Source organism: Vicia villosa, linkage group LG2 (genome assembly GCF_029867415.1).
Source record: "Vicia villosa cultivar HV-30 ecotype Madison, WI linkage group LG2, Vvil1.0, whole genome shotgun sequence".
NCBI classification, from domain to species: Eukaryota; Viridiplantae; Streptophyta; class Magnoliopsida; order Fabales; family Fabaceae; genus Vicia; species Vicia villosa.
In genome coordinates, this window is record NC_081181.1 from 178,881,375 (window position 1) to 178,934,924 (window position 53,550).

General features: G+C 36.1%; 2 protein-coding genes across 7 annotated transcripts; one reads left to right on the forward strand and one right to left on the reverse strand.

Annotated features, from left to right (window-relative positions):
- Positions 1–7,473: 7,473 nt before the first annotated feature.
- LOC131653120 (cleavage and polyadenylation specificity factor subunit 2-like) lies at positions 7,474–29,641 on the reverse strand. 4 transcript variants are annotated; one of them, XM_058923174.1, is made up of 19 exons: positions 29,376–29,641; positions 29,071–29,243; positions 28,769–28,937; positions 28,548–28,647; positions 27,350–27,476; positions 27,146–27,261; positions 26,839–26,933; positions 26,590–26,741; positions 26,250–26,307; positions 26,066–26,173; positions 14,249–14,501; positions 12,330–12,511; positions 11,690–11,782; positions 10,415–10,513; positions 9,295–9,426; positions 9,168–9,212; positions 8,852–9,019; positions 8,099–8,173; positions 7,474–7,953 (listed from the first exon to the last, which is right to left on the reverse strand). In XM_058923174.1, the coding sequence occupies exons 2-19, from the start codon at positions 29,217–29,219 to the stop codon at positions 7,852–7,854; spliced, it is 2,223 nt and encodes a 740-aa protein (XP_058779157.1). In that variant the 5' UTR covers positions 29,220–29,243; positions 29,376–29,641; the 3' UTR covers positions 7,474–7,851. The 4 variants fall into 4 exon arrangements, with proteins under 4 accessions (XP_058779157.1, XP_058779156.1, XP_058779158.1 ...); XM_058923173.1 differs by having other exon boundaries at positions 29,071–29,248; XM_058923175.1 differs by having other exon boundaries at positions 28,548–28,644; positions 29,071–29,248; positions 29,376–29,640.
- A 6,581-nt stretch (positions 29,642–36,222) lies between these two features.
- Positions 36,223–42,934, forward strand: LOC131653121 (uncharacterized). Of its 3 annotated transcripts, XM_058923179.1 has the most exons (11): positions 36,224–36,574; positions 36,807–36,893; positions 36,989–37,159; positions 37,904–37,992; positions 39,077–39,165; positions 39,279–39,382; positions 39,467–39,566; positions 39,770–39,845; positions 40,296–40,410; positions 40,915–41,446; positions 42,229–42,934. In XM_058923179.1, exons 1-11 carry the CDS (start codon positions 36,313–36,315, stop codon positions 42,737–42,739), a joined length of 2,136 nt encoding a protein of 711 aa, XP_058779162.1. In that variant the 5' UTR covers positions 36,224–36,312; the 3' UTR covers positions 42,740–42,934. The 3 variants fall into 3 exon arrangements, with proteins under 3 accessions (XP_058779160.1, XP_058779162.1, XP_058779161.1); XM_058923177.1 differs by having other exon boundaries at positions 36,223–36,574; positions 36,989–37,992; XM_058923178.1 differs by having other exon boundaries at positions 36,445–36,574; positions 36,796–36,893; positions 36,989–37,992.
- The last annotated feature ends 10,616 nt before the right edge of the window (positions 42,935–53,550 follow it).

Consider the following 53,550-nt stretch of genomic DNA (forward strand, 5'->3'; position numbering starts at 1 on the left):
TTGACCAGCCGTAACTCTCACATGGTTTATCAAAAATTGTCCAACCAAAGCTCATTCTCAAGGAAATTCAATTCTATACAACTTTGATGTTGGGCCCAAGGTCAAGAAATGCTTCCTCCTGAGAGATATAAGCCAAAACATTACAGGTCCTTCTAGAAGCTCACAAAAGGCTGTTTTTTTCTCAGGACCAATATCTCCAAGATAGAATCCTCAAATGCAAAATATGTTCCAAAGTGGCTTGTAGAAGACATCTTGGGCTTTCCAAAAAGTCCTAGATCATCTCCATACGATCAATATTGAATGAGTTATGACTGTCAGAAGTTGGCCAAAAAACTGAAAAATGCATGAAATCCCAAGTGAAGAATTTCGTGTTTTTAAGTAATGGGCCATGGATTATGGATTACCCACGTTATTTTAAGATCAAAATGGGCCCAAATACTATTTGATACTTATTTTATGATTTTATTATATTTATTTTTGGATTTATTTACTTAAATCCAATATAAATCAAATAAAATAAAAATAAATCAAATTAAATCTTGTAAGATATTCCATTCATTAAAACAAGTCCAAATTCATCCAATATGGCCAATATCACGTGAAAATATGTAGAAAATAGATTGGAGATAAACTTGGAAAGATTTCATGCAAGAATCAAAATCAATTTCTTTTTCAATCAAGCATTGATTCTTTCCTTAAGATTTTAACCTAATTCTCTCATCTATATATACAGAAGACCATTCAGCATCAAGGACACGAAAACCTAGCCTCTCAAGCCTCCTTAAAAATTCGAAAAATCACACAAAAAAACAAGTTTTCGTTTTCAGATTGGCAACCATTATCAACTCAAACTAATCATTCCATTCACTTCCTAAGAGGTAAAAGGGTAAGAATGAATCATGTTTGAGGTCCCATGAGGTGTACTACGACTGTACCATATTCATATTTTTCTCATGCACACTTGAATTCATGTATGGTATGTTTCAATGCGTTTAAATCATATATGACACCTTGTGTGAGTTTTTGATGTTGTTTAAGACATGATAGGGCCTTTAGAATGAAGCCTCAACGTGATGCCATGAAATCACCATTGTTAGGGTTCAAGCAAGAGAAGCTTTCGAGCACCTATTTTTAGAACGTTGCAGACAAAACCAGGGCCCCTATCATGTCCGCAAGGTCGTGTTTGACCGATCTGGGCACTATTTGATTGCATCTAACGCGTTATTTTGAGTTTTTGATTTTTGGAGGATAAATCCGCGGCAAATTCCGTAGGATAAAAGGTTGAAGATGATGACATGGAGAGCTGAAAGTGGACCGCACGCGTGTCGCTGCTTCACTTGCTGGTCAACCATTCACTCTCTCTCCGCACGCGTGGCGCGATCCTGCTCTCTGGTCAGACTTTCTGATTCCTCTCTCTTGCTGCGATTGGTCTACAATAACACAGGGGGGCCCATGTTTGACTTATGTTTGAATTCCTTAGATAGTATTTATCCTTCAATATTATATATAATTTCTGTTCCTATTATAGATTCAACACGCAGCGCATTTGGCAAGAGGAGGATGGGTAATACCCCATGGGCATGAGTTCGAAACTGGACTCCGCCAGTTTATTTTCCTCATTTGTTTAACAAAACAATTGCGTGTGGATCCATGTTGCGCTCCCATGCAAGAACACCATGCGTCCTCAAACTCCAGCCATCAGATCTCTCTCTCCTAAGATCTAACGCATATGGATACGCTGGTGCACCAAAGACCTTCACCAAGCGGGCACACTAGATCCAGAGCTAAGTTTTAATTTCCTTTCTTTATAATTATATTATTCTTCTTAAAAAAATTTATTTTCTTTTCTTTAATTCATTAATCATTTTTTTTCCAAAAATTTACATTAACTAAATAATGTTATATTTTGACCATTATTTATTTTTAGTCGAATACTCGACTTTTCCATAATTTTATCAATAATTGTTTCTTTACTAAAAATTAATCTTTTTGCACATATTTTAATCAATTAATTAATTAGGATTTTATCTAATAATTAGTTAGGATCATGATAAATAAATCTTTCTCGCACTAATCCTATTTTTCGTTCTCGTCTTTTTTCAGGTTTATCAAAACTTCGACGTTGGCCTGAGTTGTTATTTTTTTTAAAAAAAATTATGTAATAGTTAAATAGGATTTTACTTTCCGCATACCCCCTACAGGTGTTTATTGTAAATCCCCCATCTCTAAAACTGTAATAGCTTAGGGTTTTACTTTCCGCACTTTAATTCATGCACAATATTTATTGCGTGGTTAGTAAATTAGGGAGTGGCAAGACTAAAAACAATCGTTAGATCCCTAACAATACAAGATTAAATATTCGAACTGAACCACGTGATTGTTGCACACACTCACCTCTAAGGTACGCCCCTCTTGGTTGCCTTACGAATTATAAGGTCGTGTCCCTCGAAACGTAGAGGTACCCATTAGCAAAGGTCCCTCAATATAAAATCGTCATTAAGTCCCTCGATGACCATCGATTGTTGCCTACAAAAAGTGACGAACGTCCCTTCGAATTTGCTAAAGGTACCTCTACCTGTTGCCTTCAACGACTTCCGATGACCCTCCGATTGTCCTGAATACGTCCAATCAATAGGACTACCTACCCTAAATGGTAAGGATAGCCCTATCCTTTTCTTAGGAGGATAAAAAGCATAGAAAAAGACTAATTTAGGGTAGTGCTCTTAATATGCCTAGCTCGATTAAAAAACATCTTTTCAAAATGCTTTCAAAGACTAAGGCTACGCATTTACGCTAAAGTCCTTAAGTCCCTTTTCAACTTAAATCAAACAAAACAAACATTGAGCTAAGTAAATTAAGAGCCCGTAGACAACTACGGATGAAAAGGGTGCTTACATCTTCCCTTTTCATAATCTACCCCCCCGAGCCCGTTTTTTTAAGAAAGGGTCTTTTGCTGTTCTTTTTACCCTTCCAAGATATTGGACAAAATAAAAGTCGGTGGCGACTCTTGCTATTCGCACATTTCAAAAAGTCAATTCTCCCACCGTATTACACCCATGTAGATGTTGAAAAATAATTTACAACTAAATATGAGTTTGATATTGTGACCACATGCTCTAATGGATCTGCATGAAGGCTCTCAAATTGGGGTTTGGCATTATAATTAGGGGTGGATTCTGGTTCTGGTAGAAGACTGAAATTTGTGACAATCACATTGAAACAAGAAGTGGCAAGTACGAAAAACTTATCAGAAAGTTGAAAAAGGATGACATTGAAATAAGAGAATATGGGTATCCTTTTACGTTGTGTGGGTACCTTATGGAAAATGATACATGGAGATTTAATATGGTTGGTGGTATACACAATCATGAATTGTGTTACAAGTTAATTGGTCATCCTATTGCATGTTGTCTTAATTATAAAGAGAATGATATTGTTTCTGACATGACATTGAACATGGTGCAGCCCGAAAACATATTTGCAACTTTGAAACGGAAAAAACCTTAAAATATCTCAAATATTAAAAAAGTATACAATGTTCAAGCCCAGAACAACAAGGTGATAAGATATTCAAGATCTGAAATGCAACAATTGTTGAAACTTTTGGGTGATGATCATTGTGTATCTAAGTACATGATGTGTGAGTATGGAGAAACTGTTCAAGATATATTTTGGACTCATCTTGATTTCATTAAGTTGTTCAACACGTTTCCCAGTGTGTTGATAATTGATTCACTATATAAAACCAAAAAGTACATGCTTCCACTTTTAAAAGTTATTGGTGTTACTTTTACAAAGATGACTTTTTAACTTGGGTTTGCATTTTTGGAAAGTGAAAAAGAGGACAATTTTACTTAGGCTTTGAAAGTGTGTCAGACTATGTTGAAATACCGAGAAAACTAGTCACGACTCATTATCACTAATCGTCTACCATACTGATGAGTTTGGTGGAAATTTTGTTTTCTACATCATATGCATTAGTTTGTAGGTATCACATAACAAAAAATGTGAGAAGTAGATTTAAGCATGCAGTAGGGACCAAAAAAAATCAAAGGGCTGAAGATTGGAAAATGGTTAAATTTGATGTGATATTAGAAAGCATAATGGATGTCTGGAATGTTATAATAAATACTTCTACGAAAGAGTTATGTGATGAATTTGTCATACACTTTAGGAGGATGTGTGAGAAATAACTGAATTTCTTGAAATATGTTTGTGTTGTATTGGAACCACAAATGATGTTGATTGACGGTGTAGGAATCTAGAATCAATGATATTGATCTCTGGTACGGTGATGCGGGGTGGACATGCAAGGTTAGCACTATAACGCTTAAGAAAATTATAGAGTTCGAAATGAGTATAGAAAAAGTGATGATCAAAAAAGTGTACCTTGAATATTACGAGTGCTAACTATATACGTTGGATAATCTTGTTTGGGCCATGTAGGATTAGACCTTTGTATTGGGCCTTCGGCGGATCTAAAATAAAGTTGAAAGTACAATACTATATCAGATGAAGGAGAAGACTGTTTGTGCTTAGAGCGATCAAGCTATCCACTTTGGAAATACAACAACTAATATAGTTGAATTTGCTCATGCTACATTGACGAATTGGTTGAGAAATAGTAGAGGTGATTTATGTAGAGCTTCGGACTTCGTGAACCAAATGATCCAAAATCAACATAACAAGATACAAACATCATTTGGTCGTAACATTATAGTATTAGAATACAAATTCTTAGACAACGATCTTCATTCACAATTCATGAGAAATATATCTCAATCGATATTGAATTTTATTTATCACGAAGTCAAGCGAGCAGAGAAAACATGCTCAAATAGCTTAAAGCGTGGTTGTACACTTAGGAAAATGAATGGTCTTCTGTCTGCTTGCGTAATTTTAAAGAAAATGAAACTTGATAGACTTGTGTGTATGGATGTGGTTTACACGCATTAGAAAAGGATTCAGTTTATTGATGATGATGGTGTTATGAAGATGGTAAATCGAATATATTTATCATGGCCGAATGGGAGGTGATTCAAGAGAGATTTTTGAAAGTTAATGATATCATAAAATTGAACATCAGAGAATGGTTGACAAAGATTGCATCCAGAAACCACATATTTGAAACCACCTGCGGAACCAATAAAAGCAAAGGGTGCTCCTGAGAAGGCTAAACCAACACGAGTGACAATTTAAAAATGCAGTCTCCTTCTTGTTTCGAGCATGTTAACACACATTTATTAGATTCTCCAATTTCAATATCTCAAAAGAGTGTTTTCAAAGTTGCTCGCATTAGCTAACCATCTCTTTCACCACCTTTACCAAAAATTATACACATTGAAAAGATATCAATTTTATGGACAAATATATTAAACAAATTGTGGATGTTAAGGAAGGCGGTAATTGCGATTATCATGTTATTTCAGCTTTGCTTCGTAAAGGATAACAAATGATGTTGAAGGTGCATAAGGAATTATACACTAAGCTATACGGGGAAAAAACATTTTGATGAAATTTATGAATCTCTTATTCCTTGTATCAGCGGTTCATTGCTGGAGGCATAGACGTGTTTCCTTGAAATGGATCATCTTTTTACAAGTGTGTATAATAGAGTGTGTATCGATCTAACAAGATATGTTTTCTTAGAAATATGTTTTCCACTTTGAAGTGGCCCACCTCAAAATTCAACCGGACGCATTATGTGTATTTGGTGGTTTTCAAAATCACAACATTTTGTTCAACTTTATTTGAAATCGGGATGTCATATACCACAAACATCGATGGACTGGACAACTCATTCCCCAAATGAACCTGAAACTTCTCCGAATAACTTTTTGGATCGGGTGGAAGAGTTCACCAAATTGAACGAGAATGAATGAAAATCAAATCAGTCAAAGACAAAGGCGGAACCTTCCATAGATATAAATTTAGGTGGTGACACATCTTTTAATGTGTTTTAGCTTCTATCTTACAATATATTTAGATGGTGACTCAATTTTTTCATGTAATATTGAATTGTTATTTTCAATGATGTAATTCAGATACATTTTAATGTGCTTTGATGTATTTTTACTGTATATCTTACATTACTTATATAAATATTGAACCCTAAATTTTGTATATAAAAAAACAAGTTATGTTTGTATTTTCTATGTTAAAAAACAAGTTTTGTTTATGACAGGTTATGATTTTGAGGAGTGAACCTGAATTTTGTGACGCACCTCATTTTATATGCATTAAAAAGGTAATTATGGATTTCAATATTCAAAATATTCTCAGAGGCGTGAATGAGTTTATAAGGTCCATGTTTATCTAAAATTTATATAAATATGGATGTCTCTCATGTTGTCAACAAAAGCACCACATACTATCTCAATATTTATATCTTGCATTTGTCTACTTCAATGGCGAGAAGCCCATTCTAGAATTTAGGTTTACATCATTCGCCTTGTCACTCTAAAATCCACACTAGAGAAACTCATGTAATATCCAGATGATCGAAAGATTGTGAAGTTCTATTATCGTTCACCCTCTATTAACAACGAAGGAAAGATACAATTTAATAAGTTTGAGTTGAAGACGGATGAAAATTTAACAGCAATATAGAGTACATTTCATGTTTACGCAACAAAGGGCTAATTAATATGGATGCGACAATTGTAAGATCGACCAGCAATATTTTAAAAGATGTTGAAGCATCCTCAACCATCTCTTAAAAATGAAATGTAATATTAGTTTATGATTAATAGACATATATGTAATGTTACGAAATTTATGTAAGTCAAATGAAATATTTATGTTTTTCTTCTCATTTGTGCTATTGCTTCAAATTTGTGGTGACGGCGAAAATTTCAAAATTTTAATATCTTGACAACCCCCTAAACATTATTTCTAATTTTGTCTGTGTTTTAGTTTATCATAACAATGAATATTCCAAATTGTAAAATTTGGACTATATAAAATTGAATTAGAGAATGAATTTGATTTAGGTGAATCCGGATTATAAAAGCTAGAATTTTTTACCTTTGATTTGACAAAAATATAACACTTCAAGAAAATTGTCCATAAAATATACATGAGTATTAAATTTGTTCGAGTAAACATTGTCACACCAACAAAATTGACTTCAAAATAAAGTTGGAGACCAAAGCCCAACAAAATGAATTCAGAAGAACAAAAATGCAGTTTTTAAAATGAAAAGATCAAAACTTTTTTTTTCAAATAAGATGACTAAAATTGCGTTTAAACCTTAAAAAAAATGATGACATGTAAAAGCTATATTGACAATTAAAAGTCATAAATTCTTAACGCCCGAAAAGCACTCATTAATGTTTATGCCAAAACTAAAAAAATATCAAAATTGTTCAGCTCAATGATATCAAGCAAATTATCACAGGATGAAAAGAAATTACCCCTATACAGATTTGTTATATCTCTATCCAATTCAATGTTAGTGTCTAAAACTACATGTAGTGCAGATAAAATGAAATGACACTTATGCCTTTAAAATTATGACAGTGAAGCCTACACAGGACAACGGAAACCAACTAAATTCCTTTTCTAGAAATACAAATAGAGCACACGCACTTGCAAAGTCCGCATCCCCCAGATGTTATGATAGTTGATGTGATATTGAGGTACAAACCGAGAATAATACAGAGTTATTTCTTCATTGAAAGCTTCCAAAGCAGATAATAACCCCTGTGAATCTTTGTTAGAATGGTTACAGAATTGATCATGTTCGCAAGCATCTACATAGCTAGCACTTTGCATTCTCTGCCTTCTTCGCGAAATAGGGCAGGGAAGGTAAGAAATTCATGATTAACCTATGCACTTGTACAACAAAATCTAAAGCAAATAAAACTGAGAATAGAGATAATCGCGAATTTTATAGTAATCTTCACACAGAGGACCTTCAATAATAATTTGCTGAGTACCAGAACCAGCACCCTGTTTTCAAAATAAAAAAAATAAAAATTTGTTATAATGGATCAGAATCTTTTTAGCGAAACTGAATATAATCGCAGCTTAATTTGGAAAAGTCGTTATGCTAAGAAAAATGCAAAATTCACATATGCTCAGAAGATGAACTTACCTTCTGAGTTGCATCCCCAACCTTTCGAACAGTTACGTATTCACCGCAACGCAAAGCCCCGCCAGCAAACTCCACCTACAAAAATTATCATGTCATGATACATACTTCTATAAAGTAGATAATATTCAGCGTAGCACTATTTTATTGAGTCAAGTTCAGTTTCAAAAGACATGGTATCCAACATTTTCACCAATGAGGATTACAACCATGGTTATCAGTATCTAACAATACATGAATTGTAACATGATTTGAAATAAAATGGAACACAATAGATATGAACGCCTAGTGTGTATCTATTTTGCACATGAATCTCATCTTGAATCTTGTTTTATTATGATCAATACGGATTCACAATGATGAAGCATGATTCATTCTAATGAATCATAACCTAAACTGTGTAGCCAACCTCTTGTTTGTATAGCCAGACTCCTCTGTTTTCATTTGATCTATAACTTGAAATTGAATTATTTTGAGGTTCATATATAATATATCAGCCTATAGTTTTGCACTTTTGCTGTGTCCCTTGATTTTATTTTCAAATGTCCTTTTTATTAGTGGTGTGTCTTCCGATTCACAATAAGATTTGATTCATGAAGCAAAAAATAGTTCTTCCCATTCATATATTTTATAACCATGACTACAACTACCAGCATGTCAATGCTAGGGAAATGAAGTAGAAATCACTCCATTTACCAAGAAAAAATTGGGCCAAAAAGGAACCAGTGAGTATTGAGTCTAAAACTGAAGAATTACCGGAACGCCTTTGGTTGAGAGAAACTGCTTGAAATCTGCCAATTTCAAATCACCAACAAGAACAGATTTATGCGGACGAGGTGCGCCAGAAATGGGGAGAAGCGAAAGCGTGTCATTCTCTGCCTTCCCTACTTCGGCATCAACCCAAGCTATTTCATATTCTCCCAGCTGCAGTTAAATTTATATTTACTATTATTCAAGATGATAAATTCCCTATCTAACGAGATAAAGTTTGGTTGTTGTTATTGTTAGTCAACATTGTAAATGGCAGACAGTTATATAAAATGAAACAGTTCATATGTATACTATATAATACCTTTTTGAAGAGTACATTACTCATTAACTTCTCAGATAATTGAACCTATAATCAGAAAAGCAAAGCATGATTAATTTTCACATATTGGACAATTTTTCAGAAAATGAACAAAATGATGTCATTGTACCTTGTAAGCACATAAATCAGAGGTTACATCGATAGTCTCTTCAATTTGAGGAGCATAAACATGAGGACACACATTCTTCAGGCAATGCTGCTTCAGATGGTCTGTAGCTTCAGCAGATCCATGCACCAAAACCTTCGGGAAAATAGTGAAATTCATCATTATGCATGATACTAAAAACAAAGAAATGATACAACGAATATATCATAAATCGTTTTAGCAGGACAAAACACACAGATTGTTCAGACTGGAGCTGCCAATACCAAAAATGCTAAATCCAGATGGATGCTATAATGAAGAACATAAATATTTATACTACACATTTATATGCGAGAAAAATAAAAAATATTCCTCAAAATTAAATACTAGACAATTAATAGGAATGTGACTAGAAATGAATAAAAAAGTTGATAGAACTTATAGATAAGAATAGAAAACATTCCATATGTAAAAAGAGATCAAAGGCGATGATGGGGGAAAAAGGCGAAAATTGGAGAAATACAAACATAGAAGTGTGAAGAAAAAACACAGCTCAAAAAAGATACAAGCAGACAAACAAGAGTTATGTGCATAGTTATCAATAGGGTGCATGCATAATTGTCACAACTTAAGATTTTGACAACACATAAACCCATATTAATCAAATAGCGCGAATATGAATATAATTGCAGTGCCTTTATAAATCACAACCCTAGTTAGCTAAATTCCTAAGTACTTGCTCCTACTGAAAAGTGTATCCAAGTGGTCAAAATATTCTTCAACTGAAATATTGCACTAGTATTGTCGAATAGCGGCTATATGGTAGTGGGATTTTAACAAACTGCTATTGTTCTGCGATACGCGATTTAGTACAAAGTGTTGTCAAAAATAGTGCTATGGTACCATTGAAGAATCGCAGTGTAGAGGAGGAATTTTTTAACAAACTACTATTTTCCTCAATCCGTGATTAACAGCACTTTTTTGCATATCAATTAAAAATCAAAATAAGTTATTTTCAATATCATATGGTTTTTATTGGTGGAAGATATGGCAAGTTGGCAACCTATGAGTTTTACTCTATTTCCCAAATACAAGTACTTCATAGAATATTTATGATACTCCTGTTTATGGAGTTGATCCATACCAGCTTAAGAGGAGCCACATGGGAGAGAATGTTCTTAATTGATCTTCCATCTGAACGACCTTCAAAATCCATGTAAACCAGCGAACACCTGACTTGGACCTGGACAACAACAAAGTTATTATATCTTAAGAATTGAGGTTGGGCTTAACTCATATAAGTAATCATATCTTAGCAAACACCATCATAAGTGGCACATTTAAGATTCATAGGAGTAGTAAATGCTTAAATTATTATAACTTAAAAATTGTGGTCGGCCTAACTCAACCTTACAAAACTGACTTGTGAGATGAGGAATATTCCCACTTATAAACATATATTGAAATCATATCATTTTCAATGTGAGACTCTTCAACACACCCTCTCACTCCCAAGACTGGACGTCTGGAGCGTGGATATAAATGGTAGGTGGTCCCAAGACTGGACGTCTGGAGCGTGGATATAAATGGTAAGTGGTCCGATAGTAGAAACCAGATAGCATGTGGCCCTATGGATTTTGGATAGGGATATCATCTTAAGAATTGTGGTTGGACCTAACTAAACTTTATAAAACCGGCTTATAAGGTGAGGATTGCTCTCACTTACAGACATATATTGAGACCATATCCTATTCAATGTGGGACTCTTCAACATTATAAATACAAGAAATGCAAGAGCAAATTCACAATCAAAACAAGCTTCATGGCCTTATAATAATACATTCGGTCTAATGTGTTTTGCAATTTGAAATTTAAATACATCTTAGAATTTGGGTTGACCCTACAAATCCGACTTATTAGGTTGAGGGATATCTCCCATTTATAAACATATTTGTAGGTCATATCTCATCTAATGTGGGACTCTCAACACCCCTCTCACGCACAAGACTTGACTGGATATCTAGAGGGTGATCCGAGCAGCATGGTAGCGGGTGACCCAATACATCTACGATAGACTTTGATACTCTATTATAATTCAGATAAATCATGAATATTGTACTAACTCTGTAACCTATTGTAAGATAAACTTTCATCTGAGACCATAATCTAACTAAGGAGCAAATAAATGGTTTGGGAAAAAATCAGTTGCAGAACTAATACAAATGTCAGAAAAAACAGACATAATAGTATCTTTTGTAAAATATCAAAAACGGGGAGAAAAATGGAAAAGACGGTTGAAAATGACTCAACTTCATTCATCCAATCAATTTCTGAATACAACAGTAATAAATTCAAATGCAATTACCTAAAGTTAAGAACAGGAAACATAAAAATTTAAGAAAAAGATACTGAAGCTTACAGTCCTTTCATGAGCTATAACTTTTGACGGCTTTGTATCAAATATCAAACTTGCAGCACCTTCATCTAGTTTTCCATTTATATCACCACCTAACTAATAGAAAAAGTAGATAAATGATAAACAATTATTATTCATAAAATAGGGTTGAAATTCAAATACCAGTAAAAGTTTCCAGTCACCAATAAGAAAACTTGGATCACAGTAAATATTTGTATGGTTAGAAAATGAATGTCTCATTCTATATAAATGTCATGGAAAAAACAGTTGAAGACTAGCTTTTCCATAAAGCTAGAATGTATCATATCTTATCCATTAAAAGGTTTCCTCCTCCTTTTTGATCCAATGATGCCATTAACTTTTATAAGATTGTCTACTATAGACTAGTGAGTCATAATGGACTCTACTCTTCCTTGGACCCTGTAAGGTGGAGTTTTATGCACCAAGCTTTTTTTTATGTTAGTAACCACTGTGTTTGAAAAGTCTTCACATGATAAATAAATTCATCAAATTCCATCTATTGAAATGTGATAACTCAGAACAGAAAAATGATATAAACACTACTGCTATATTTAATGGTGAAATAGACATTTATATTGAAACTAGGAGGTCATGAGGTTTATATTTTTAAAAGGAGACTTACATTGTTTGCTATCTGATCCATGTCTTCCTCCTTAATTACATAATCATCTGGATTTATGACTTCACCAAAATCATCCCATTCTGATGCATTCTCATAACAGGGAAACATTGGGGCAACACTGGTTGGAGGGACAAACCCATCAATGAATACATCTTTGTATCCTCCAGTTTTTGCAACAGCCACTGCAGGTGTAAATTAAACAACTTAAGGGATTTAAAGAAACAGTGTAAAATAAATAAATAAAATTCAAAGCATTTTCGGGAGATGCATTATATATAACATGAATATAGTACACAAATTGCATTGTCTTAGAATTATGGTTGGGTCTAACACAATATTACAAAACCGGCTTGTAAGGTGAGAATTTCGCCCACTTATAGACATATATGCAGGTCATATATTGTCTGATGTGGGAATATTAACACACCCCCTCACACCCAGCACTATTGGGCTTGGTGCATGGATATAAATGGCGGTTGGTCCCATAGTGGAAACCTAACAACAGGCAGCCTAAGGATCTTGAAACGGGCTTGGATACCATCTTAGAATTGGGTTGGACCTAACACAACCTTACAAAACCGGCTTGTAAGGTAAGGATTACCCCCACTTATAAACATATATTCAAACCATATATTATCTGGTGTGGGACTCTCAACACATTAATATATTACATTAGCAGGTTCATAAAATAACTGTTTCAGAAATTTGGAATCTCAAAAATAGAAGCGGTTTAATTAATAGATTTAAGTGGTTGTTTTGTTTTGTAACACAAGGGAATAGATGAGGTTATTAATTAAGTTGTTTTGGCACTCAGAAAAAGTAGCACTTCTCAAGACTTAAAACCAGTTGAAGATAAATAGATTCAGCTAATAATAGTAGAAAATTTTCAAATATACATGAGCCAAAATGGCAGTTAAAACAAAAATTGTTGATGATTAAAGGAAACACGTGCGGATGATTCTAAATGCCTAAGTGAATGCATAACATGAAAACAAAACCAAATTTGATGCGAATCCAGATTACAAAAGCAGTAAATCGAAGAAAAATATATCAATAATGAAAATAAAAGAGTGTATTATTTCTGAAAGTGAAAGATAACTTGCAAAAGGATGAATATCCTAATGCCCGCAGAGCCAAATTCCTACACGGAACAATATTCTTTGTTCATATCTAACCCAAATCATGTTCCAAAGATACTAATTCCTCTCTACTCGAGTCCCTATATAACTCCACTAGTGTGACTTCTCTCACACTCTGCCATGTGGATAGTCCCAGCAAACACACTCTGATGTCTGATCTTTCCTATACCTTCTAGTTTTAGCATAAACCTGATGGATACTGAGGTAGATATGGCAAATTCTATGTAAGAAAAAGACAAAAAGAGAAGGAAAGAATGTAGGACAGTTAGTGGATTTGGCAGTGTGCATGGGCTGTCACAGCTGTTAGACAGCTGGCAGCCTTTGATAGGTACCTTGTCCTAGGATTCAGAATAAAAGGAGTGCCTCTAGCAGTAGTGGAGGCAGACTAGTACTGAGTAGTGGATTTTCCACATTAGGAGAGTAAGGCCTCTCGAAGAGCCTCTCTATTTCTTCTTTTCTGCATTTCCTTTTTGCCCTAATCTGTTGTAAGTTTCCAAGGCTAGATCCCATTTGAACTCTAGCTGATATTTGAATACAAACAGATTATTTTGTTGAGTTATTACTATTTTCCCTGTTTTCTTCTTAGATACTAAGTTGATTCCTATCATACTGGACTAGGGGTTTGCTACTGTGCTAACAGCCCATTTGGCCCACATTTCTCATATGGGATCCTGATTCCTAACCAAAAAAATGGTCATATCTTGTAGTTAAAGCAAAACAAGATAAGGGAAACACTTCTGAAGATTAGCTCCAACAAACTTTAATTTATATAATTCATACCTTCTGGCGTTGGTTGATTATTGCCTGTATCAATGACCATACGATCAGTAGTATTATTATCGGCCCCTTGAGAGGCTTTCAACTCTTCCTCTTTTATAAGACTAGCTTTTAAAGCTTCTTCTTTCTTTATTTGGTTTTGTTTTTCCTCATATTCAATTAGCTCTTGACCAACCAAAGGAACCCGTTCGGATACAGTGACTTTGACAGCTTTTGGAGGTGGGTCGGCCTGAAGCATCCGAGCTAGCGTGCCAAACTATGTATTGAAACATTTGAGGAACAGTTGAAATATAAAAATTGTTGGATCACTAAAGAAATGATTTAATTGAAATATGCATTGACATAGTAAATATCTTTTACATTGTCAATCAATAATAATTGTTGGATCACTAAAAATATTTTTTATGTATCTACCTTAAAAAGTTATACAAAACATGATTTGTCTATACTTCAAAATGTATCAAAATTCATCTTTTAAAGAAAATACATCACAAACAAAAATAAGTGGCAACCTATTGATCCTTTTTCCATTCTCACTGCCCGGAAAAAATTAAACAAAACTCTCAAGCATCATTTGCATAAATATAAAGCATTTCTTTCATCAAAAAAAATTGAAATATTAATCAGGGCCACTGGGATAAAAGATACAGTGTACTAAAAGTCAAAAGTCAAAACACAGATAGTAAAAATGAAGAATATGGGAAACAAGAAGGATTTGAGCGAGCGAGTGATTGAAAAGATTGTTCATTAGATTCAGATGAGTGCATTATTGGGAGTTGTTAGTATGCTATGTTATTAGAAACTCTAACAGAACTCTTCATATTGTAACTGATTTTAGATTGTGTGAAAAGTTGGTTACAAGCAATGACACAAGTTGCATTTATAGTAGCAACTTGTGACCTGCAATAGCAGGTTAGATGATACTGAATAATAGTACAGCTGTCAGTTACAAATGGTATAGCTGTCAGTTTTACAAGAGTAATATCTACAAGTATCTCTATTACTCTAATAAACCCCCCCCCCCCCCCCCCCCCCCCCCCCCCCCCCACACACACACAAACTCATGGGGAGGTAACAACCCTTAGTTTGTGTCTGAGTTCCAGGAATTTAGAGGAAGATAAAGGTTTTGTAAGGGCATCAGCAATTTGATCAATTCCAGGAATGTGAGCCACAGTGATCTGTTTAGCAAGAACTTTCTCTCGGACAAAGAAAAGATCAATTTCCATGTGTTTAGTCCTGGAGTGCAGAATAGGGTTGTGAGCCAGCAAGACAGCAGATTGATTGTCACAAAGGACCACTGGATGCTGGGTTGGAATGCAGAGTTCTTTGAGCAAAGTTTGCAACCACAGAAGATCAGCAGTAGCCTGAGCTAAACTTCTGTATTCAGCCTCAGTACTGGACCTAGCAACCACAGGCTATTTCTTGGACCACCAGGAAACCAAGTTGCCACCAAAATAGACTGCAGCCCCTGAAGTACTCCTTCTGTCATCAGGGTCAGAGGCCCAGTCAGCATCACAATAGACTTGGAGAGCTGGAGGTTTAAGGGAAGAACAAGGAGATAAAAGAAGGCCAAAGTGGAGAGTGCCCTTAAGATATCTGAGGATCCTTTTAACTGCAGTCCAATGAGGATCCAAAGGATGGGACATAAACTGGCACACTTTGTTTACAGCATAAGCAATTTCAGGCCTAGTTATAGTAACATATTGCAGAGCCCCCACCACAGACCTGTACAGAAAGGGGTCAGGTAGAGCAGGAGAGCCAAGCTTGGTGAGCTTGCAAGTTGACTGCATAGGAGTGGTGACAGGACTGGATTCAGCCATGTGAGTTCTATGCAGTAAGTCCCTAATATATTTAGTTTGGGTGAGCAGCATAGAACCTTGAGAGGTTTTCTTAACCTCAATGCCCAGAAAATAGTCTAGATCACCAAGATGTTTAAGAGAAAAGGCAGAATTCAGTTTGGCAATAAGGGACTGAAGGAGAATAGGATCATTACCAGTAATGATAATGTCATCAACATAAACAAGAAGATAAACTGTGTGGCCTTTAGAGGAGAAAATGAACAGTGAGGGATCACATTTGCTAGGCTTGAATTGAAGTTGAAGAAGGGCTGCCTGCAATTTCTCAAACCACTGCCGAGGGGCCTGTTTTAGGCCATACAAAGCCTTGTTCAGCTTGCAAACAAGGGAAGGATCAGAACCTATGAACCCTTGAGGTTGATCCATGTAAACCTCCTCATGTAAAGTGCCATTGAGAAAGGCATTATTTACATCAAGCTGCTGAATGGACCATTTATGGGTGAGAGCAACAGTCAGGATAAGTCTGATGGTGATGGGTTTTATAACAAGGGAAAAGGTTTCATTGAAATCAAACCCCTGTTTTTGATGAAACCCCTTTGCTACAAGGCGTGCCTTGTACTTGTTGACAGATCCATCAGGATTTTCCTTGACACGAAACACCCACTTGCACCCTATAGATTGTCTATTTGGGGGCAAGGAAACCAAGGACCAGGTGTTGTTGCTACACAGGGCATCAAACTCAGACTGCATAGCCTGTTTCCACTAGGAATCTGCCAGAGCCTGCTTGACAGATTTAGGTTCAGAGTGAGTGAGGAGCAGAGTAGGTTGAACACGAGGCTGAACAAAGCCAGCTTTGGCTCTTGTTCTCATAGGGTGCTCATTGACAGGTTTAGATATAACAGGAATGGCATTCTGAGGTAAAGGAGATGAGGTAGAAGCAGGTTGAGAGGAAGGAGAGGCTGCAACTGAAGAGTTCCAGCCAGATTAGGGGCAGAGGATACAAGTGGGGAAGAAGAGGCAGACTCATTGTGAGGTACTGTAGAGGGTGTGAAAGGAAAAGCTGTAAGGGGAATAGGGGTAGGTAAAGGTATAGATGAAAGAAGAGAAGATAAAGAGGAAGCAGAAGAGTTTTTAGGAGAAACAGGGTGACTAGAAGATTTAGAGGAGAAAAGCTCCACATAAGGAAACCTGGCCTCATGAAATAACACATCCTTAGATATATAGAGTCTCCCACATGGAGAAAGACACCTATAGCCTTTGTGAGAAGTGCTGTACCCCAAAAAGAGACACTCCTGAGATCTGAATTCCAACTTGTGTGCATTGTAAGGCCTCAAAAGAGGGAAACAAGCACATCCAAACACTTTCAGAAATTTATAGTCAGGTATAGTGTGAAAGAGGAGAGAGAATGGCACTTGAAACTTGATAGAAGAGGAAGGAAGTCTGTTGATTAGGTACACTGCAGTGGAAAAGGCATAGTCCCAATAGGTAATAGGAAGAGAGGCTTGACTAAGGAGAGTGAGGCCAAGATCTACAATGTGCCTGTGCTTCCTTTCCACAACACCATTTTGGTGGTGTGTATGTGGACAAATGACCCTATGTACAATCCCTAGCTCAGTTAAGAACTTGCTGAAGGGCCTGAATTCACCCCCCCCAATCAGACTGCACAGCTTTAATAGGATGCCCAAGCTGCAATTCAACAAGAGCCTTGAATTGCTTGAAAACAGGAAGAGCTTCAGATTTAGTCTTTAACAAATACAGCCAAGTAGATCTAGAGTAGGCATCAACAAAAGAAATATAATAAGAGAACCCTTGAGTAGAGGGTTGAGGGGATGGTCCCCACAAGTCACAGAAAATGAGCTCTAAGGGTGTATTGTAAGTGGTGTGTGAAGTGGGAGAGTGTAATTTATGTGCCTTGCCAATACAACATGCAGTACAGAAGAAATCATGAACTTTATTGCTAAAAGGAATGTTACAACTTTGAAGCACCAATTTCAAGGTGTTGACATTAGGATGGCCTAGTCTTAAATGCCAAACATTAGAAAAAGCAGGAAAAGTACTGACACTGTTAACAGTAGGTACAGTATTATTTAAAGCAAGAGAAGACTGAGCAGGTTTGGAGACACCAAGGAGAGGGAACTCATAAAGACCATCTGACCCAACTTTGCCAACCAGAAGTACTGCATTAGACACCTGACATTTAACATAACAAGTATCAGCAGTGAAAAGGAAGTAAACATTATTATCACGACAAAATTTACTGACACTGATGAGGTTTTTAGTGATAGAAGGCACGTGTAAAAGATTTTTGAGAACAAGAGGTGTGTGCTTTTGTGACAGAAATTCACTAGAACCAGTAGAGTTGATAGGAAGACCTTGTCCGTTCCCAATATAAATCTGCTCATGTCCTTCAAGAGGCACAGCTTGCTGAAGGTTGCTAGCATCACTTGTGACATGATAAGAAGCACCAGAATCAGGGTACCATGATCCAGAGGCAGTTGAGGGAGCAGCTGAGGAAGGAGCAGCAATCACATAGGCACTAGGAGGAGCATAAGCCACAGCTGGTCTTTGTTGAGGTGTTGTAGGTCTAGTCCACACATGAGCAGGGAATTGGGCAAAGGCAACCTGAGGAGGATGCCATGGAGTAGCAGTGTAAGGAGTTCCATTGTAAGTGGAAGGTTGAAATTGCTGGTTATACCTATGCCAGCAATTGAGAGCTGTATGACCAGGTTTAGAACACACTTGACACTGCACAGTAGAGTTCCTGCCACCTCTGCCTCTACCACCACGACCTCAGTTTGACTTGCCACCTCTGAAGCTAGAGTAATCAGGCTCAGAATGGTGAGGTGCATGATTTGAAGGAGAGGATTCAGTGGTGTCACCAGAAGAAACTTCAGCAGCAGGTGTTTGTTGAGGAGCATGTGTGAGATTAAGAGAAGCCAAATCAGGAGCTGGTTGCTTCTTGAATTTGGTCAAGCGAAGTTCATGTGCAAGTAAGAGAATCTCCACTTCGTCTAGATCCATTTCCCCAAACTTGCTTTCAACAACTGAGACAACAGAAGCATAGTCACTAGGGAGACCTTCTAGAATCACATCAATGTGATGTGTGCTTGGCACAGGATCTCCAATGGAGGCCAAGGCATCAACAATCGTACGGATTCGAAGAAGATAATCAGAAACAGACGAATCATCAAGAGTTAGGGCACGTAACTCAACGCGAAGCTGTCTTGCTCTAGCACGCGTTTGCCTTTGGAAATAGTTGAAAAGACGATCCCAAAGTTGATGAGAGTGAGTACATCCAAGAACACTGTCAAAACAGTTATTGTCTTTGTGTATTTTAGGAAGGTTTATATTTGTAGTAATTCTGTAACAGCTGTATATCTTGCTAATTATTAGGTTTATTTATTTAGGATCAATCCCATAATCACAAGGATTTGTTTCCTTAGAACTAGCTGTCCAATTCCCTAAAATAGACTACAAGCTCATGTATATATACAGGTCCAGTGACCTCATAATAAATAACACGAATATTATTTCTTCTAAATTTGATATGGTATCAGAGCTCCCGATCCTTGGGAGTCTCTGACCGTGCTTGTAAACCCTAAGTTGCAGCCTTCATTGCTGCACTACCTTATACCTTGTTGCCGATTTCATTACAGCGCAACCCTCTCTACCTTGATCGCACCTGGTCATGGCTGAGATTGTGAATCCTATTCTGGAAACTGGGGACAAATCCCAAACTGCCGGAGAATTGCAGAATGTTCATTCTGCTTATCGGTTAAATGGGAAGAATTTTCTCAAATGGTCTCAACTTATTAGGACCATCTTGAAAGGAAAAGGAAAGGTCAGTCACCTAACTGATAGTGCACCTGATGAAACAGATCCCAACTTCAAATCATGGGAAGAAAAAGACTCCATGATCATGGCGTGGCTGTGGAATTCAATGGTCCCAGAAATTAGTGATACATGCATGTTCCTTAAATCAGCAAAGGAAATTATGGAGGCAGTAGAACAAACATATTCTAAGGCCAAGGATGCTGCCCAAATTTATGATGTAAAGGTGAAAACTGTGGCTGCCAAACAGGGAAGCAGATCTGTTACAGAATATGCTAATCAACTCAAGTCTCTATGGATGGAATTGGACCACTATCGAGTTATAAAAGCAAAATGTTCAGAAGACTCAACAATCCTTAAGGAGTATATTGAACAAGATAGAGTCTATGATTTTTTGGTAGGCCTAAATCCCGAATATGACCAGGTCCGAATCCAAATCCTGGGAAAAGAGAAAGTCCCAGGGCTTAATGAAGTGGTAGCCATTATCCGGAGTGAAGAAAGCAGAAGAGGATTGATGCTCGAGACCTCAATAATTGAAAGTTCGGCAATGATAGCTGAAGGAGGAACAATCATGGTTGCTAACCAAAGGAGAAGCGGGGTTCACATGGAGAAAAAACATGAGGATATCTGGTGTACCCACTGTAACAAGCCGCGTCACACAAGGGAGAAGTGTTGGAAATTACATGGGAAACCCCCAAGCCGAGAATGGGGGCCGAAAGGAGGCCCTCCCAAAAAAGGAGGACAAGGGCAAGCACACATCAGTCGTGGACAAAGTGAAGGATCTGGCCAGCTGAATCATGAAGAGATAGAACGGGTAAGATCCTTCCTTAGTAAATTGGAGAAGCATACAGGTACATGCTCCTTAACATATTCAGGTAAGTTTCCACTTTCTTTTGGGCTTAATGTTTCAGATACACCATTTACACATTATTGGATATTAGACTCTGGAGCCACTGACCATATGACCCCTCTACCCAAATATTTCTCCACATATTCCCCATGTCCTAGCAGCAAGAAAATTTCCACAACAGATGGAACTCTTATGACTGCAGCAGGACAAGGAGAGGTCCAAATAAACCCATCCATAACATTAAAAAATGTCCTTCATGTCCCTAAATTATCCACCAATCTGATTTCTATACAAAAACTCACAAAAGATCTCTCATGTAATGCTGTTTTTTATAACAACTCTTGTATATTGCAGGACAAGAACTCGGGGAAGACGATTGGACATGCTAGAGAATGGAATGGCCTATACTACATGGAGGATCCTAATCTGCCTACCAATAGCCGTTCTCTCATATCTGAATCCACCATGACCAACAAAGAGAAAGTTCAACTATACCATTGCCGGCTAGGACACCCTTCATTTCGAGTTGTAAAAGTGATTTTCCCTTTCTTGTTTAAAAATTTAAATGTGGAGAGTCTCCACTGTGATGTGTGTGAGCTTGCTAAACACAAGCGAGTACCTTTTCCCATTAGCAATAAGATGAGTCCTTTCCCTTTTTTTCTTGTTCACACTGATGTATGGGGTCCTTCTCACATTCCTAATATCTCAGGTGCTAAATGGTTTTTGACCTTCATAGATGATTGTACCCGGGTGACTTGGGTTTTTCTTTTAAAACAAAAATCTGAAGTTAGCTCTGTGTTTTTTCAGTTTGTCTCAATGATTAAAAATCAATTTGGGGTCGGTATCAAAAGAATTAGGTCTGATAATGCCAAGGATTATTTTAACCTTGTACTAAACTCTTTTTGCCAAAAAGAAGGGATAATCCATGAGTCCTCATGTGTGAACACACCCCAACAAAATGGGATTGCAGAAAGGAAAAATGGGCACCTATTAGATCAAACTAGAGCTCTACTTTTTCAAAACCTTGTTCCTAAGAGATTTTGGGGGGAAGCCCTTCTTACTGCCACCTATCTCATCAATAGGTTACCCACTAAAATCTTAGACTCAAAAAGCCCCATGGAAGTCCTATCCTCATTCTACCCACACTTGGATCCTACAAATAAACTCCAACCTAGAATATTTGGGTGTGTATCCTTTGTGCATGTTCATAGTAACGAAAGGAGAAAATTGGACCCTAGGGCTGTCAAATGTGTATTCTTAGGGTACTCTACCACACAAAAAGGATACAAATGTTTTCACCCCCTATCAAAAAAATTCTATGTGTCAAGAGATGTCACCTTCAACGAACGAGAGAGCTACTTTGGGCAGCCTCATCTTCAGGGGGAGAATGTAAGAAAGGAAGATGAGACTCTCATGCTTCCAAATATGACATTTGGACCTGAAATTGGGACAAATGGCATTGCTGTCCCTGAAATTGAGAGAACAGCAGAACCTGCACTTGAAACAACAGCAGAACCTGCACTTGAAACAACAGCAGGACCTACACCTACACCTGTACCTGAACCAACAGCAAGACCTGCACCTGAACCTGCACCTAATGGTGGAAAATTTGGGAAAAATCTGGTATATTCAAGGAGAGAAAAGGCCATTCTAGAATCTGGCAATGTTCAAGAGTCCAGCCCATCATCACTGCATGAGGTAACACTTCCTAATCCTATAAATTCCATTGATTCTAATGAGTTTGTTTTTGAAAATTTAGAAGCACAGATGGACCAAAATCTAGACCTACCCATTGCCCTTAGAAAGGGAACTAGAACATGCACCCAACAACCACTTTACCCACTATCAAATTTCTTATCCTTTGAAAATTTTTCACCTACCCATAAAACCTTCCTCACAAACCTCAACTCCACACACACACCTTCCTCTGTATCTGAAGCATTATCTAATATGAAATGGAAACAAGCCATGGATGTGGAAATGGAGGCGTTAAGCAAGAATGGGACATGGGAACTTGTCACCCTACCAATGGGAAAAAAACCAGTAGGATGCAAGTGGGTATATACAGTAAAGTACAGGGCTGATGGGACCATTGAACGTTACAAGGCAAGATTAGTGGCCAAAGGCTTCACTCAAACCTATGGAATTGATTACTTGGAAACATTTTCCCCGGTTGCTAAGATGAACACGGTCAGAGTAATATTGTCATTAGCAGCAAATTGTGGTTGGGACTTGCAACAGTTCGATGTGAAGAATGCTTTTTTACATGGAGACCTTGAAGAAGAAATATACATGGAATTGCCCCCTGGTTACAATGGACAGGTTGCTGCTGGAACTGTTTGTAAGCTAAGAAAGGCTTTATATGGGCTGAAACAATCCCCAAGAGCGTGGTTTGGAAGATTCACCAAGGTTATGTTAGGTCTGGGCTACAAACAAAGCCAAGGGGATCATACATTATTTATCAAACATTCAGTTTCAGGGGGGGTAACAATTGTATTGGTGTACGCAAGGTAGTCAGACTCGAGATCCTACGTAAGATCGGGTAGACTTAACAAAATCGTGAATCGGAATATCGTAACACGGATCGTAAGATCCTACAAAATTTATAAATACAGATTCATAATAGGCATATGAAGCAACGTAGTTTAGCAGGAAAAAAACTTCAAATAATACTAGCATTACTTAAAAAAATTGATAAAGTTGTGTAATTGTGTATTGATTAGGTTAAGAAGAACTAAATAATGAAGACAACATTTAATGTGAGCATTTAATGTGAGAGGGAATGATATAAATCTGAATATTAGTGACTAGTGTGTATTTAACGTGAGAGGGTGAGGAAAAGGGTAAGTTCAACTGATTATGAAGGGTAATATTGTAAAGTTACAAATTATTAATTAGTGGGTGTATTTATTAATAATTAATTTTTTTAATTAGCCAAATAAAGTACATTAACGTTTCAACTTTCGTGTGCAAAAACCGAGGAACCACTCCAATTAATATTTTAATTTAGGTTTTTTTCATAAAAGGGTCAAAATTCTTCAGGGACCGACCCACAAACCCGAAATTCTGGGTATTGAGAGAATCGTGTGTGAGCGGCTATTCCACCGTTTCAACGCAAAAACGCGACGATTCCAGCTGTGCTTACCAAAAATCGATTACGCCCATACTCTAACACGAAGAAGGGTTGCAAGATCGCAGAATCGTCCGATCCTACGAGTTGGATCGCGATTCTGACTACCATGGGTGTACGTAGATGATATTATAATAAGCGGGGATGACAAAAAGGAGCAGCAAATGTTAAGTGAATGCCTTGCCACGGAATTCGAGATCAAGACATTAGGGAGACTTAAATATTTTTTGGGAATTGAAGTGGCCCATTCCAAGAAAGGAATCTTCATATCTCAACAAAAGTATATTACTGACTTGCTTAAAGAAACAGGTAAGACAGCATGTAGACCAGCAAGTACCCCAGTTGACCCAAATATAAAGTTGGGAAGTGCGGAGGAGGATATTGCCGTGGACAAGGAAATGTATCAAAGACTTGTGGGAAGACTTATTTACTTATCTCACACTAGACCAGACATTGCTTTTGCTGTAAGTCTAGTCGGCCAGTTTATGCACCAACCAAATGAAGCACATTTACAAGCTGCTCTTAGAATTGTCCAGTATTTGAAAGGGACCCCAGGAAGAGGGATTTTGTTCAAACGAAACAAGAGTGTAAGTCTTGAAGCATATACGGATGCGGACTATGCGGGGTCAGTGGTAGATAGAAGATCAACTACTGGATACTGCACCTTCCTTGGTGGAAACCTCGTGACTTGGAAGAGCAAAAAACAGAGTGTAGTAGCTAGATCGAGCGCAGAAGCAGAATTTCGAGCAATGGCCCAAGGAATATGTGAACTTCTATGGTTGAAGATTATATTGGAAGACTTGAAGATAAGATGGGATGAACCTATGAGGTTATATTGTGACAACAAATCTGCAATTAGTATAGCCCACAACCCGGTGCAGCATGATAGAACTAAACATATCGAGGTTGACAGACACTTTATCAAAGAAAAACTAGATAGTGGCATGATTTGCACACCATATGTATCCACTCAGAATCAACTTGCAGACATACTCACCAAGGGGCTGAACTGCAGTAACTTTGAAAGAATTATATCCAAGCTGGGAATGGAAAACACCTATTCACCGGCTTGAGGGGGAGTGTCAAAACAGTTATTGTCTTTGTGTATTTTAGGAAGGTTTATATTTGTAGTAATTCTGTAACAGCTGTATATCTTGCTAATTATTAGGTTTATTTATTTAGGATCAATCCCATAATCACAAGGATTTGTTTCCTTAGAACTAGCTGTCCAATTCCCTAAAATAGACTACAAGCTCATGTATATATACAGGTCCAGTGACCTCATAATAAATAACACGAATATTATTTCTTCTAAATTTGATAAACACGAGAAAGGATTTCGCTCGAAAGAGTCGATTGAAGCCAAGACAATAGAAGCTGATCTTTCTGAAGCCAAAAAGAGTACGCAGGATTGATCTTACCGGTGCGACGATCTTCATCGGTGAGAAATTGAAGAGGAATGCGCGTGCACACAACCAGATCGGTGAGATTATGCGCGTTGATGTACGGTTCTACTTGCTGTCGCCATAGATGGAAGTTTTTCTCATCCAGCTTATGTGCGATCTTGAGCGAGAACTGAAAACGACGCAAATCGTCCGGTGCGGCCATGACCGCCGGCGAACCAGGCGATGTGAGAACTTGAGCGGAAGAAGAAGGCGACTCCGGTGGTGACGGCGCCATGGATCGAGAGCGCTAATCTGATACCATATTAGAAACTCTAACAGAACTCTTCATATTGTAACTGATTTTAGATTGTGTGAAAAGTTGGTTACAAGCAATGACACAAGTTGCATTTATAGTAGCAACTTGTGACCTGCAATAGCAGGTTAGATGATACTGAATAATAGTACAGCTGTCAGTTACAAATGGTACAGCTGTCAGTTTTACAAGAGTAATATCTACAAGTATCTCTATTACTCTAATATATGTTAGTAGCCAGAGTTTGAACTTTGGACCTGCTACTCAAACTCTTCCGGATGTCCCAGCTCAAGGCCTCAACCACGTGAGCAACACAATGGGGCCAAATGTATAGGGAGTTAGTTGTTTTTTAGTTGAGTAGTCCCTAACCCTAGAGTATTTTATTGTAAGCACTCTTGCTTCCCTGCCCTTTGGGTTCCCTTAACTAGGGTAGGAGCTTTTCCAATGAAATTCTATCACAAGAATACTAAAACACATAGATACATGAGAAAAAAAAATTCTAGAGTATAGTATACCTGGCCTCTTTCAGTAAAAAGCACAAGATTATTGATGTCATTTCCCCAATCAACAAATATATCATGTGAAAAACCTGCTTCCAAACTTGCCATGGATGCAAGAACAACCTATACAATATACATGTATCAGAATCACTAAGGCAGGAAGTCTGATGAAAAAAAATAAGCATACAAATTATTCAACCTTTGGACCTTCAGGAGCATTGTCAAGGTCAGCCTTGTTAACCAGAAGTGTGATATTTCTGCAGGTACACATTGCAGTTTATTTTAAACACGAGATAAATATAGTAACTAAAATATGAGGAGATTAACTACTTGTTTGATAAATAAGTAAGAAAGATCCTCTCAGTGTCCCAGGCTGCAGGTTAATAAAGCTCATTTTTCACTCATGACTGAACAGAAACAAGAAACTAATAGCAATTGCAAGTTTGAAATGCCAGGTAATAAGGAGGAAAGGTAGCATTCCCAAGAATTGAAATATGAATATCTTGCTCTCAATATAAGTTAAGGAAGACGCCACTTACTTCAAAAGAAATATATTTTCACGAGTTTGTTCAAAAGACTTTGCTATGGAATCACTCATCCACTCAAGGAAACTCTTCACATAATCAATAGTGCTGGATGCAACATATGTAAGAAAGTATATAGGATAGTTCAAGTTCTCATCCGCCCAATACTGCAAACACCAAGATCTGATGTCAACCCACACACGTACATTTGGGAAAAAACAGAAGAAAGAAAGAATAAATGCAGAATTATTTTCTTGTACTGACCGATTCCAACATCAGAACAAGTTCCAATATTCGTCCAGCAGTGTCAACAGGTAGTAATACATTTCCACCTGCCCTTAGAGTCTTCTTTAAGACATCTAAATAACCAATAAGATATATGATCAGAAAAGAAAGAAAAACACACAAAGTCAAGACAGTTTTCCCGTTTCGTGATCAAGATTTTTCAGGGCATGCATGCCCATGTTTTTTAAAGCTCTTAACAGTAATTTGAGAAACCAAAAAATGAAAAAGTCCATCTTTGTTCTGTTCTGTCACAGAGCTACACTTATATGATTTAAAAGTTAATTACCTCCAAATTCTTTGTCCTTTTGACGCCTGTAAGGCTGATTGTTCAAAGCATTATAAGCATCAGTTATTAGAACAGCTGGCCGCACAAAAGAACCTAGAACAGTTCCATTCAAATGCCTAATGAAAATTAGATTGATAAGTAGCTTCCTTTCTGTTTGCCAAGAATATATAAGATCAAATTTGGACTACTTAAGTTAAGGTTTACCTTTCTTTCCTGTGATTGAAATCAACAGCATATATGACGTCTTCACCATCCTTTGTAATTTTCCATATCGTGCCTCCCAAAAGATGTCCAGCAACATGTGGTGCAATCACAATTCCCTCTCCCTTGCCTAGTAGTGGTTAAAATGCCATTGAAGGTAACAAACACATAAAGTAAGGGGGGGGCTATTTAGAAATTGTTCAACAAGGTGGAATGAAGCATATCAAAAGAATCAGAAAAGACCAAAGCAACATTAGTCCCTATTTCATAAAAATTCAACAACATTTTCTCATAAGTTTTTTACGCACTGACAATGCATAACTTAATTTCAAAGCAGCAATCATGTTATACATTTATATTATTCTAACTGTTAGGCATTGATAAATGTTCCCGCACTGGTACTATTATAAGAAAAAATTTACTTTTTGGATTCATAGAATAACCAATCTGGTCTATATAGATTGCTTATTCAAAGAATCTAAAAAGTACACTTTTTTCTTATAAATACGACCAGAGGGTGTATTATATATAGAGGAAATTGTTTACATAACACAAACTATATGCAAAAATGTAATAATTGTGTTCTGGATTTAAAGTTTTAAACTAGCAAGATACTTTGAATTAGTGGATTCATATATTTACAACATTTATTACAAAGCTCCAAATAAAAACTAAATTCAGGTCTATAAATAAAGTAATTTTCAAATTTAATCATTGTAGCCTATATAAAAAAAATCCAAAGCTTACACAAATATTTCTAGGCACAAAACATAGATGACGTGGAAAGTTGTATCCATTCGCGGCCCTAACTTTAATGATGAAGGGAAAAATATTTTTCCATTATGTGGCATGGTAAATAACCCCTTCAATATTGATACTCTAGGAAGCTACCTCGTATGGCTTCAATTTTGAAAAATTAACCCTCTAAAACTATCCACATGGGGCCAAAAACCCTTTTTAACTAGGTCTCCCTAATAATCTTTTCCTCCACGACTAACCTATGAGATATCCAAGGTAGCAATGGATTTCCTAATGGTTTTCAGGAAAAGAAAGCATAAATAGAGAACTTAATTATGACGAATTTATCGGGATCAAGGCTTCGGAAAGTAATGTATATTTGTACACAGAGGGGGGAAACGATATTATAGAGGAAAAAGAGTGAAACAAATGTATAACACCGCCTATCACGTCAAATGCTTACCAGAGAGGTGATGATTCTGAGAGTAAGTTAGCCTTGTTACACTTTGGAAAGCAGAATCAATATCATCTAGAGTGAAATGAACAAATTCCGATACTTGCTGCTAGAGAAATAGATATATCAGTCAACCCACTTCGATGAATAATATGTACATTATCCAAAATTCTAGATGTCCAAGCTTACAGACAAGGACACCAGAAAAACAAACCAGAATAGAATTTCACCTTTCTTGAGAGGAATTGGTCGTACATAGTGAGAAGTCCCATTCTATAGACAGGCTCAGTTGAATAAACAGGAGCAGAGAGTCCAAGCTTCTTCATGGCATAAGGTAAGGCACCAAGGTGGAGTGTGTCAGGATGTGAAAGTAAAACGGCATCTATAGTTGATGCTACCCTACATGTTAGCCACAGAACCTCAATAAGAAATCAAAACCAATAAAAACACAAACATATATAACAAACATCAATTTCTTTCTCATTAACTCATTTATAATCCCTCTTTGAGAGAAAAGAATAAAGAGAGTAACCTGGAAAGGGGGTCAAGTAGGGTACGGTCAAAGTGGTCATTCCAACCACAGTCAATAAGGAGGTTGAAGCCATCAATGGAAACCAAGTAAGAGAGAGGGTTTTCATTGTACACTCCACAAAGTGGTGTTACTTGCACTGATGTTCCCATGTTGATGTCTCTCTTTCTTTCCGCCTTGTCTATGTAAAAATATGAGCGAAATTCGTTAAGACATTTCAACAAACAAGTGATATACGAAATGCTTAATTACATTATTTAACCAATAAATCCCTATTTCCAACTCTCGGTTTGATAAATTGAACTTACAAGACGGTAAACTGTTGAAACAGAGAATCTTCGACGGCGACCGGAGCAGAGGGAACCGTGGTTGAGTGTGGCTAGGGCTCAACAGTGGAATTGCAAATCTGCAAGAAGAGAGGTCGCTCGTTTATGTGTCACTCTTTCTTTGTGGCTCGAGAATGCCGTTAAAAAGAAGGAGCAGTGTTGGGGTGGGATGGAGTGGAGTGCGGTTTGCCGGTTGCCAGGGTCACCACACCAACTCCGATTATTTTCTTGATATGAAAAATAAAATTGAACAATTTATTATATTTAAAAAGAAAAAAAACACACCAAGTTTGAATAATTTATTTTATTTATAGAGTATAAATTATAGAATATAAATATTTTTATTTTTTAGAATAATTATTTATTAAATTATTTAAATATTTTTAAAAATCTTAAAAAGTTTTTGCAAAATTAATCATGCAAGTCAATGGAATTCGAACCCCTGGCCCTTCTATTATGATCGTACAAACTATCAACTGAGTCACATTATTTATGATGAAAATTATGCTTCAAAATATCATAAATCTAATATTACCATCACCGCCATCACACATCCGCAAATGCATATCTTTTCTATACAAACTAACTTCGATTGACGTTTTCTCTTTTTACAAATAGCTACGACTTATTCTTTCTCTAGTTTTAAAGTAACGCAATTTATCTATCTCTTGATCATTAACCCTATTGACTTTTATTTTAGAAGATGAATGAAACAAGAAAGAAAGATTCTAACTTGTTGGTTTCAGAAATGTGTTGTTGTTTTCTCTTACAAAACATGGAAACTTTCAAGTTTTAATTTCAAATGGGTTTCTAAAAAAAACAAGCTTTAACATGAACAAGAAAAGTGTCTTTTTTTCTACCAAGATTGAGTTAACAAGCCATTTCATCTTTTTAAGACAAAAATGAATGAACTTTTACAAGAAAAAACAACACCAAATAAACAAGTAACAAGAAAAGAACATGGTGGTTAGTACTAAAAAAATTAAGGTTTAGTGCATCTTTTAGTCTATTAAATTATAGAATGTTTCACTTTAGTCCCTTATCTTAAAAATGTTGCATGTTTAGTCCTCTTTGTTTCCAGCGATAGAATATCGTTGTATGTTACCTCAACGAAAGGTTTGGCTATTAAATTTTGAAGGCGTTGGACATAAAACTTGGTGACTCTGCTATTTCTAATGGATAAAGTCGGCTTGTTATCTTGCTTTATCTTAGTCAACTCATCAAGTTAACTCGCCACCCTTATCACATTGTCATCATCAAAAGAAAGGGGTATGCAGAAACTTATGAACAAAAACAACTCTAGTGGGATAGTAACCATTTGTGGAATGATTTGAAATAACATATGTGGACACACCTATTATTGTTTTCCTTGGTGAACGGCCATATTTTTTTACCACTGTAATGTGTGAACCAAAGAGTGAGCATTGAGATGAGGATAAAACGGTTAGTTTTGAGGCGGATGAGACATAGTTACCCCTTTTTATATGCTACCCACAAGAAGTCGCCGTCAAGATAAATAGCTGGTTTAATTGGGACATTGGTGTTCTTTGTTTGATTTGAGTTATGTATTAAGGATAAAATGTCTTTTGTGATGAGGGAATAGGAGGTTTGATTTATGAATAAGATCAAAGAGACAAAAAGCATAGGTTAGAGGGTCATTAGAACAACAAATAAAGTAAAAGAAATGTGATATATTAATGATGAGAAAGAATGGTGTATATATATATGTGAGTGTGTGTGTGTGTGTGTGTGTGTGAGAGAGAAAGAGAGAGGGAGACTTTTCCTAATGGTCTTCACCACACAAATCATCTACGAGTTATGAGTGTTAGACAATAGTAGTAACTAAGTTGATTGATGCAATAACAATTTTGTTGTTTTCACCACCAGTATCCAGCCTACTGGACGGACTAATCATGTTTGAGGGTCAGTGGTTTCAGTCTTCTCCCGGTCGCAGTTGTGGGGAATCAAACTGTGGTATTCCCTTTCAATTTCAACACTAATCACCACTGAACCAACTAACAGTTGATTTCTTTTAAGTGTGATAAATGTAACATGTAATTAACTGGTGGCAATGATAGTAGAAAGTAGATATTAGATTTATAGATATATCATTGGTTAAATTAAATTATATTGTCATAGTATAATAAAAAAAGGTTAAATAAAACTTTTGAGGTCTGATAGTGATCATTAGTGTTCTTCAAGTTATTTCCTTTGAGGTTCATTCATTAGTTTTGGATTCCACTTGACTAGGAGATTTAAAACTTATGTAAAGAAAAAATATATAATAGTCCATTTGAAACTCCATTTTGATAAGATTAGAATGTTACGGGAATATAGCTAAATATGTGAAGCAGGGAGCTTTCCAATAGTATGTCAAATTATGAGTTAAAAGTTGCAAAATATGGACTACTTTTATCCAACTTTTATATGTAGTTCTTTAGTTATTCTAAACTAGAGCTTGATGGCCTTAGTTCTGCGTTAATAGAATCCATATCGCTTGCATTTTGTACTTATAAAGTCAAATAGGCTAGAAGTTTTAATAATATTGTGAATTTTACATGTCGATGGATTTAATTTGAAAAAGTGCAATTAACTTTTGTTAGTTCCATAGTTTAGTGATTGACATAATTCTTCTAAAACATGGTTCTTAACTGATGTTGAGCAAGATGTTGAAACATCTTGTCCTACTATCATAACGGGTTCATACGTGTTTTAACAGATGTTGTGACATCCTACACCAGAACATCTTGACATTTCAGACTGGATTTTTTATCCTTGAAAGATTTGATTGAAAAATCTGAAATATTCAGATATTCATTACAAGCGCAGACAATTAAGGAGTATATAAGACAAATGCAGATTTGTTTTGGTGTTTAGAAAAAGAATCTTTAAGTTTTTTTTAATTTGATTTGTTCCTATTTTGTGTGAAGATCTTACAACTGTTTTGAGAAAGGAGAAAATTGGATTTATTTCAGAGTCCAAGTCCATATTGCATGAGTCTATATATAAGGACTTAGGAAACCTAGTTTTGCTAGCATTCACGAATAGAAACCGCATGTGTAAAATAAGGGTTGGTGTTTTGGGAGTCCTTTAAGTTTTCTTGTGTTCTATTATTTGTGTCACTCATGTATATTCTGATACATTGAGGTGGATGTGTGTTCTCATTCTTGAAGCTTTTAAGCAAAAGAGTTGAGTATTGTTCTTGATCAAAGCTTTTAAGCAAGATCGAGTATTGTTCTTAGTTAAAGGTGTGAAACAAGACTAAGTATTATTTATTTGAAAGTGTTATCTTTCTATTTGGTTCCTCTGGTCACGGGTTGTGTGGTTGTGTTTATCTCTACAGTGATTGGAAGTAGGATGTTGAATTCTCATATCTAGATGTTAATTTCTAGGTAGAAGTTGCACTGGGTATGAATTAGGCGATAAGTTGTCAACAGGGATTGTTTAGATTTGAACCAGTACTGCTAATAATGGATTTCCTTCCTGGCTTGGTAGCCATCAAATTAGGTATTGTTTCACTGAATTAGGTTAACGATATACTGTGTGATTTATCATTCTACATTTAGTTTTCAATTTTGATAATTGTGTTGTATGTCAGCAAATGTTATAACATCTTGTCTTGACATTGTGTGTTGTTAGGACATCTGTTGTGTAAGTGTTAGAATTTCAACCTTGATAATAAATTGTACAAGAGATTGGATTAAGTATGACAATTAATTTAGCTAAGATTTTAAGCGGAAAGGTTATATCATGTTACTTTCCCCTGTAACCAGCTTGAAATATGATTGTTTATACTCTATAGATTGAAGAGAAGGTATATAAGCTCATTATCTTAACATTCAAACTTGTGTGATAATTACCTTTCTTGCTATAACTTTTGGTATCATTTCCATTTGCAGGGAAAAGGCTAGATTTGAATCCTCTCTTGTGCATTTTCTCATGCTTCTGTTCCGCTATAATCTCATCCATTAATATCTACTCTTTCTCTCTCCCTCTATCTCTCTATCTATCTCTCCCTTATATATATATCCCCATATTTCTCTCCAGTGCAGGTAGTTACATTACATATACAAATCAAGCAGTAACGTAAAAAAAAAAAGGGAAAGATGTGGGAAGGGCATAACTAGTCTTTGAGTGAGACAATTTTCCCATCTTCAACTATCTTATTCGGTCGTACTAGCTCCCTAAAAAAGCACAATGGAGAGTAAAAATTATCCATTTGCAATAAAGCATTCTCAAAGAGTTAAAGATAAACGCAAGACCAATGCCAATCTCTTTATCTCGTTTTTTAGCCATAAAGATATTCTCAAGGCGCAAATTCTCGAGATCTTCTTAAGTGGTTGAAAGAGACACCTTCGTAACATATAGCAAAGCTTGAGTGGAATCCAAAACTTTATTTTTCTTTTCCACTTATCTTGTTAGTAACTTTACCTGATCAAGGCGTCACCGATATCAGTAAGAGAAATAGAAGCCTTGTTTAGTTTTTGCATATGCATATCCCACTGAAGCATCAAATCATGGACACTGTCTTGTAGCATTTGTCTATCCTTACTAAGCCGATCAACCAAAGGAATATCCATATGACCGACTCCACCAATGGTCAAAACAGAAGAGGCTCGTCATGTGTAGTACGCAAAGATTGATAATTCCTTCTCGAAAGCCTCGTTAGTTAAGTCGATGAGGTAGGATCAATCTTCCTCTAAAGTAGATGCCCAATGCTTCCTTGGATTACGAGATCTCATACGACTCAAGAAGACAGGAGCTGGAATACCGAAGCCGGGGGTAAAATGCTCGGAGTGTGCGACACCCTTAGTGTATCCTCAAGAATCTCAACGTCGAGGTTAGGCATAAGGGCAATTCCTTCTCGAGACAATGGTAAATCCAATGAAGAAGATCATATTAATTTCCTCATCGCTCTAGCTGGAGCAGGGACGATGGCCGGTGTTGGAATGTTCAAAGGACTGACAATCGTCATAACAACTCAATTTCCCTTCTTCCTTTTCTGAATTATTTCCTCACACTTCATTGAATCTACATATGGAAATGGTAAAAAACAATAGGGAATAATGTATGTAAAGGTAACAAACATTGTAGCATACTAGAAGCTTACTGAAAACGACCTTCGTTTCCTTCATAGTATTAGCATCCATCAACAAATGAGTTTGAATGAACCGTTTCAATCGTTTCCTAGAGGCTTCATTTTGAGAGACGATGCCCTCGACATATCCTAATTCTTCTAAGAAGGTGATTAACCATTTATTTAGGAAAAGCTCCTTCTAAAACATGTCACATTCCTTGTAGACGTATGATCCATTCCCTGCTAACCAAAACTTATGAAACAAATTTGTACACAAGTATTATGATTCAATCTTTATGGAACAAACCTTTGCATGAACTCTTCATTGAGACGAGTAACTAAAAAGAACTGATATTTGGAATGTTTCACCCCATCAGAATATGCTTTGAAGTAATAGTAACATGCATTGGTGTAATTAAACGTTGACCCTGCACACAGTTCGTTGTACCTTGAAAAGATGGAAGAATAGTGTGACATAAATGGTTTTCCTCCCCGATAGTCACACGAGTGTTGGAAGACTTTGGTGAAGGCCAACTCACTAGGTTTAATTGCGAGGTGGAAATTATCATATGGTTTAAAACTTCTACTTCGAAATCATTAAAAGGCAATCAGAGACCTAAAATAAAAAAGGTGCTCTCATGAAAAAGGATAGTGCTTCCTTTATATTCCTTGTAATTCTTTTTGTCTTCTACAAGGATCACTATACCGTAATTAGAAGAATGACCCACTTTAAGATAAGTCTTTTGGATACTACCTTTGCGAGAATAGATAGAAAAGATTGCCAAAATGTTAGGGTCTACCCAGGCAACATAAGTATCTCAATTTTCTTTTTGACGCAAGACATGTACCACATCTATTAGTTAAGAATAATGGTATGTTGCAAGAATGGAAATGACGAAAGAACAAGGGCAATGAACAAATAAACCGTATAACTATTCTAAAATATTGTGTGATGTCTCTCTAAAAGAAAGGAAATAAGCACTATCAACAATTCAAATTTCCTCATAAAGACACTCGAGTACTCTAGTTTTCATAGATCGTCATGATAAAGCAAGTGAAAAGACATCTTAAGCACGCGGTATATTTAAGGCGTAAATTCCCCATGATAATGACATCACATCTCAAATTTTCACTTTAACCGAGCAATGACCGACATAAGAGGACAAACACAACAAAGCTCTCACCCTATAGAGCAATGACAAAACTTGGGGGATAATTCTTCTAGGCTATCTAGAGAGCCTAGTAATTATGGCCTAAAGAGTGAAATGATCACCACGACACATGCAAAGCATGTATGCTATCCTAGTCATGAATGCAAGTGATTTGATCCGAGATAAATCAAAAGGATCTCCGCATCTCACATCGGTAAATTGACAAACTAATATAACCACCCTACTATATAAGAGGGAGAATATGCCATTTTTCAAGTAATTCAAGTTCAAATCTCATTCACATCATCTTGCTCTCATACTGACTTGGAAATTGGAGTGTTAATCTTACAGGTCAGTCTATCTTTCATCATAACGAAAATTGAAGCCATGATTTTTTTTATATCAAAAATACTATTTTTCTACTGTTTATATAATAACCCTAAAACTTATTTTGGTAATTTCGTCTTTTAAATAAAATTTGTTTGAAACTATCAAAACTTCAAAGTTTCTTTTATGATGGTGATGATGATAATTGGTTGAAACATAAATTAATCTATATTAAACTAAAATTAAGCAAAATCAATTATGTTAAAAAAAATTAGTTCTCTTCCCTCAACTACACCACTTCTCCATTTATCCACTCTTTTTCACTTTCTCTCTCTTCACACACCCACTCCTGCAAAACATTTTCATGGCTTCAATTTCACCCACATGTTCCCCAACTTCTCTTCAACTCCGATTAGCTTTCAATTCCTCCAAATTCCCCCTTTCTCATCATGCGCGTCTTCGCAACATCAACCCTCGTCTTCCACCTCTCTGCTCCGCTTATAACGACAAGCGACCAGAATCGGTCGCCTCCAATCCTAAGTCCGGCGACGGATTCTCCGGTTGGTCCGATTCATCTAATACCGAGCAATCTGATCATTCCCCAAAGAACAAGGATTCATTCGGAGGTGTGTTTGCTTCTTCAATTTTTACTTCTTGTTCAAAATTTAGGAGAATTCGTTTTCTGTAACTGTCTTAGTTTTTATTCATTTAAGATTGAACTTGATTTTTACTTGATTATTAGATTGCATGTTAACAAATTACCATTAACAGATATGGAGTTTGAAACTTTTCTTAACTGTTAGTGGTAGTTGAAATTCCACACTACTTAATAACACTTTTGAAGTAGTTTTCTTTCAGGAGTTGTTGGAGTAGGAGTGGCCGGAGCTGTTCTTTTCACAGGGCTTACCTTTCTTGCATTATCTCTTGGAAAACGAAATCGTTCCGGTAAGTAATCCTACCTTAGTTGGATAAGGCTTGGTTGTTGTTGTGTTTAATTTTTCTGTATTGTAAATTGCAATGCGTGTGACTGGAATATACAGGACTGGAGCAACAAATGAAGCCATTGACAACACATCAGGAGGTGCATTTGTCTTCTGATGACCCGGAGGACGATATTACAGAACCAGTAAATGCTGAGAACAAGTTGGTAGTAGAAGATGGTAAAACGGAAGGTCAGATAGAAACATCCCGGGAGTCTGATAACATTCAAGGTGACTATAAAACTGTTGATGATTCTGATATAGGGTCCGAGGTTCTATATGATAGTAAAGACACCTCCAATGGTATTAATGACGATGTTAATCGTATATCTGTTCAAGAAGACTTGTTGCACGAGTCAGCTCGTGATAATGAGTTAATTGTTCCTAGTGAAAACCAAGTATCTCTTCAAACTGAAAATACTGTTGATTCTTTTAGTGATTTTGATAGAAATCTGGCTGCAGATACAACAGAATCTACTTCCGATCTTAAAGAAAACCAATTTAATGCTGAACCGGGAAACATACCCAATTACGATGGTAAGCCACCGGATCTTAATAATGAGCAGCAGGGTGAAATAACTAGTTCAAATGAGAGTAGAAATTCTGACATTTCCGAACCCTCGTATGGTTTAGGTGCTGATAATAAGACTGAATCTGCTGGTATAGTGGTAAATCCTGAGTCAAACAACACTATTTCATCTCCTAAGATTTTTAGTGAAGATGATCAAGACAATATTGACCTTAACAAAACTCAACTGGTCTCACACGAGGGAAATAAATCATCCTTCGAGGAGAAGAGTATCCCTGAAAATGACCTTTTAAGTAAATCAGTATTCTCACCATCCACCAATTCATTGGTAGATGACCGGATTAGAAATGAGAATAACGAGGTTAATAAAGATATATCTGAATCTCCAAATTCTGAATCCCTTTTCTCTGCTCCTGGCATTCCTGCTCCATCAGTAGTTTCTGCAGCTTTACAGGTGGTTCCTGGAAAAGTTTTGGTTCCTGCAGCTTTTGATCAGGTTCAGGGACAAGCACTAGCTGCATTGCAAGTTTTAAAGGTAATACTTGGCAGTCTAATATTTCAAGTCAAGGTGACTATAATGCCGTGTGCATTTACCATTCAATTCTAGTTTTATTTTTAACGGTGTTTTCTATATCAAGTCCTAATATTTTAGTTGCACTGAACGTATAATTAAAAGAGCTGCAAAATATGGGGTTTTCCACACCGTTATACAAAACATTCAGTAGTAAATAAAGCTAAATAGTTTCTGTTAGGAAAAAAACTGAAATTAATGATTTCTTTAGCTTTATGTTTCCTTATATTAAAGTCATAGTAGGTTTGGGATTATTTTTGTAGAGAAAAATGTGTGTAATTTAATTACTACCGAAAGATGGGCGTGTGTTGATTTATGAGTTATAGATAAAAGGAGGAGAGACATAATAAGAGCTCGAGTGTTTTTGATAGCAACTTGACGATTGCTTGATACAAAAGACTGAACACTAACCACTGTTTATAGGCAGGGATATACAAGATTCCCAATTCTAAATACAAGGAAATTAGAAAACAAATCATTATAATAACTAAGAAATATAGAAACTAAAGTTAGGAGACGATTTACAATATTCTAAGATTACAGCCTGATCTTACAAGATAAACTAAGGTACTCTAACATAACACAAATATATTAGAATATATTTTCTAGTATTCTGCCACCCTTGTCTCATTATGAGTGTCTCATTTGCAATATTTCTTTGTGTCTAATTCTTTGTCGCTCCATGACAGCAATTGTTTCTATTTTCCAACAATGCCCTCATTTAATTATAAGTGTCTGCCCAACTAGTATCTACTTCACTGCTACTCCTTTCAATCAATCTGATTAATATGAGTATTTTAGACTACACACACTATTTTACTATTTAATTCAACATAACTAATCGTTTTCTTAAGAAGTGTACATTACTTTTAAAAGACTCATAATATGAGACGGAGATAGTAACAAAATGAAAGCATATTTTTTTATAAAAACATCTGTGATTTAGGTTTGGTATTTGTCATTTTGTTAGTTTGATATAGAATAATAGAAAATACTATTATTGTTCACTTGGTTGTCAGTATTCACTTGAAAACTGTTAATTCCTCAGGTCATTGAGCCTGATGTTCAACCTGGTGATTTATGCACGCGTCGTGAATATGCTCGCTGGTTGGTATCTGCTAGCGGTGCTCTTTCAAGGTACTGATTTATTCCTTCTTTCTGTGTGATGTGAATGACAAGATGTAAACCAGGGGTAACTATTTTTTGCTCATAATATTTCCGTTACACGTGCCTTTGGGATAACTTTTCAGGAATAGTGTTTCCAAAGTGTATCCTGCCATGTACATAGACAATGTTACCGAGCTTGCATTTGATGACATCACCACTGAGGACCCTGATTTTTCTTCCATTCAAGGTCAGAACTTGGACATGATAATCATTTTTAGCAATACAACCTGTTGGTCTATGCATATATTTGTCTAAAGAATATGTTTTCCAGGCTTGGCAGAAGCTGGACTTATTGAAAGCAGGCTCTCAAGACGTGATATACAGTTGTCCGCTGATGAAGACAATAGCCCTTTTTACTTCTCCCCCGAAAGGTATGCTAGTAGTAAATCTGGAAATCTGGTTTGTGGTTACTGTTTCCCCCCTTCAGCAGCTGTGCAGTCATTTTTCAAAATTGTTTGCATTTTTTCATCTTAGCTCGGGCATAGTTGTATCTCAGTCTGTTTGAGACGTGCTTTTAACTTTCTACGACAGGCTACAATTGTGATCTCCCTTTCTCATATGTTAATTTATGCAGCCCTTTATCACGTCAGGATCTTGTGAGTTGGAAAATGACCCTAGAGAAAAGACAGCTTCCTGAAGCTGACAGAAAGGTTGCCCAACTTGTTGTTTTATCTAGGTTAAATTACTCCCAAGGTCCTTTAAGTTATTTGATTGTAACATTTTGGTCCTTCATGTTGTTTTTGCTACAACTAGGTCCTTTATTTTATCAAATGTGTGCACCATTGTCCTTTTTTAACCAAGAAAATGTGCTAATTGTGAATGCAATTATTTTGAGGGATGTAAAAATTATGAAGTGCTTCCAAAAACACAACAATAAACATTTCTAAATGATTAAAATGAGAGAAAAAGGAGGTAGATATCACCCAAAAGGACCAAGTTGTTACAAAAAAAACTTAAAGGACCAAAATGTTATAATTAAATAACTTAAAGGACCTTGGGAGTAATTTAACCTTTTATCTAATATATGTGATAACCATCTTCTTGGTTCCAAGTGCATTAAACTGATGAGTATATTTATCAATTCTAATGACTTTTGGCAGATGCTGCACCGCCTTTCTGGTTTTATAGACACTGATAAGATACATCCTAATGCATGCCCTGCACTAGTAGCGGATCTATCTTCTGGGGATCAGGGAATAATTGCTCTTGCATTTGGTAAACCTGTTAAAATATTTAACGATACTTTTTCTTTGTGAATCTGTTTAAATACTTAATGATATGCTTTAAAATTAGATTTAGGTTTAATTGCTTTGTTCGTCCTTGAACTATTTGAGAATTTTTAAATTGGTCCCTGAACTAAAAAAATTGTAATTGGATATCTAAATTTGTTAGTAATTTGTAGTTAGGTCCTTAAACCAAATGTTTTTTAAATGGGTCCCCAAACTTCTAAATAATTTTTAATTAGGTCCCCTGAACCCAAATACAAATTATTTAATAGTTTATGGACCTGCTTAAATATTATTAAAAGTTCATGAACTTGATTAACATTTTTTAAGTTTGGAGATCTAATCAAATATTTTTGGGCTTTGGCAAATTTAGAGACTCAATATATATGTATATTTTAATTTAGGGACATAGCTAAAAATTCTCGAATACTTAAAATTAGCTTTTGGCTGACTTACTAGTTCCCTCTGTTGCATTGGGGGCTGTATATTCAAGGTTATACCAGATTGTTCCAGCCAGATAAACCAGTGACAAAGGCCCAAGCAGCCCTTGCTCTTGCTACAGGAGATGCTTCCGACATAGTCAGTGAAGAGCTTGCACGGATTGAAGCAGAATCTATTGCTGAAAACGCTGTTGCTGCACATAGTGCTTTAGTCGCTCAAGTTGAGAAGGATATCAATGCTAGTTTTGAGCAGGAGCTTTTCCTAGAGAGGGAAAAGATCAATGCAATTGAAAGAATGGCTGAAGAGGCAAAACTCGAGTTGGAAACACTAAAAGCTCAGAGAGAAGAAGACAGTGTTGCCTTGGAGAAAGAACGGACTGCTATTGAATCAGAAATGCAGGTCTTTTCGAAGTTACGGAATGAGGTTCAGGATCAATTACAAAGTCTTATGAATAATAAGTTAGAAATAGCATATGAAAAAGAGAGAATCAAGAAGCTCCGGGAGCAAGCAGAAGTTGAAAACAACGATATTGCTCGTTTACAATATGAGCTAGAGGTTGAACGAAAAGCATTGTCCATGGCCAGGTAAATTTCTGAAACTTTTGAAGGCAACTAAAATATGTTAGATCAGCTCTCAGTTTTGGTTTCAAATAAATGGTAAAAGAAGTGATGACTCGGAATCACTGGCTAAATTTATTTCTTCTTCACTTTTTGCCTCGGTAATGTTGAAGGTGTGAATGAGTTAATAGTGATAATGAAGCGATTCATACTCCAATTAGAGAGATATTGAAATCCTAAAGGTTTCATGTATGATTTCTAAAGAAAAATCGAGCCAAATAGCTAATAGTAGCTTACGGCCTCCCATGTCTTCAACCATTGTTGTTACTGCGATATGCTATGCTTCTCATATTACTGCTTATGTCTAGAAGCGAGTAAATGAAATATGAAAAATAAATAACTAGTTACTACACAATTTTCTTACATTTTTTTTTTGATTGGCAACTTTTTTTTTACATATATACTATGTTAATTAGACAAATGGCCATTATCTATGTGTTTATCTGCCGTTGCCTACGTTTTTTGTGCAGACATTATATTCTGTAATAACTGCTTCCAATTGTATTTTCAGTGCACATTTTTTCTAGATCTACTTAAATTTGTGCACTGATGTTGCTGGCATATACAGTATGTCCTTTCTATGAGACTAGTACTCTTGACAGCTGTTTCTTTCTTATCCAACATAAATGAATTGGTTCTAAAAAACTTGTTTACTGGTCATATATTCATCAATCAAAATCATAGTTCTTACCTAGCTTATTACAAACCAGACTAAATGTTCTCAATAACTGGTAATTGTTTGGGCTCAGGACTTGGGCAGAGGATGAAGCCAAACGAGTGAGAGAACAAGCAAAAGCGTTAGAGGAGGCTAGAGATCGTTGGGAGAAGCACGGTATCAAAGTGGTGGTTGATGAAGACCTCCGCAAAGAGGCCGAGGCTACAGCTGAAGTTACATGGCTCAATGTGGGGGAACAGAACTCAACTCAAGGATCAATTGACAGGGCTGAAAGCTTATTGGAGAAGCTGAAACGAATGGGTGCAGATGTCAGAGGAAAATCCAGAGAAACAATTGACAAGATCATTCTCATGATTTCCGTATTTATATCAAACTTGAAGGAATGGGCATCCAAAACAAAATTGCAGGCTGAAGAATTGCGTGACGCTGCTGTCTCAAAGGCAGGTAAGTCAGCCAATGAGTTGCAGCATAGTGCCGTTGAACTTGGATTTACTGTGAAAGAAGGTGCAAAGCGAGTTGCTGGCGATTGTAGGGAAGGAGTTGAGAAAATCACCCAAAAATTCACCCATAAGTTCAAGACCTGATTGGTCAGATATATAGTTTGTTTTTCCCTGTGCTTCAATAGAGACACCAGGCACTGAGGCAGTGTCACTGGCAGTTATAACTTTCTATAACTGTCTTTGGATGATAGCAACATAATCATGTGAAGACATGTTTTTTGTATAATTGAAACCAATAGCAGTTGTAATTGAGGAATAAAATAATTTGCTGCAGTTCAACTTTTTTCCTTTCCTGTTAAATCTCAGCAGCTGATTCTGAATATATAAAGACAAAGATATCAAACCATAACAAATGGATTTGGATTCTTTCCATTTTTTCTCTCTCCTTTACTCTCTTTAATCTCACTCTCTTCATTATAAAACAATTCAGAGTGTAAGATTGAGAGATCAGATTAGATTACATGCATTCAAATTTTTAATGCAGTCAGGAAAACTACTAGTTCAAGATCAGATGTTTTAGACTTCAATACATATTTTGATTTTTAAAATAAAAAATACAGAGCTTGAAATGTAGACCATCCGATCTCGAACTAATGACTACTGTTATTCTAACAGTGTCCCATTTCGGCTGCATGTTTAGAGAGATGAAGAGTAAGGAGAAAAGAGGAGGAGAGGATACAATTTAATTATAAATATGACAAGGTCAAACTGAAATATTTGAAGCACTTTCTCCTATCAAGCTTTTCATTATTATCGGTTCTTGTTTGGATTAGCTTATATTTGCGAGAGCTTCTCTGTGGCTTGTCATTATTATCGGTTCTTGTTTGGATTAGCTTATATTTGCGAGAGCTTCTCTGTGAAAATAAGTTGTGGCTTTCACTTATGCCGTAGTGTTCATAAATGTTTATGCAAAAGTTAAAAAGAGAGATTCTAAAATATTGAAATGCAAAAGTTGCTTTTAACATAAAAAAAAATGATGTATTTATCACAAAATGGTTTTACTACTCCATATATGCTTCTTGACAACTTTTTATTGTTGTTGAAAGGAGAGCATTTCATTAATGATCAAAGATCCAATTCCATGGAGGAGGATGATAAAATATGAGAACTTTTATCAACTTTTACCCGGGTTCCTACAAAAATCTCATAACCTCTCTCTTTTCAAAAGGATTGTTTAAATTGTTTTACATGCTTTGTTTCGGAAGGGTCTTTTCGGCACATGTTTAAATTTTATTCAACACCTTATTGGATATAAGCAGTTATACATTTTCTACTATTTACTATTTTATTTAATTATTGCATTTGGACACAAATCAATCGATTTGTTATTTTAACATCAGCAACCTCATTATCATTTTAAATTACACTTAATTTATCATTTTGATCATATTCAATTGATTTTGCTTTTATGGAATGTGAAAAGGAGAATAATATTACTTGACCTCTAAAAATGTGTGGAATTTTGTTGAAAAATTCAAATAATATGCCACATGTCAATATCACTTGTGTCGGTATCACATAATAAAAAATGTGGAGTTGTTTGTAAGTTGATCGTAATATTAAAAATATATCAACAAATCTAATTCAACCCTCCTTATATAATCTCTCATACTTAAAGGACTGAGTATCATTGTTTGAGATGATAACTCTTGACAAACCAAACCTGCACATGATCCACTCTGCCAATAAAAGTGACAAACTCTTTCTTATGTGATCTTGGAGACGACTTCAACCTTTATCCATTTTGTGAAATAGTCCACTCCAACGATCAGGAACTTCAACTGGCCAACTGTCAGTGGAAAAAGGGCCTAAGATGTCCACACCCCATTGGTAAAAGGCCAAGGTGATGTGACATAATGAAGGATTTCAAATGGAAAATGATGTAGATTGGCGTGCTTTTGGTATTTCTCACACATCCTGACGAATGTTACAATATCCTTCATTAGAGTGGGCTAAATAGTCCTCCTTAGCAATTTGTAGGCCATTGCTCGCCCACCAATATGACTCCCGCATGTCCCCTGGTAGACTTTTGTGAGAGCCAAGGCAATTTTGTGTTCTCCTAGACATCTCAACACGGGAGATGACTTTCCCATATTATTAAGCTTCCTTGTTATCATAGTGTACTTTGTTGCACATTTTCAAATCTTTTTGGCTTATATCTCGTCTAGTGGTAGTTCATATGATTGTAGATAAGATATTATGGGTGGTATCCAGCTGGTGGTCTGAGCGACTTTAAGGGTGTTTGTTTCCTCCTCTTCAATACTGGGGGCAACGAAAGTCTCTTGAGTTATAATGCAATTATGTCTTGCTCTTTTTTGTGCCGACGGACTTAGATAGGAGGTCCACCGTGGAGTTTTGTTCCATGGAAACATATGTTATCTCAAAATCTTTAAAGCGTTCAAATAAGTCATGTACCTTTTTTCAGATATTTGATGAGTTAAGGAACCTTCGTCTGATATTTCCCAGCGACATGATTCTGAAGGAGTGAAAAACACTTAGAAAAGGGGGGATTGAATAAGGGTTGTTTCTAAAAAAATGGCAGATAAAAATAATCACACAGTTATTTTTATCATGGTTCGTTGTTAATCAAACTACTCCAGTCCACCCCTTACAGAGTGATTTACCTCAACTGAGGATTTAATCCACTAATCAACCTTGATTACAATGGTATACCACTTAGACAACTTCTAAGTCTTATAGAGTATACAGATCACAACTTGATCACTCTAGGAATTTCCTTTTACAAATAGTAAACAATATTACAAGAGTTTAATGTGCTTCTTAATAAGCTATAATCATCAAGTGATTTTTCTCTCAAGATTAAGTTCTAACACCCACTAAGATATTACAAGATTTATGAGGTTGAAGATGAAGTTTCTTTGCTGTTTGCGTGATAGCTCATAAATCAATTTGGCAGCGTAAGTTCTATTAGCGTGTGTTGTTTTCTTCAGCAACCAGAACTTCTCTTTTATAGGGCAGTGAGAAATGTGTCTGTTGAATAGCATTAAATGCTTTACGTGAATAGTACACTGTTGCATTTAATGTTCCACTCTTTTGTCAACTACCTCGAGCCTTGTTTCAACTGCTCTTGTTGACTTTGCCTTTTGTAGCTTCTAACGTTCCTTTTGTCAGTCAGACAGATTTTATGTTGTAGCTTTTTCATCTTGTACTTGCTTCTGGACTCAGACTGTTTGAATGACGTTTGAATATCAGAGTCTTCAGCGTTGGTGCAGATGTAACTTCAGTCATCAGACTTTGGAAGTTCTTTGCAGCGTAATACCATCAAATCTTCAGAGCCTTGCTTCTGATTGCCATCTTCTGATGCCTTCAAGATCATGTTCTGATTTCCTCAAGACCATCTTCTGATGTCTTCCAGACCATGTTCTGATGAAGCCATCCAGATCTTCTGGGTCAGAGCTTCTGAATAATGATTTAGTGCATACTCTTTTAGACTTTTCCTGAAAAGGAAAACGTGAATAATTAGAGTACCACATTATCTTATACAAAATTCATATATAATGTTATCATCAAAACTAGAAATATTGATCGGAACATTTCATGTTCTAATAATCTCCCCCTTTTTGATGATGACAAAAATATACAGAATTGATATGAATTTGTATCCAGAATATCAGATGAAAAAGACACTACACAGATATAGCATAAAAGCATATTAATCAGAGTGTGTGAATATGTCTCCCCCTGAGATTAACAATTTCCCCTTGAAATTAATACTAGAATGATTTATAAATAAAAGACTTCCCTGAGAATTTTCCATTTCAGACGAGACTTTCACATTGAGCTTTATCTTCAGATGATTCAGAGCTTTCTTTCAGAGCTTCCATTGGATAGCTTCAAAGCTTTGAATTTTTCTTTAGAACACTTAGCTTATCAGAGCATCAAAGTAAATTGCTTCAGATCTTTGCATTTTCTTGTATCAGAGCATTAAACTTTGTTTGCTTCAAATCTTTGGAAGATTTTCTTAAGATACATTTCTCCCCTTTTTGAACTTTTCCAGATTATCACATTCCTGCAAAACTATCAGAGACAAAAACTTGCAATTTTTGTTAGGAATGTTGAGACTTAAGCACAACAACTGATATAATAAATCAATTCAAATAATACATTTCTCCCCCTTTTTGTCATAACATCAAAAAGCATATATATAAAAGATTCAGATGAAAGACACACAAAAAATGAAGGAAGAAATTTTATTGATAGTTCAGAGTGTTCACAAGCATATGCAATGGACAATCAAAAACAGATGCAAGAAACAAAGAAAACTATAAACAAATATTCAAGACACAGACTAAGACTGGGTAAGCTTAGAGGCTAAGGCTGCTAGAAGATTCTTGATCTCAGCAGTATCTTCTGCTTGCTTCTTGGAAGATTCTTTAGATCTTTGCATCCAAGTCTAGATCTCAACATTTGTTTCATCTTGTTTTGCCAGACGACTGAATACAGTTGCTTGATTCTGCTAAATTTCCTTCAGAGTATCCAACACCTCAGAACTTGAGGTGACAGCAGTTGAAGCAGCAACAGGATTCTCCTTGAACCAAGCGAACAGCGTCTCCATGTCTCTAGTCAGAACTACAAATTCCTTAGGAGCAACCAGAGGCTTCTTTGGAGTCCAGACTACCATGGGAAAAGGGTTATCAAGATCCATATCATCATAATCCATCTCCATATCATCAACAAACAAAGCTTCCTCCAGAGACTTCTAGTTCAAGATAGGGTGAACATACTTCCCATCACCATACTCCAGAGCCAGTCCAGCAGGACCAGGAGCAGTAGCAAAACAGTCATTCTGGAGAGCCAGAAAATCTGTTTGCACATCCTCAGAGAAAGCCTTCCAGATCTTTCCAACAGCCACATGATCCAGCTTGGAGTCATAGGCAACCTTCAGATAATCTAACCCAGTCCGTACCTTGTGTTTTAACAATTGAAAACGAATATCAACATAAGGTGAGGTTGGGTTGGGTCTGATGAAGGATATTTGTTCATCGGGGTGAGAGATGAGATATGGGGCAGAGGGTCTTTCAAACAGAAGAGAAGTGTTTGAAGAGGATGATAGGGGTGATGATTCTGCTTCGTTGTTAGAGTCTAAGACTACAACAACTGGTTCATATGAAGGATTTTGGGGGGTAGGTTCAGAGGGGCGGTGTTTGTGAAAGAAGGAGTCAGATGATGATGGTGATGATGGGTCAGAAAAGTTACAGTAAACGGGAATGTCAACTTCTGGGTGGGGATCAGATAATGGAGAGGTGGGTTGTGGTTGAGATTTAGAAGGTTGAGGTTCAGACGATGTGGGTTGAGCAGAGGAGAAAATGTTTTCATTTGGTAGAGGTGGGAAAATGGTGTTCAGAGGTTGTGGATTTAGAATGGGTTCAGAGGAATTGATAGGCTGTTTGCCTTTAGAGTGGGTGGAAGCAGAAGGTTGAGATTTAGTGGATTGTTTGGTGGATTTAGGTTGTTGTTCTGGTGGTTGATCTGGTTCAGAGTCATCATGAAGAATAGAGGTATCTATGTTCTCTATGTCATCTATTAGTTGCCTAAAAGATTCAGATGATCTAGGAACCTTAAGAGGTTCATGGTTAGGTTGATCAGAGTCAGGTTGATGTTCTGGTTGTTCTGTTGATAATTTTTCAGAATTAGAAACAGGAGGTACAGACTCAGTTATAGAGATACCTGAAGTTTTCTTCTTTTTCTTCAGAGGATTTGAAGGACCATCTCCAGTGGAATTTCTCTTCTTGTCCTTCTTCTTCTTAGATGGAGCAGAATCATCTATAGTAGGAAGGATTCTGTCGCTTAGCCATGCTGGATCAAACCCTGAGCCATCTTTTAGGCAAGATTCCAGATAGAAGAGGACGGTGTTAGGATGTTCGTTCTTGAAGAATAACTCAAAGTCATCAAGAGCAGGAATCCTTCTGGACAGAATCCCATTTACCACTCTTGGAGGAGAGGTAATACTCTGGATTAGTTTCATTTTCTTCAGAGTGTGAGCATTCAGAGTGCTCCCACACATTTCTTCCAGATTTTTAACAGTTCCAGCTTCTTGCAGAGCTTGTACCAGTCCAGTTTCAGTCAGAATATCAGAAATAAGTCTTCCTAGAGGGATGATGTTTCTTCTTATCTTTGGAGATTTCAGCCTTGCTTGTTCTCTAGACTCCTTCACATGATTCCACATGAGGATGAACAAAATGTATGGTAGGTCAACCCTCTGGCCTTTCCCAATGCAATACAGAATGTATTGTTGATCTTGATTGATGTAGTTGGGAGAGACATAAGCCTTTCTATGGTAGATACATCCCAGAAAAATCTTGGTCCAGATTCTGTAAGGAGGCTTTAGATCCTTGATATTTGTAGAACTCTCTCCAGAGGCGAAGATTTCAGCATAAACAACATCCCAGTCTGTTCTGCCTACGATTGCTCCAGCAGCACCAAGACAAAGATGGTTGAACTGAAGATGAAGCCATTGATGAACAGTTGAGTTTTCTGGGTTTTGGATTTTGATAAAGACGGAAGAGAGACAGAAAATGCATAAACAAATGAAGAAAGAGAATGGAAAGAGGGAAAAGATGAAATTGAAATGGAATATATAGAGACGGATTTGAAATGAAGATGCAATGGAGTTATGAATGAGACAGTTAAAGAATCTGAATCAATTATCATAAATGCTGAAAGACGTTAGTGGAGGATAGCGTGAGATTTGAAAGATTTTGCACAGTTACCTAGGGCGACGTCTCATCAACTGCACGCATGCTTGTCCCTTCAAAATGAGTGAACACGTGGTCATCATCTTGGGGTAGCTGGTGACAACTGTTTTTCTTTAACAGAAGTTCTGAGTCATACTTAGGAACATGAAACGTTAGTGATAACAGTTTCAGAGTATCCATATGAACATACATAATCATAACATCTAATAAGTAAAATAAGAAAATAAATAAAGCATAATCTTCAGACTAATCCACATATCAGATTATATCAAAACTTCATTCTAGGCATAATGAACTTAAACCTATATTCAACAAGGGATTTTGTAAAGATATCAGCCCATTGATGGTCTGTATCTATAAAGTTTAGAGAAAGAACACCCTTCTGAACATAGTCCCTAATAAAGCGATGCTTAATCTCTATATGTTTAGCTTTAGAATGTAAAATAGGATTTTTAGATAAACAAATAGCAGAAGTATTATCGCAGAATATAGGAATGTTACTCTCATATATCTGATAGTCTTCTAGCTGACTTTTCATCCAGAGCATCTATGTACTACATCCAGCAGCAGCTACATATTCGGCTTCTGTTGTAGAGAGTGCAATTGTTGCTTGCTTCTTGCTGTACCAGGAGATCAGGTTATTTCCCAGAAACTGACAGCTTCCAGAAGTACTTTTCCTTTCAACTTAATCTCCAGCGTAATCAGCATCACAATATCCTACTAAGTTGTATTCTTCAGATCTTCTATAGACTAAACCAACATTAGTAGTACCTTTCAGATACCTAAGAATTCTCTTAACAGTAGTTAAGTGAGTTTCTCTAGGATCTGATTGGAATCTAGCACACAAGCAAACACTGAAAAAATATCAGGTTTAGAAGCAGTCAGATAGAGAAGAGATCCTATCATACCTCTGTAGATCTTCTGAGCTACCTTCTTGCTTACCTCATCCTTACTTAAAATGCAAGTTGGATTTATTAGTGTTTTTGCTTCTTTACTTTCAGATAGTCTGAACTTTTTCAGAAGTTCTTTGACATACTTAGTCTGATGAACATAGGTTCCTTCAGAAGTTTGGTTGATCTGAATGCCTAGGAAATATTTGAGTTCTCCCATCATACTCATCTCAAATTATGCCTGCATAGACTTAGCAAATTCCTTTCCAAGTGTAGCATTAGATGTTCCAAAAATAATATCATCAACATAAATTTGACAAATTAAAATATCTTTTTTACAGGTTTTACAGAAGAGAGTCGTGTCTACTTTTCCTCTTGTGAAACCATTATCTAGAAGGAAAAAACTTAATCTTTCATACCAAGGTCTGGGAGCTTGCTTCAAACCGTATAATGATTTCTTTAGTTTAAAAACATATTCTGGAGACTTAGAGTCTTCAAAACCAGGAGGTTGGTGAACATATACTTCTTCATCTATATAACCATTTAAAAAGGAACTCTTAACATCCATCTGATAAAGAGTGATGTTATTCTGAGCGACAAAAGAAATTAACAATCTAATAGATTCTAACCTGGCCACTGGTGCAAAGGTTTTAGTATAGTCAATACCTTCTTGTTGACTATAGCCCTGAGCAACCAGTCTGGCTTTGTTTCTGATCACTTCACCTTTCTCATTCAGCTTGTTTCTGAATACCCATTTTGTTCCAATAATATTGAATCCTTTAGGTCTTGGAACCAGATCCCAAACATCATTCCTTGTAAACTGATTTAACTCTTCTTGCATAGCAATAATCCAGTCAGCATCTTCCAGAGCTTGATCAACAAAAGTTGGCTCAATCAAAGACACTAAACCAAATTGACATTTTGCGTTGTTCTTTAGAAATGCTCTTGTTCTGATGGGATCATCTTTCTTTCCAATTATAACATCTTCTAGATGAACAAAGTTGATTCTTGAAGATCTTCTGATCTTTTGAATCATCCTTTCCTCTGGGTTCTTCATGATCTGGATCAGAAATGTCTATATCTACAAAATTCTCATTCTGCTTTGGCTTTTCAATGCCAAGCTTATCATCAAATCTAATATTGATTGATTCCTCAACTATCAGAGTTTTCAGTATTGTATACTCTGTAGCCCTTAGAGCGTTCAGAATATCCAAGAAGGAAACACTTATGAGGTTTGGAATCAAACTTGTTTAGATGATCCTTAGTATTCAGAATATAACAAACACATCCAAATGGATGGAAATATGAAATGTTGGGTTTTCTGTTCTTCCATAATTCATAAGGAGTCTTATTTAGAATAGGCCTAATGGAGATTCTATTATGAATATAACATGCTGTGTTAATTGCTTCTGCCTAGAAATGCTTAGCCATATTAGTCTCACTGATCATGGTTCTGGCCATTTCTTGGAGAGTCCTATTCTTTCGTTCTACAACTCCATTTTATTGTGGAGTTCTAGGACAAGAGAAATCATGGGCAATACCATTTTCTTTGAAATAAATTTCAAAGAATCTATTCTCAAATTCACCACCATGATCACTTCCTACTTTTATGATTTTACATTCCTTTTCAGATTGAATCTGATTACAGAAGTCAAAGAACACTGAATGTGACTCATCCTTGTGTTTTAAGAACTTTACCCATGTCCATCTGCTGTAGTCATCTACAATGACCAATCCATATTTCTTGCCTCTGATTGATGCTGTTTTGACTGGGCCAAACAGATCAATGTGCAGAAGTTCTAAAGGCCTAGAAGAGGAAACAACGTTTTTAGGTTTAAACGTAGGTTTTGAAAACTTCCCTTTCTGACATGCTTCACAAAGAGCATCTGATTTATATTTCAGATTGGGGAGTCCTCTGACCAAATTGATTTTGTTAATCTGAAAAATCTTTCTCATACTAACATGACCCAATCTTCTATACCAGACCCACTGCTCTTCGTTAACACACAGAAGGCAAGTAACCTGCTGGTTCTTAAGATCTGAAGGATCAATCTTATAAATGTTGTCCTTTCTTTTATCTTATTTTTACAAGATAAGAAAATAGAAGAATTACTGACATTCATATTTGTGGAACCAATAATCCACCTATTAATGTATTTGTCCTATCTTAATAAAATGGTGGTTGCAAATATAAAGAATGACTAAGAAGTAACATGTGTAGGAGACATTCTAGTGTATACAATTAAGTTTTTTATTTTAAAATGTGTTAGAAATTTGGTAAGAGAATATAGTGTAATATGTACTATTCTTGGTTTTAAAAAGAATACAACATTTTTTATAGATTGAAATTTAATAGTCCAGACATTTTTCAATTGATAATTTTTCCTTGAATTTAGAAAGAAAAAGTAATGGCCACTTCCACTTTAACATATAAAAATGTTAAGTATATAGAATTTTAGCTATAAGAATTTTGACTCCCCTAAAATTATAGAGTATAGTATTACTGTTATAGTGACCCGATACAATATAATAACATTTTATTTAAAATTTTAATTATTTATGATATTGAGCAAACTAAAATAAAAAATTTGCACTTTCTTTTTTGGATGAAACCAGAGTTATATTATTTCAAATTATGATTAAATTTTATTACGAAAAGTAGATGTTCATTTTGAAACTTGAAAGATTCAAATATACAAAATATTTGGCTTAAAGATATGACAAAGATAATATTAATAATAATAATATTAAAAATAATAATGATAAAGAATTGAGGTATAAAATTATTGTGTTACTATCTTAGACTTAAGATCAACCTTGGTGACTCCATCCCTTAACTACTTAGAGACATGACTAGTTATTATGGTGGTTGTGTTAATCATTGTGTAAAATGTTCACAACTAAAGGTAATGGTGGTGGCGGTGGAAAAAGTATATTACTTTGCCGGATCTTATATTATTTTATAACAGTCAAACAAAATCAATCATTTAGTTAGTGTAACTCAGAATTATGATTTTTGACAGATAGCACACAAGCTTAGAGTGATTTTAAAAGAAAATAATCACACAAGAAAATTGTTGGAATATTCAGATGTATGTATGTAAATACGTACATAAGATAAGAGAAAGAGACCACAAAGCATTGATTCTTACAAAAATGAGACGTATGAACGAAATTTCTGTGAGTATCCCAAAAAAGAATTATACGATTATCACACTGCATTTTCTATAATTGGAGTTTTTCTATCCAACTGATCAGGTCAAAACTTACCAACTCAACATAAAAATTT

Excerpts from the sequence above, each read along its gene's own strand:
- LOC131653121 (XM_058923177.1), top strand. The coding sequence starts at position 36,313 with ATGGCTTCAATTTCACCCACATGTTCCCCAACTTCTCTTCAACTCCGA. Across the intron at positions 39,166-39,278 it reads GCTAGCGGTGCTCTTTCAAG|GAATAGTGTTTCCAAAGTGT; the intron begins GTACTGATTTAT and ends ATAACTTTTCAG. Across the intron at positions 39,567-39,769 it reads TTTTACTTCTCCCCCGAAAG|CCCTTTATCACGTCAGGATC; the intron begins GTATGCTAGTAG and ends TAATTTATGCAG.
- LOC131653120 (XM_058923174.1), bottom strand. The coding sequence starts at position 29,219 with ATGGGAACATCAGTGCAAGTAACACCACTTTGTGGAGTGTACAATGAA. Across the intron at positions 28,648-28,768 it reads ACCAATTCCTCTCAAGAAAG|CAGCAAGTATCGGAATTTGT; the intron begins GTGAAATTCTAT and ends CTATTTCTCTAG. Across the intron at positions 26,174-26,249 it reads ATGCTCCTGAAGGTCCAAAG|GTTGTTCTTGCATCCATGGC; the intron begins GTTGAATAATTT and ends TATATTGTATAG.